The following is a 72089-nucleotide window of genomic DNA, read 5'->3' on the forward strand; positions in this document are numbered from 1 at the left end:
AGTTTTGGTGGGAAAAACTTGTCTTCATAGTGTCCACGTGCCTTGACAAATAACTAATCATTAAGTATCTGAATATGTATTTTTTTGAAGCACTGAATACATTGTATGTATCAAGAAATGTCCTCGTATTTATTTTTAAGATTTATTCATTTGAGAGAGAGAGAAGGGAGAACGAGCGGGGGAGGGGCAGAGGGAAAAGCAGGCTTCCCGCTGAGCGGGGAGCCTGATGTGGGGCTCAATCCCAGGACCCTGGGATCATGACCTGAATCAAAGGCAGATGCTTAACTGACTGAGTCACCCAGGTGCCCATAGGGTCCTTTTATTTTTTTTTTATTTTTTATTTTTATTTTTTTTTTAAGATTTTATTTATTTATTTGAGACAGAGAATGAGATAGAGCATGAGAGGGTCAGAGGGAGAAGCAGACTCCCTGCCGAGCAGGGAGCCCGATGCGGGACTCGATCCAGGGACTCCAGGATCATGACCTGAGCCGAAGGCAGTCGCTTAACCAACTGAGCCACCCAGGCGCCCCCCATAGGGTCCTTTTAAACAGTATATTTATCTAACCACTATATAGATGGAAATGCCTATTTTTACCTTTCTACAAAGATAAATGTGTGCATTTTTGCATGTTTTACCATTTCTCCACCTGGAATCAATTTTAGCACTATTCTTCATTTTTTTTTCCGATTTTTTTCTTCATTTTTTCAATATTTCTGTATCTTTGCTCTATCCAGGTGTCTCTCAAACTTCCCTGCATTTGCTTGTCTTGTAGCCACTCTATTTGTCTAACCATTCTACATATTTATATACAATTTTCACTAAACCAGTCTACAGTCCTCTGTAGGAATAGTTGTATAATACCTTTCTTGCGTGGTTGGCACATCAGATTCCCCGTGTTTTATAAAATGTTTTATATACTACGTGCTTCCTATCGCTGACATGTGTGCACCCTGCCAGTGCTCTTCCTGGGGACCTTTTCTAAGCAGACTGCTGCTTTCCGTCATTCTGAACAGCCAGCCTCTGGTGGGACGTGATGGCTACTCTGATCCAGAGTTTGTGGCCGGAGAGTCCAAGCCTGGGTTTTCTCATCAGTAAAATGGGCCTAAGAGTTAGGATTCTGATCATTATTCAACACCCAGGGGTTAGTAGATAGATGTGTCTGTCCCCACAAAATTCATCTGCTGAAATCTAATTCCCTTTTTTTTTTTTAAAGGTTTTATTTATTTATTTGAGAGAGAGAATGAGAGACAGAGAGCACGAGAGGGAAGAGGGCAGAGGGAGAAGCAGACCCCCTGCTGAGCAGGGAGCCCGATGTGGGACTTGATCCCGGGACTCCAGGATCATGACCTGAGCCGAAGGCAGTCGCTTACCCAACTGAGCCACCCAGGCGCCCTGAAATCTAATTCCCAATGTGATTGTATTTGGAGAGGTGGAGCCTTTTGGAGGTGATTAGGTCATGAGGGTAGGGCCCTCATGATTGGGATTAGTACCTTTTTAGAAGAGACTCCATAGTGCTGTGGAGGCGGCCAGGATGCACTGCAGCGAATGGTCGTGAAACTGTTTGAGTGACCTTTCATGCATGCCCAGTGGTCCTGGTGGTGGCACGAGGCAGAAGCCATGGTGGATGGGGCGGCTGCATCAGGCAGAAAAAAAAAAAAGAGAGAGACAGACTCTGGAGAGTTCCCTCGCCCTTTCCATTGTGTGAGGACACAGTGAAAAGAGCTGTGAACTAGGAAGTGCGCTCTCACTAGACACCAAATCTTCCAGTGCCTCGAACTTGGACTTCCCAGCCTACAAAACTGTGAGTAATACATTTCTGTTGTTTATAAGCTACCCAGTCTGTGATATTTTTGTTATAGTAGCCTGAACAGACTAAGTGTCCATTTTGGCAGACCCTAGACTAAGAGTCCTTCTGTTCATGACCTTGTGACTTTTAAAAATAATGACTTAAAAAAACTTGTTATTGAGGCGCCTGGCAGGCTCAGTCAGAAGAGCATGTGACTCTTGATCTTGGGGTTGTGAGGTCGAGCCCCACGTTGGGTGCAGAGATTACTTAAAAATAAATTTTTTTTTAACACTTGTTATTGAAATGTAATATACACATAGAAGTGTGCAACTAAGGGTGGAGCTTGATGAATCTTTACAAAGTGAGCTCGCCTGGGCATCCAGCCCAGCAGCTCGAGAACCAACATTACCAGGCCCCGGAAGTCCTCTCCCACTCGGTCCAAGTAACAACTCCTCAAACTTCTAACCCATAGATTGTTTTTCTGGCCTTTCAACTTCGTATAAATGGAATCAAACAGGCTGTGCTATTTTAGGCATTTATGAGCTTTTCCCATGCACTCAAGGCCTTTTTATTCTCATTACTTTATGGCATCGCCATGGTGTATATTCTTCAGTTTATCAGTTTTGCTGATAATGAACATGTAGGCAGCAAATTTGGGTTTGGGCTATTAAAAATAGTGCTGTTAGGTGAACCTCTATCCACCTTTTTCTTGGGTCTATTCCTGACAAACGCCAGTCATGGGGACCCCAGGATTTGCACAGATTCTGCCAAACAGGTTCCAAGTGGTTAGATGGGGCGGCTGCATCAGGCAGAAAAAAAAAGAGACTCTGGAGAGCTCCCTCGCCCTTTCCATTGTGTGAGGACACAGTGAAAAGAGCTGTCTGTGAACTAGGAAGTGAGCTCTCACTAGACACCAAATCTTCCAGGGCCTCGAACTTGGACTTCCCAGCCTACAAAACTGTAATACACTCACTCTCTTCATTTCACCCTCCCCCTGGAGAGCTCGGTCTGCTCCCTTGCACCCCCATTGGCTTGGCATTTTGCAGTGTTTTTGTGTTAATCATTTTGGTAGGTGTGCTTTTTTTTTTTTTTTTAAGATTTATTTATTTATTTTAGAGAGAAATTGAGAGAGAGCATGCTAGTGGGGGGAGGGCAGAGGGAGAGAATCTCAAGCAGACTCTCTGCTGAGCGACAACCTGTGAGATCATGACCTGAGTTGAAATCATGAGACAGTCACTTAACTGACTGAGCCACCCAGGCACCCCTTGGTAGGTGTGCTTTTATTTTTTATTTTTATTTTTTTAAAAGACTTTATTTACTTGAGAGAGAGAAAGAAAGCACAAGCAGGGGGAGGGGCAGAGGGAGAGGGAGAAGCAGATTCCTCGCTGAGCGGGTAGTCTGACAGGGGGCTTGATCCCAGGACTCCAGATCATGACCTGAGCTGAACGCAGACGTTTAACCCGCTTAACCGACTGAGCCACCCAGGTGCCCCAGTAGGTGTACTTTTCATCTGCATTTGCCTGATGACTAATGAAATGGAGCTGCTCCTCATATGCTTCTTGGTCATTTGCATCACCTCTTGGGCACTATGGGTGTTCTGTCTCTTCTGATAGATGATCTGTCTTTCCCTTTCATTTGTAGCAATTCTTTAGATACATTCTGGAAGTAGGTATGTTGCCTTCCCACTCTCTTAATGATATTTTCTGCTGAAGAGAAATTGTTAAGTTGGAAATTAAAAATGCCTATTTTAAGGTCATGAAGGTGTTTTCCTTTGTTTTTCTTTTAAAGCTTTTATTTTTTTTACCTTCACATTTAGATCAACACTCCATCTGGAAATGATTATATGGTGTCAGGTAGGAGTCAAGGTATATATATTTTTTTCCAATGTGGAAATCCAGTTGGCCCAGTACCATTTGTTGAAAGGTATATCTATACATATTTTTCTCTTTACCCAATTTAGGATGCTCCTTTCTATTTCTTTTTTTTTTTTTTAAGATTTTATTTATTCATTCAAGACACACAGAGAGAGAGAGAGAGAGAGAGAGCACGAGCAGGGGGAGAGGCAGAGGGAGAAGCAGGCTCCCCACTGAGCCAGGAGCCGGACGTGGGGCTCAATCCCAGGACTCTGGGATCATGACCCGAGCCAAAGGCAGATGCTTAACCATCTGAGCCACCCAGGCGCCCCCCCCTTTCTATTTCTGTTATGCAAGGTGTTTTATTGTTTTGTTTTTGTTTTTGTTTTTAAAGATTTTATTTATTTATTTGACAGAGAAAGACACAGCAAGAGAGGGAACACAAACAGGGAGTGGGAGAGGGAGAAGCAGACTCCCTGCCGAGCAGGGAGCCCGATGCGGGACTCGATCCAGGCACTCCAGGATCATGACCTGAGCTGAAGGCAGTCGCTTAACCAACTGAGCCACCCAGGCGCCCTGCAAGGTGTTTTATGTATCATAAATGGATGTTGTAATTTTGTAAAAATGCTTTTTTCTCCTGCATCTGTCTATTGCAGTGAGTTGCATATTGATTTCCTGGTCTTTGTCCAGCTTTGGAGTCAGCTCTGCCCATGCAGAAAACAGGTCAGAAGGGTCTGAGATTTACTGCTCCCCAGGTGCAGCCCTCAACCCAATGACTGGGATGACGTGGTGGAAGGACACCCCCTCCTGTGGGATAACTTGAAGTGGGTGCTTTCCACAGTCTCCCAGAGTTCTCCAACAGGACTGAGTTCCAGTTGTTTGCAGTGGTCACTTACTTTACAGTGCACCTTCTTCTGGTCCATCCTGCTCCTGCCTAGCTTCTCTACTGTCTTTTTGGGATCAAGTCCCAAATGGCTTATATGAATCCTTGTTTCAGGGTCAGCTTCTGGGGGACTGGAAATCAAGACACAGTCTAATACAAATGATCACCCTCTTCAATATTCTAATACTGCTAGAACCTTAGAATATTTAAACTCTGTTAACTCCTCATACCTTCTGCATTATTGCTGTCATGCATTTTAGTTTCATGTGTGTGTATATATGTGTTTTTTCTTTTTCATTTTTTTAAAGATTTTATTTATTTATTTGACAGAGAGAGACACAGCGAGAGAGGGAACACAAGCAGGGGGAGTGGGAGAGGGAGAAGCAGGCTCCCCGCAGAGCAGGGAGCCCGATGCGGGACTTGATCCCAGGACCCTGGGATCACGACCCGAGCCGAAGGCAGTCGCTCAACCAACTGAGCCACCCAGGCGCCCACCCCTCTTTTTCATTTTTAAAAACAGCTTTATTGAATATAATTCACATACCATACAATTCACCCATTTAAAGTGTACAACTGAAGGTTTTTAGTATATCCACAGATATGTGTAACCATCACCACAATTGCATTTTAGACTTTCTTTACCTCAAAAAGAAACCCCATACTATGTCTGCTATACATCAATTAAAAAAAAAAAAAGAGATAACATTAAAAAAACACAACCCAGTCCATAGCTTTTAGCTGTAACCTTCCTGATCCCTTGTCCTCTCAGCTCTAAACAACCACTGTGTCTTTTCTGTGTCTTTCTATTTCCCTCTTCTGGACTTTCTTTTTTTTTTTTTTTTTAAAGATTTTATTTATTTATTTGAGAGAGAGAAAGAGAGAGAGAGAGCAGGAGAGGGGGGAGGGTCAGAGGGAGAAGCAGACTCCCTGCTGAGCAGGGAGCCTGATGTGGGACTCGATCCCAGGACTCCAGGATCATGACCTGAGCCGAAGGCAGTCGCTTAACCAACTGAGCCACCCAGGCGCCCTCTCTTCTGGACTTTCATATGAATAGAATCATATACTTTGTGGCCTTTTGTGAGAGACTTCTTACATGTAACCATATTTTCTTTTTTTTTTTTTTTTTTTTTTTTAAGATTTTATTTATTTATTTGACAGAGAGAGAGATAGCTAGAGCAGGAACACAAGCAGGGGGAGTGGGAGAGGGAGAGGCAGGCTTCCTGCTGAGCAGGGAGCCCGATGCGGGACTCGATCCCAGGACCCCAGGATCATGACCTGAGCCGAAGGCAGACGCTTAACGACTGAGCCACCCAGGCGCCCCATGTAACCATATTTTCAAGATACATCTGTGTTGTAGCATATATCAACACTTCATTCCTTTTTTATGGCCAAATAATATTCCATTGTGTGGGTATATCTTATTTTGTTTTCCATTCATCCATTGATAGACATTTGGGTTTTTCCACCTTTCAAAAATTAGGAATAATGGTGCTATAAACATTTGTGTACAAGTTTTAGTGTAGAAATATGTTTTCAATTCTTTTGGGCATGTACCTGTAAGTATAATGTCTGGGTCATACGGTAACTCTGTCGTTTGAGGAACTCAGACTGTTTTACAAAGTGTCTGCAGTATTGTACATTCTGACAGGGTATAATGTTCCAATTTCTTCACATCTCCATCAACACTTATTGTGAGCTGACTTTTTTGATTCTAGACATCCCAGTGGGTGTGAAGTGTTATCATTGTGGTATTGATGTGCATTTCTCTGATGACTAACATGTCAAGCATCTTTTCATGTGTTTTTCGTTTGTATATCTTCCTTGGAAAAATGTCTATTCAGATTCTTTGCTCATTTATAAACTGGGTTATTTGTCCTTTTTGATGCTTTTGCTGCTATTATGCATTTTCTTAAGTTAATTTTTGGATTGTTCACTGCAAGTATGTAGAAATATGATAAACTTTTGTATATTCATTTTTTATCCTGTAGCCTTGCTGAACTCACTTATTAGTTCTAGTAGTTGCGTGTGTGTTGTTGTGTTTTGTTTTTTTTTTTAGTGGATTCTTTAGGATTTCCTGTAAACAAGATCTATGAATAGAGACAGTTTCTACTTCTTCCTTTACAATCTGGATGCCATTTATTTATTTATTTATTTATTCATTCTCTTATTATGTTCAATTAGCCAACATATTAGCCATCATTAGTTCTTGATGTGGATGCCTTTTGATTCTTTTTCTTGCTTAATTGCCCTGGCTATCACCTCCAGTACAATTTTGAGGAGAAGTGGCAAGAGCATACATTCTTGTCTTACTCCTGATCTTAGGAGAAAAGCAATTTGAAACAGATGGGTGATTCCCCACCACCTGTTCTGGCTTGCGTTTGTTACTGTTTGCTTGCTTGTTTTGCGACTTCACTTGTCTAAAATGTTTTAGTGACATCTATTTCCCCTACAATACAGAGCCTCTGATGACACTCCTCAGAGGGTTAAGTCTTAGGCAAGTGCACATTCACCTTGGGGTGATCATGTTTTTAGCAGGGCTCTTTTTTTTTTTTTTTTAAGATTTTTTATTTATTTATTTGAGAGAGAGGATGAGAGGAGAGAGAGAGCACATGAGAGGGGGGAGGGTCAGAGGGAGAAGCAGACTCCCTGCTGAGCAGGGAGCCTGATAGCAGGGCTCTTTTGACTATCTCTTTCCTTGATCTCTCTGTTAAGCTGTCTGCCTCATTTGGTATTACATCAATATGTTAGGCTCCACTAATTACTGGCTAATTGCTGTATTATTTTCTACAGTGCCCTGGGGCATAAATTGTTCATTGGTCTGATCCAATTAAATTCAGGCAAGGGTAGTTTCAGTTTTTGAGTAGGTGGGCTATTAGCTGTCTTTTTCCCTGGTTGTCTCTAGTGAATTAGCTGGCCTATGGTTTAGTTTGTTGCTCTTAATTAAGAGGAATGATTGTTTTGAAGAGTGTCCTTAGATTTGAACTTTTCTACATTCCATCTTAAATAAAGTCAATTCCTTTGGGGAGAGCTTCAGAGCTCTCTTTTCTAAAGGACTGCCTCTCCCCTAGGCGATATCTGTGATCCACTATTTAGGGAGCTGGGTGGATGTGGTAGACTCTGGTCTTCTCAGCTTGCTTTCCCTGGTGTGGAACCTCTGTCCTACCAATAAGCTGGGGCAGAAGCGATCAGGACTTCGATATTCTTGGCCTGCTGCACCTGGAGTGGAGCCTCTATCCTCTAGGTTGAGAACAGGAGCCCCTGACCTCTTGGCCTCACTCACCAGTAGTTTAGCCCCCTCAACTTAGAGTTGGAGATGAGCAGTGCTGGTGGCCTGCTTCTCCTGGTGAAAAACAGTAACCCTTTGTGTAAGAAAAACACTCCTGGGGCACCTGGCTGGCTCATTCAGTAGAGCTTGTGACTCTTGATCTCAGAGTTGTGAGTTCGAACCCCAGTGGAGATTACTCAAAAATAAAATCTTAAGAAAAAGAAAAACACTCCTATGTTTCTCTTTTATTCTCATACTGCTATAACACTCACAACACTTCTGACACCAGATGTGTGTGTTCTGCACCCATCATGCAATTCTGCAACACCAGCTGGGTGTCCTACAATTCAACTCAGTTCTGACACAACCCGGAGTGAGTGTCAGATGCTACAGTCTAAGGGTTCACTCCCACAAAACTGCTCCATTTCAGAGCCAACTGAAAGTTCCAGATTGTCATCTCTACTTATTATTGTCTGGCTATAAATTGGGGTTCCTATGACCCCCTCCTAGGGGCTGATAATTTGCTAGAGTGGCTCACAGAACTCAGGGGAATACTTATTTATGTTTGCCAGTTTATTATAGAGGGTATAATAAAAGATATGAATGAATAGTCAGATGAAGGGATACATAGGATGAGGTCTAGAAAAGTCCGGAGAGCAGGAGCTTCTGCCCTTGTGGAGTTGGAGTGTGTCACCCTCCTAACATATAGGTGTGTTCACCAACCCAGCAGCTCTCTGAATCCCATTTTTGGGGAATTTTATGGAGGCTTCATTACATACATGGAGGCATGATCTATCATTAACTCAGTCTTCAGTCCCTCCGGAGGATGGGGGATGGGGTTGAAAATTTCAAATTTCTAATCATGGCTTGGTCTTTCTGGTGACTAGCTCCCATCCTTAAGCTACCCAGGAGCCTACCAAGAGTTGCCTCATTAGAATTAAGACACTCCTATCACCCAGGAGGTTGCCCTATACCTAAGGGATTTAGGAGCTCAGTGTCAGGAGCTGGGGGCAAAGATCAATATGCATATGATTTTTTATTTTACACCCTTGGTTGGGGGCAGAGGGAAGAGGGATCCTGGTCTTCTTGGCTACATCTGCCCAGAGTAGCGATTTTGTCAAACTGAGCTGGGGAGAGGAGAGGAGGGAAGGAGCAGGATGTGGTTCAAATCCCAGACTCTCACTGTTCTTTTTTTTTTTTTTTTTTTTTATTTATTTATTTGAGACAGAGAGAATGAGAGACAGAGAGCATGAGAGGGAGGACGGTCAGAGGGAGAAGCAGACTCCCTGCCGAGCAGGGAGCCCGATGCGGGACTCGATCCCGGGACTCCAGGATCATGACCTGAGCCGAAGGCAGTCGCTTAACCAACTGAGCCACCCAGGCGCCCCGACTCTCACTGTTCTTACTGGGTTTTAGTAGATTTTCTTGAATAAATGTTTCTTCATTTATTGAATACCCTTAGGACACTTTCCAGAGACTTTAAATGGTGTAGTTTTTTTTTTTTCCCATATTTTATTTATTTGTCAGAGAGACAGAACACAAGCAGGGGGAGAGACAGGCAGAGGGAGAAGCAGGCTCCCTGCCGAGCAAGGAGCCCGATGTGGGACTCGATCCCAGGACCCTGGGATCATGACCTGAGCTGAAGGCAGCCGCTTAACTGACTGAGCCACCCAGGTGTCCCTAAATGGTGTAGTTTTTATTTTTTTTTTTTTTAATTTTTTTTTTAAAGATTTTATTTATTTATTTGAGACAGAGAGAATGAGAGACAGAGCATGAGAGGGAGGAGTGTCAGAGGGAGAAGCAGACTCCCTGCCGAGCAGGGAGCCCGATGTGGGACTCGATCCCGGGACTCCAGGATCATGACCTGAGCCGAAGGCAGTCGCTCAACCAACTGAGCCACCCAGGCGCCCTCCCTAAATGGTGTAGTTTTTAAAAAATAATTTTTACCGGCTTTGCTTGTTTCCCTAGGGAGTGGGTCTGTGGAGCTCCTCACGCAGCCATCCTGGAAGTGGAATTCTGTGAGTGGTGTTTCTTCACAGAGACCCTCAGGGAAAGGCCCTCGGCTTGGTTCTGCCCTTGGGCACCCCCCCCCAACATTGGTAAGGAGGAGCTGTTTTCCTATATCACATGTCTTTATTTAGCACTTATGGATGTGTGTCCCCATTTTGTTCCACAGTTTTTACCAAAAGTCCCAGTCTTTCCCGCTCTCCTCAAGCACGGATGGAATCTTGGATGTGCAGCCGACGAGGGCAGCAGCTTGGTAGGCCAGGAGGCTACACGTGGCTCACTGATGCTGCACGGATTCCCCACCGAGTCTGCTAACAACCCACCTTTCGAAGCTTACTGTACGTCGCACTTTTCACTGCCTTGTCCTTTTCTTTGGGAAGAGTCCTTCCTTCCTTCCTTCCTTCCTGGGGAAGGGGTCCCAGGGCAGGTTAGAAAGGCCACAGACCGTCTTGGAGCCCAAGGGCAGCCCCTGCGGAGGGAGGGCCACAGGGGTAAGCCCCAGGTAGCCTGGCCTCATAGCGGGCAAGTGGGGCCAGCCGCTGAAGGAAGCTTTGTGCTCTGCATGGTTGTCTGTGAACCAAGTGCCTGACGGTAAGCTTTTGAGAGCGTAGGCATCCATTTCAAAGGCATTCATCTAGATAAACAGACTGCCAGCTATAGGACACAGCTCCGAGCTACACAGGCCGGCACCACCCAGGAAGTTCCCCTCTTACAAATCCCTGGGTGACCTAGATAACCGACGGCTTGAGTGACCCCACTTTTCCCTTCCCGCCCCAGTTCCTGCTCTTATGTTTTCAATTTGCCAACGAAGAGTGAACCTCTGCAGCCCTGAGCACCCCAGGCCCCAAGGAGAGGCAAGTGGCCAAGCACGACTTCAGAGCAAGGCCTGCCTTGCTGTCCGACTGTGGGGCAGCACAAGGACCACGAGGAAGGACTTTGGCTATGCTCATTCCCTTCCCCGACCCTTTCCAGAAATTCTGTTTCTTCAATTTCCCCTTCCCAGGAAAGCCTTCTGACTTCTATTGTTTTTAAGCTTACCTCCTCCCGCTCCCCTGACTTTTGTCACACCCTTCTCCAAACTCTGCCACTCCACCTCCCGCTGCAGCTGGCTGGCTTCCTCTGTGCCCCTCACCCAAACCTGTGAACCCCTGGTGGAGGAGCCTGGCCGTCCTGCAGCCTGGGGCCCAGCAGCCGCATGTTCACAAATGTCCGCTCAGTGCCTGATCACTAGAGCAGCGGAAGACAAGGGGCCCATGTACAGTGGGCAGTGGGGTGGACTGCTCCATCAGCAAGCTGGGGGGAGGCTTCCAGAGAGAACACGGGCGGTGCTCACTGCGCAAAGGCCACGCCCATCTGGGACACCGGTTGTGAGCCTGTCACCAGAGAGAAGTTTGGCCAGGAATAAAGATTCAGAGGCTGATTTCCTGTTCCTGACTTGATGCTGAGTCCAGGGGCTTAGTGGGCAAACTTTACCTGCCATGAGCCAGAGCCTGAGGCTGGGAGGCTGCGGTGGCCAGGACTCCTGTTAGGGCTGCGGAGGCAAGGAAGCACCCATGGGCCGCCTGCTCTTTGCGGCTAGAAGAGTTGATGGATCAACCGCAGGGCCCCCAGCAAGATGTCCTGCTTCGGAGACCTGGGAACATCTAGGAAATCTGGGCTTATCACATTGGTTTCCGTGTATTTGAAAAACAAAATTATAATTTATTTATTTGTTTTTTTTAAGATTTTATTTATTTATTTGAGAGAGAGCACGAGAACACAAGCAGGGGGAGCAGGCAGAGGGAGAAGCAGGCTCCCTGATGCGGGGCTGGATCCCAGGTCCCTGGGCTCATGACCTTAGCCGAAGGCAGATGCTTAACCGACTGAGCCACCCAGGCGGCCCCAAAATTGTAATTTACGAAATGAATAGCAGAGACAGAGTGCCGCGAGCGAGCAGAAGTCTGGGAGCCTCTCGGAGCACAAGGGATCTTCCTGCGGTTTATGGCGCGGTATCCTAAGGTGAGACTGAAGGTCTGACATTCAGGAGGCAGAGGCTTGACATCAGGCCCCCAGCATCCAGGCCAGGACTTCAGGTGCTGCTCACCCTACCTGAAAAAATGAGAGAAGAACCAACCCGAGACCCCTACCGCCCGGGCCCACTCCCCAGTCCACATCCAGCCTGTTCAATATAAAGAAATAATTCAAGCTAAGGTGGGCTGACAGAACTGAGAAGAGGGTTAATGGGGAACCAGTAAATAATCATCTAGTCCAGGCTGGTACAACAGCTCTTGTTTCTCCAGGGCGCTGTTAGTGTGGGGTGTTGGGGCTGGGGAGCATCAAGGGGGAGGGCGTTACCCCAGCCCAGCCCAGCTCGGCCCTCCCAGCGCCCCCGTGGGAGGTTGTCTGCACTCCCTCCAGCCCCTGCTCTGCCTACTTCTGCTCTCAGTGCATCAGTCATTGATGGTACTTCAGAGGTGCGTGTGTCCACACTCAAGGTCAGAAATGTAGCCCCATCAGGCTGTGGGTGCTGAGCCTGCCCGCTGCCCCCTGCAAGGCTGAGCTGTGTTGGTGAGGAACTGGGAAGTTCCTTCTGACACCAGGTCTCAGACTGCTGGCAGCCCCACCCCTGCCAAAGAGCGCTTGGCCCCAAGGGGCGGCATCTCTTTCTGAAGCCCCCTCCCCCTGCCCTCTCCCCAGGCAAATACTGGTTGGCTTTCCGCCACTATAGATTAGTTTGCATTTTCTAGAATTTTATCTAGATAAAATCATACAGTATATACTCGTTCGTCTGGCTTCTTCCCATCAGCATAATGGGAAGATTATGGACGATTATGGAAGACTGAGATTCGTCCATGTTACTGTGTCAGTAGTTCACTCTTTATTGCCAGGTAGTGTTTCATTTTGTGGATGTGCCATACTTCATCTGTTCTCAAACTGATGGACATTTTAGGTTGTTTCTCATTTTTGGCTATTACAAGTAAAGCTCCTATGAACATTAATAAATCTTTGTGTGGGCATGTATTTTCATTAACCTTGAGTAAATAGCTAGGAGTAGAACAACAGAGTTGGATGAAATTTGTATGTTTAAATTTATAAAAACCCGCTAAACCTTTCTCCAAAGTAGTTGCACCCTTTTACATTCCACCAGCAGTGTGGAAAGTTCCAGTCTCTCCACATCCTTGCCAACACTGGTAGGGTCCATCATTGATCGTAGCCATCCTAGGGGGTGTGTAGTAGTATCGCTCTGTGGTTTTAATGTACTCTTCCTTAATGACCAATGATGTTGGACATCTTTTCATGTGCTTATTTGTCATTGGCGTATCTTCTTTGCTGAAGTGATTACTCATATTTTTTACCCTTTTTTTTTTTTTTTTTTTTAGGGAACAAAATATTGTGCAAGTAAGTGCTCACAACCTTCCCCTTCCCCTGCCTTCTGAGGAGGTGTTGGTGTATTTGTGGTTCATTAAGGGCAGAGATGAGAAGAAGGGGCATGGGTCTAGAATGATCTATTTGGAACAGACCTGGGAGGGTTGGGGCAGGGGGAATAGAAGAATCCTGTTGGAGGGGAGAGGGAGGAGAGGAGGAGAAGGCTGGGAGCTAAGAGGGAGAGGGGCAGCAATGGGGGAGAGGAGGAGTGGAGGTGGGGGATCTGCTGTGAGGATCCTCCCCTCACCGTCGCCTCCAGAAAAGCCTAAGCTCTTCGTGTCTGCTCAAAGCTTTTGGATTTGGGTCAGTGTTACTTTTGGCTGTGTCACTACGCTGAGATGGTGGGGGCAGGGGCGGGGAATGGTTTTGTTTGAGTGTTACATAAACATTGAGCAGTTGTAGTTTTATTCTTGGTGTTGGCCTTAGCGATAGAAGGACAGTGATGGAGAGGAGCAGGGTGGGGAAGCATTTTAAAAAATAACAAAAATTAAAACATTTTTATTTTGCAGTAATTATAGGTCCATGAGAAGTTGCAGAAAAATATTCAAGGAGGTGTCATGTACCCTTCACCCAGTTTTCCCTGAAGGTAACCTCTTCCCTAACTACAGTATGATATAAAATCAGGAAATTGGCAGTGCTTACTCAGATTTCACTAGTGTTACCTGCACTCATGTGTGTGTGTGTGTGTGTGTGTGAGTGTGAATATGAATAGTTCTGTGCAGTTTTATCACAGGTGGAGATTCATGTAACTAGCCCTACACTCAAGACACAGAACAACTATATCACCTCAAGACTCCCTCAGGCTGTCCTTTATTGACTTCCACCCCCCTCTCTCCCTCTCCTTTCCTCCTCACCCCCAGCAGCCACTAATCTGATTTCCATCTCTACCATTTTGTCATTTCAAAAATGTTACGTAAATGGAATCATACAGTATGTTGCCTTTTGAGATTGGATCAGTGTTACTTTTCTCACTCAACACAATTCACTTGAGATGCGCCCAAGCTGTTGAACGTATCAGGACGCTGTTCCATTTTATTGTTATTTCCTGGTGTGGATATACCACAGTTTTGTTTTTTTTTTAAAGATTTTATTTATTCATTTGAGACACAGAGATACAGAGAGAGAGAGAGCATGAACAGGGAGAGAGGCAGAGGGAGAGGGAGAAGCAGGCTCCCCGCTGAGCCAGGAGCCCGACGCGGGGCTCGATCCCAGGACCCTGGGATCATGACCTGAGCCGAAGGCAGACGCTTAACCATCTGAGCCACCCAGGCGCCCCAGATATACCACAGTTTGTTTAACCACTCAGCCACTGAAGGACATTTTTTTTTTCCAGTTTTTAGCAATTGGGAATAATGCTGCTATGAACATTTGTGATCAGATTTTGGTGTAAACATAAGCTTTCATTTCTCTGTGACAGATGTCCATGAATGTGATTGCTGGGTTGTATGGTGAATGTATATTTAGTTTTATAGGAAACTACCAAATTATTTCCCAGAATGGCTGTACCATTTTACATTCCCACCAGCAATGTATGCATGATCTAGTTTCTCTGTATCCTTGCCAGCATTTGGTGTTGTCACTATTTTTTATTTTCATCATTCTGATAGGTATGTAGTGATATCTGATTGTGGTTTTAATTGCATTTGGATAATGGTTAATGATGTTTACATCCCTTCATGAGCTTATTTGCCAACGTATATCTTCTTTGGTGAAATGTATGTTCATGTCTTTTGCTCATTCACTGATTTTTTTTTTTTTTAATATTGGTTGGTTGTCTTCTCATTGACTTATAAGAGTTCTTTATATACTCCAGATTCAAGTCCTTTGTCAGATATATATTTTGCAAATATTTTCTCCAAGTTTATAGCTTCCCTTTCCATTTTCATAGCAGTGTCTTGTGTCTTTTGAAGAACAAAAGTTTTAATTTTGATGAACTCTACTGGTTTTTGTTTTGTTATGAATGATACTGTTTGTGTTTTATTTAAGCAGTCTTTGCCAAACCACAGGTCACTAAGATTTTCTCTTTTGTTTTCTTCCAAAAGTTTGTGCTAATTACATGTAATTATCTTCAGTGTTCGATTGTTGAAATGAGCTACAGGACCCATAGTTTATACTCATATTTTATTACAGGTATTGCAGTCCCAGCAGAAGGAGGATATGCACTGCAGGTGTCTGAAGATCTCAGGTGGAGGCTTCTTTGAACTTCTACCACTCAGTTACCCAGGATACACTTTGATTTCCGGTCTCAAACCACTTGTGTACTGTGTATGTGAAGCCCCTCAGTATTGGAAGCCCAAGTCTGCTCAGGGTGGGGGTCTTATATTTATATTGAACGGGTCACAAATGCACATTATAGCTATGTGACCAGCCTTAACTTTTAACATCCCCCAGGCCTCATTAAGACTAGGTACAAATAACAAATTCAGTGCTTACTGCACAGTATTGGCAGGCTGGTGGTCCTGCTCTGAAACAACTCACTACCCATGGTTTATTATTTTTTATTTTTTAAAAAATATTTTATTTGTTTATTCATGAGAGACAGAGAGAGGCAGAGGCACAGGGAGAAGCAGGCTCCCCACGGAGCAGGGAGCCTGATGCAGGACTTGATCCCAGGACCCCGGGATCATGACCTGAGCTGAAGGCAGACGCTTAACCGACTGAGCCACCCAGGTGCCCTCAGCAGGTTCTTTACACAGTTTCAGGATTTCTCAACATGATCTCTTCAGAAGCATAGAATTCTTACATGGCAACTGAGAACCCCAAAGCTGAGTGTTCCAAGAGACATAAAATCCTGAGCCCAAAGCTGGCCCAGTACTATTTCCTCTGTATTCTATTGGTCAGAGTGGCTAAAGAGCCTGCCCAAATTTAAGGGCAGAGGACAAAGACCTCACCTTTCTATGGGAGAAGTTCCAGAGAATTCATGGCCATCCTTCATCTGCCACAATGGAACAGCCAGATCCTCCTCTGAGACCCAGCCAAGGACTGATGAGTTGGGAGGGAAGGAGACCACCAGGCAGAAGTTATAGGGCAGGTAGAGGTTCTGCCAAGGTGGGGCTTCCTTCAGGGTCAAGAGCTTTAGTGTCTAGCTGAGGCTATTCCATGGCAGGTCTCTGTGTTCCCCTAGCCTGTTTTCCTTCTATAAAATAAGAGTTGATGATTTCCAGACTGTCCAGAACTGTCCAGCATCCCACACATTTTACCTCGCCTGTGGCTGTGAGATTTCCTGCCTCATGAGACAACAGTCATGGAAACCAACATGTCCTGGGGTAGGAACTGCCACTCTTCTGAATATTTGCCATCTACCTTCCTAAAGTCAATCTGTGCCCAGCCACAGGGATGAGATATGGTGTCATACAAAGCAGCCTCATTAAGCAGTAATCCTCAAATATAGTAGGGTACTATTTATGTAAATTATTTTAAAAAGCACAGTATATCTGTATCAACCAGAGTTCATGTCATCACAGCTGGTATTTATAATGACCTTCTTCATTACCCATTCTGCATTCCCTTTGCCTTTAGAAAGCACCTTAGCTGGTTGTGATTGTTTACCTGGTAGGGTGACCCAAATCTTCATTCCTGAATGGTCTGGGCCATCAGCAGTCGTGCCTGACTTGGCTGTTAGAGTTTTCCATTGATTTTAATCACAGGGCATGGTAGTATAAGAGACTCCCTAAGGGATCTTCTGTATTCCAGACATTCCACTGGCCAGCAGCCCAGTTTGCCCTTGGTAATCAGGATCAATCACCTACATAACACAATGACTTCATTTGCTTGTTGGTTCAGAGGCATGAAGAGCCTGAAGTGGTCAGGTGGCAGTCTCAACTTCTAGTTCAATGGAATCATTATTGTGCCTCCATGGGCAAGCATTCCTCCCTTTGGAACTAGGACTTCTAGATCAGTGGAGCATAAGGCGGTGGGGGTGGGAAGAAAAATTTTTGCTAGTGGATCATGAGGGAGAATAGTGAGTGGAGCCACTTCCATTTCCACTTCTTGATTCCTGGACCTATGAATCCTGGCTATGGGGAAAATAGCACCATATATTGGATGCTGATTTCTGCATCCTGCAGGACACTGTGACAGTCCCTCAAGGTATTTCTACCTACCTGGCACCAAAACTGAGTCTTCGAAAGGCCCTTTCACCATTATGTCGAGCCACTGCCTTAGGATGATGGGAAACATGGTAAGATCAGTGGATTCCATGAGCACAGGCCCATTTCTTCACTCCACTTGCTGTGAAGTGAGTTCTTTCACCAGAAGTGGTGCTGTGTAGAACACAAGATGGTAGATAAGGCATTCTGTAAGTCCACAGATGGTAGTTTTGGCAGAAACATTGTGGGCAGGAAAAGGGAGTCCATATCCAGAGTAAGCTTTTATTTCGATAAGACCAAAGTGCTTGCTGTCATTTCCATGATGGAAGCTGTCCAACAGAATCAACTTGGGAATAGTGCCATACTGGGGACTTAGTTTCTGCTGCTGGCAAGTGAGGCAGTGGCTGTAGCCAGGTTGGCCTTGGTGAATGATCCCTGTTGCTGAGCCCATGCATAACCTCCATCCCTGTGATCAGGGCCACTTTGTTCTGATGATAAGCGCATCGGGTGATGAGTGGGGTGGCTGAGTAGTAACCATGGAGTGGATCATCCTAGGCACTTGATTATTACAATCCTCCTCTGCTGAGGTCACCCTTTGGTGAACATTCACACAGGACACAAATCATGTTTCTTAGCCCAGAGAGGTCTATCCATACACCTCTTCCCCAAAATTCACCATCACCAATTTTCCAATTATGTTCCTTCCAAATCCCTGGTCATCTAACCAAATACTGGCTACACCCCATGAATTGGCAGAGACTCATGCCTCTGGCCAGCTCTCCTCCTGGGAAAAATAAACAGCCAGGTTTATTGTTATTCTCCAAGATCAGTCTGTCCCCTCACCAAATAGGTGAGTTGAGTGGGGATGCGGTGGAAGTCACCACCCCTGAATCCTTCAAGTCCCTGATGGTGGCAATAATCTCTGCAAACCTTCCAAGAATTACTGTTTTCCTAGGCAGAGGCAGTTCTAGTGGCTTCCATTTGGCCTTTTCTGCCATAATAGCCCTCACTCCACAGGTCAGAGAACCAATATGAGAATTCTGTCAGTTGCTGAGCATGTCTTTTCCAATTCTGGAACCGGACAAGTAACCACAGGGTGGCATCAGGGACCCACTGTGCCCACTGAGAGATGAACTGGAGCTAAAACTCCATGGATCACCTGTGCTCCATAAGCCCCTGCTCTGAACGGTGGGTTTCCAGGAATCAGTTCAGAGTCAGTGTCCAAGAATCTCCGAAAGGTATAATTTCTTCTTTTTCTCCAACACACAGCAGTGACCCTGGCAAGTAGCTATTGGTCCCTTTGGGGAAGGCTAAGAGAAAGATTAACAAGATAAATTTTTGGCAGTTTAGTGGCGTCCTTCCTCAAGGGGACCTGGTCTCCCCTTTATTTAAGAAGTTCTGGGTCTGTGAAATGGCTTAAGCCTGGGAATTGAATGAAGGCTGTGACTCCCTGTTTTTATGATTCAAGTGAGACTTCTGTTCACCTGACCTAGAATTCTTCTACTAATACAGATCAAATAAGAGTTTAGTAGACTGCTCAACTCTTTCTCTTCATGGGACACCATGATCAGTTAGCCAACATCATAGGTCTCTGTAAGTCAGACTATTCTGATTACTGCATTGACTCTGTTGTCCATAACCACCTTGCCTGTTGGTGATTGAGGGCCATCGCTCAGCCCCTGCCACCTCATGATCCAATTATCCCCATTGCATTTGGGGATCCCAATTGAGTAGCAATTCCTACTGTCATTTTTGACCTATAGTAAAGAGAAGAGTGACCAGATTGTTCTTTCAAGGATGCTGAGGGCCCCTCACAAATTTATTTTATAGTCATGGTGAAAATTGGCTCTTCTGGACCCTTCTGGGGCGGGTGACCAGGTTTTGCCTCATAAATTGCACTCTAATATTACAATCTTCCTAAGCATTTGGATACTTTCCTCTACAGTATACCAAGGAAGCTCTGGCATTTCAACTTAATTTAGTGTAGGCCACTTTTGGTTTCAGCTTTCATTCGGCCAAAAAACCTGTTAGAATACTTCCTAGCCCCTGGAGCTACAATAACCTGTAATCTGTACTCTCTGCTTAATAGGCCTACCTCATTAAATTTCGCCCAATCTAACTTTCTATTCTTTCTGCCATCATCCCACATCCTTAATATCCATTCCACACATCACAGGGTGAGCAGAGAGGAGGCACCAGATCCATGCTGATGATTGAAAAACCTCTCACAAGACCCCACATCTGATTGTTGGCAACTGAAGACAGAGTATGTCAGTTCAGATGCTCTGGGTCAAAGTGAGGAGTGCAAGAAGTTTGTTGGGAGCAACGCCTATGGAAGATAAAGCAGGAGGATGCAGGCCTGGGCAGAGGGAAACTCAGTCCATGATACAGCCTTGAGCAAGGCTTGGTCAACCCAGTGGGAGTTGAGAGCAAGGACTTGCCTTTTGAATAGTGCAGTGCTGAGTGGAGATGGCCAAGCGAGCCTCCTGCCTTACTCAGTTTTGGGGGGCTGCTCTGGAAGAGTGGACTTTGGTTTCAACACCATGAATTAACAGAGAAACAGTAAATTATCATAACTTGTAAGGTCTTTCAATAACTCTGATTTCACTAGTTGAGAGATTTTGGAAATTTGTGGCCTGTCAAGGGAACCTGAGTGGTGCCTACCCACAGTAACCATACCTTGTCCTCTAGTGCAGAGCTGTGGAAATTTTTGTAAATAACAGAGGGCACCTGTTTTCATGCTGACTGACTCAGTGTGTGAATAAATCTCTGCTTCCTATCTGTGCACTTGCCTGTTTAGTCAAGAATAATTGTAGAACATGCTGACCCCTGGGAGATTCCCATCTCCCCAGGGGCACCTGAGGCTGGGGGACCACCCTCAGCTTCAGCCTACAGGAGCCCTGGCATCAGAGGGAAACGGAATCTGAAGCATTCCTTGCCATCGTGGTACAATTTATTTTCCTTTTCCTTCCCGTGGTTCTTAGCCTTGCCCTTCATCTCCCAGAGAGAGGCAATGGGACAAGAATAAATTTGTAAGCCAGGCTGAAAACTGGGTGAGCATAAAGAGCTAGAGTCTTGGAGCTCACAGGGATGCTCAGGATGGCAGTCACATATGGAAAAATTTGAGCCCTGGAGACTGCATCTAACTCCATACTTTGCTCTGCACAGGCCGTGGGATGTGGAAGTTCCTTTAACTTCTCTGTGCTTCCCAACTAATGTGATAATCACAGAACCTATCTTACCAGGCTGAGAATGCAATGAGTTACTCTATGTAGAGAGCTCAGATCGGTCAGTGACAGGCTTAGTGAGGGCTTAGTAAGTGTATCCTGTCATTATATCTACTAGCTGTTGAAATGCTGAAATAAAATAATTTCTCCATGCCTTGGTAAGCCCTGTCTACCCTACAGCACTGTCCTGATGGCCAAGTTACTTGATGTCCCCCCCCATCACAACCCAGTCCCCCCATAGAACTCCCCAGGGGAAAATGGCTCCCAAAACTATATGCTCAGAATTCCTCCTGACAACCGATCCAGGTTTCAGGTATTCAGGCAGGGGGCCACTAGCGCCTCTGTAAAGGCCCAGCTCTGAGCCCCTGAGGACACCTCATGGGCAGCCTTGCCATCCTGCCTGAGCCCCTTTGGGCTTCATTCCAGGCATCCTGGGGTGCATCACAGGCTACGGTTCCACTGTGGGGCCATGGTCTTCACGTTCTTCATTGTTGTCTGTTGTCCTAGGTTGTCTTTTGGGATCCGTTTCTTGGGTTTTACAGAGGAAGTTCCTTTGGGGAGTATGGGGGCTCAGGAGCGGCCAGGGGGAGGCTATTTTTTATGCAACGTGGGCATTAGCGGCATTCCCTGGGGACAGTGTTTTGAAGTCTCTGTCCCTACTCTCTAGCCTCTTCACCCCAGTGGTATGGGACATATGCCTTTTTTTTTTTAAATTTTATTTTTAAGTAATTTCTACACCCAATGTGGGGGCTTGAACTCACAACCCCAAAATCAAGAGTCACGTCTGGGGCGCCTGGGTGGCTCAGCTGTTAAGCGTCTGCCTTCGGCTCAGGTCATGATCTCAGGGTCCTGGGATCGAGCCCCGCTCGGTGGGAAGCCTGCTTCTCCCTCTCCCACTCCCCCTGCTTGTGTTCCCTCTCTTGCTATGTCTTTATCTGTCAGGTGAATAAATAAAATCTTAAAAAAAAAAAAAAAGAGTCACGTCCTCTGCCAACTGAGCCAGCTAGGTGCCCCTGCCTCCTTCTATCTTTGCCAGTCCCCCCCATGGGGTTTTTCTTTCTTTCTTTCTTTCTTTTTAAAGATTTTATTTATTTATTTGAGAGAGAGAATGAGAGAGAGCACATGAGAGAGGTTAGGGTCCGAGGGAGAAGCAGACTCCCCGCCGAGCAGGGAGCCCGATGCGGGACTCGATCCCGGGACTCCAGGATCATGACCCGAGCCGAAGGCAGTCGCTCAACCAACCGAGCCACCCAGGCGCCCCCATGGGGCTTTTCTTGAGCGTTTGACCAGCTCCCCCAGCCGCAGCTTCCCCGCCAGCTCCCAGGTGGCTCCTAGGCTCCGCCCCTCTGCAGGCCCCGCCCACACCCCACCTGCTGGCTAATCCTGGGCTCCGCTCTCCACGCATCACAACAGCGCCCTTGGGACCGCCTCCTGCAGTCCGGCCAGGGCCGCGCGTTGCCATGGGGACCACAAACAGCCTGGGCCAGTAGGAGAGAGGAGGACTTTCCCTAGAGGAAGCGGCCTCACCTGGGGAGACACTCCCACGTACCCAAGGAGCAGGTGAGCGGCTGAGGGGCTGCGACAGCACGAAAACAAGTCTTTCAGAGCCCCCCATAGCCCTCCTTGTTGGTTACTGAAGATTTGGGCTCTCCTTCCTGTCTCCTCACCCGTGTCCCCTTTCCAGATTCCTTCTGCTTCTCGTACCCAGGCCTCGCTGGTCCTTGACTCCTTGTCCCCGACACCAAAGTTGTTTCTTCCCCAATAGTCATTCCTTTCTTCCTCGTCAAAGTAATAGCATGTTTTGGGCGTCTTGAGCAAAGCGCCTCAGGGGTGAGGCTCTTTCCCGTTGTCAGACACTGGATTGGAGGGGAGAGTCTGGCCCAATTCTGACCTGTAGGACTGGAGACCTGGGACTGGGTGTGTGTGGTCTGGGAGTGTTGTCTCTGCGAAGTGACGTGTGGAGCTGTGGTGCCCTCCGTGACCACCTGGAAGGAAGAGCCTCTTGGGGAGGTGGACTTTCAGTGGCTGAGAAGTTGAACTAACTGACTCCCCACAGGTGATACCCATTTCTAACCCCCTGTCACACCTCCAAGCTTTCCACTTTATCTCACCTTCCCTCTTCCTTGAAGTTCTTTTTCCACTTTGCTTGAGCTGACATTCCTTGGTCTTTTCTCAGTGGGCCTCCTGAACCTCACCTTCTCCACCAAGGATGGTGGCAACACCACAGGATTAGCCCTTGGATCTTTCCTCTTTTCTTCATCCTGCTAAATGAAGTTATTGAGGCTGTGGGTTCAAATCCTGTGGGCTGACTCTCCAAACCTCTGTCTCCAGTCCATTTTTCTGGACACAGGGCCCAAATAGCCAACTACCTTATATACATCTACATGTGGCTGTCTAATAACTCTCTCAAATTGAGCATGTTCAAAATAAAATTACTGATTATGCTTCAAAAAACATGAACATACATCAGCATTCCCTATTTCCAGGGAAGGAGCCAGCTTTACCTGTAGGCCCAGGGCTGTTTTCTCTCCCATCTCTTATCTGGTCCATGTCTAAATCTCATTGCTCCCCACTGCTCTAAACTACTGCAAGAGCCTAAGAAGGGATACCCCTGTTGTTTCCCTGGATTCCAATCAACTCTCTCTACTTTTTTTTTTTTTTTAAAGATTTTATTTATTTATTTGACAGAGAGAGACACAGCGAGAGAGGGAACACAAGCAGGGGGAGTGGGAGAGGGAGAAGCAGGCTTCCCGCCGAGCAGGGAACCCGATGCGGGGCTCGATCCCAGGACTCTGGGATCATGACCTGAGCTGAAGGCAGACGCTTAACCGACTGAGCCACCCAGGCGCCCCAACTCTCTCTACTTTTTTAAAAAAAGATTTTATTTATTTATTTGACAGCGAGAGAGGGAACACAAGCAGGAGGAGTGCGAGAGGGAGAAGCAGGCTTCTGAGCAGGGAGCCTGATGTGGGGCTCAATCCCAGGACCCTGGGATCACGATGTGAGCCAAAGGCAGATGCTTGATGACTGAGCCACCCAGATGCCCCATCTCTCCCTACATTTTATTTTTTATATTTTATTTATTTATTTATTTTAATAAAATAGTCATATATTTTATATATTCTTTTATTTTTTTAAATTTTATTATGTTGTGTTAGTCACCATACAATACATCATTGGTTTTTGATGTGGTGATCCACAATCCATTGTTTTCGTGTAACACCCAGTGCCCCATGCAGTACTTGCCCTCCTTAATACCCATCACCGGGCTAACCAATCCCCCCTCCCCTCTAAATATGGACTCTGAGATATTTATTTATTTTTTAAATGTTTTATTTATTTATTCATGAGAGTCAGAGAGAGAGAGAGAGGCAGAGGCAGAGGGAGAAGCAGGCTCCCTGCCTAGCAGGGAGCCTGATGCGGGACTCAATCCCAGGACCCTGGGATCATGACCTGAGCCGAAGGCAGATGCTTAACCATCTGAGCCACCCAGGCGCCTTCTCCCTACATTTTAAATGAGAGCACATCACTGTGACCTGGATGGCTGGCACCCTCCTACCTCCCCTGCTTCCTTGCTTGGCTCACACTTGCCCCTATGCAGTCTCCTAATGTAACAAGCTCATTGTTGCCTCCAGTACTTTTGCCTTCTTTGACCATCCTATCTAAACCTGCCCACTGGTCTAAGGCACTCCCAAGAAGGCACTACTCCAAAGAAAGAAATACTGCTAATAAGCATGTGGAATTGTTTTCAGTTTAACAGTTGTGGTTGAATTACTGGCTCTGGACATTGAGCTAGGCAGGTGGCTTGCTTTGGCCAATGAAACTCTTTTTTTTTTTAATTTAAAAAAAATTTTTTTAAAGATTTTATTTATTTATTTGAGAGAGAGAGAACGAGAGAGAGAGAGCACATGAGAGGGTGGAGGGTCAGAGGGAGAAGCAGACTCCCTGCTGAGCAGGGAGCCTGATGCGGGACTCAATCCTGGGACTCCAGGATCATGACCTGAGCTGAAGGCAGTTGTTTAACCAACTGAGCCACCCAGGTGCCCCTGGCCAATGAAACTCTTGTGGCTGTAATGTGAGCAGAGGCTTTTTCTCGTGTGTTTCTGCCATTGTGAGCAGAAGAATGTGCCCAGGTTGTCCGTTGGTCCCAGGAGAATTAAAGACCCAGCGAACAGACCTGAGCCCATCCTGAGGCCAGACAAAGCAAAGCCTATTGGCTGACGCCCAGCCACCCCACAGATGCATGAATATGAAACAAAGTCTTATATGCCACAGAGACTTTGTGGCTGGCTGTCACAGAGCATGATTCTAGCAATAGTCAACTGATATACTCTCATGGGAACTTTTATAATTCACAAGACATGTAATTTTTCATCTAGGAAACTGGCAGTGATTTATAGAGATACAGAGATAGAGACTATGAAATATGCATTTGGCAAAGGTTTAGGAAACAGTAAGAGTGTAAATTGGTAGCAACCTGTTTGAAAGTCTTTTTTTTTTTTTTTTTTTTAAGTGGACTCCATGCTGGGCATGGGGCTTGAACTCATGACCCTGAGATCAAGATCTGAGCTGAGATCAAGAGTCAAGTCAGATGCTTAACTAACTGAGTCACCTTGGTGCCCTCCTTGTTTGGAAGTCTTATTTGGCTATCTGTGTCAAAAAAAAAAATTTTTTTTTTAAAGATTTTATTTATTTATTTGACAGAGAGAGACACAGCCAGAGAGGGAACACGAGCAGGAGGAGTGGGAGAGGGAGAAGCAGGCTTCCCGCTGAGCAGGGAGTCTGATGTGGGGCTCGATCCCAGGACCCTGGGATCATGACCTGAGCCAAAGGCAGATGCTTAATGACTGAGCCACCCAGACTCCCTCTGTGTCAAAATTCTTATGCTAACTCAATAATTCTATTACTAAAAATTTGTTCTAAGAAACAATTAAGGGCACGCACAAGATAATTATTGACAAGGGCATTCACTAAAATGTTATTTCTTTTTTTTTTTTAAGGTTTTATTTATTTATTTGACAAAGAGAGACACAGCGAGAGAGGGAACACAAGCAGGGGGAGTGGGAGAGGGAGAAACAGGCTTCCTGCAGAGCAGGGAGCCCAATGCGGGGCTCCATCCCAGGTCCCTGGGATCATGACCTGAGCCGAAGGCAGACACTTAACGACTGAGCCACCCAGGCGCCCCTAAAATGTTATTTCAAAGGGTGGTGAAATGTAAATGTTAGCAGGGGACATTGTTGCTTTATAACTTCCAAATGATACACACTAGAGTACTTCTGACAGAAGTATCTGTTATGTTGAATGTTTGGCAATGTTCCAGGCAAGTAGGTCTCTGAGGGAGGACTGGGTCCCATGTGTCCATGGCCCACCTTCTGTCCCATTGTCCAGAGTTCACCCTCAGGTCTGGCAACATGGAGAGAAGCTCAGTCATGGCTTTTGCTCACCTACCCTGTTCCTGGGGGAGCAGAAATTCTGCCCTGAAGAAGTGGAGGCAAAAGCGGAAACAGGAGGGGTTCTCCAGCAGGGAGGGGGTGCAGACAGGTACTGGGGCTCTGGCAGGAGCCTAGAGCTACGGTGGGAAGGGAACAACATTGTTCTAGGGAAGCTACAGAAACATACTGTACTGATTTCCCAGGCCTGCTCCCATGTGATCAATGAGTGCCCTTGATGAAGCACTTACCCATGATCTTAGTTGATCTCCAGGCTGGGGCTGAAACAGACAGCAGTCATCAAAGCTCAAAGGGACAATCTTCCTCCAGGTCTCCAAATGAAAACGAGATATAACATCATGATGCTGTGCTGTTCTAAGTTCTTTGTACACATTAATTCATTTAAGATTCATAAGCCAAAGTGGGGAGGCCCTCACCATTATTCTATGGAAAGGGAGAACAGAAATGCAGACAGGACATGGCTAGCTTGTGGCAGAGCTGGGACATGAACTCAGGAGTGTGTCATTCAGGTTTCATATGCTCAGCCACTATGGCTTGGATCCCAGCTGGTTGTCAGCCTGGCTCTCAAATACCTTCTCTGCCTCACTGCCTTGCTCTGGAGAAAGGAGCAGACTGAGGGCTGGAAACAGGTGGATTGTCCTGGCTGGCCACATCAGGGACTGCTGCAACATGTACGATTACTTCTTAATACCAAGATTCCTTTGGAGCAGGGCTGAAGCAGAGGATGATCCTGGAGAAGTGTGAGCTACAGATTTCTCCCCAGGCATGAGCCCAGTCACCTGTCGTCTCATTCTGGGGGCCGGGGGCGGGAGGAAGCAGGAAGCATGCTGGGTTATCACGGAGTCTTCATTTTCTTCTCCCCCAGAGCCCAGGCCTGCCTCTGTCTATTCACGGAGTTTGTAAGTCAGCGTGAAGGCCCACTGACTGAGGATGTGTGACTTTGTTCCCCCTGGATGCTGAGGGCAATGGAGTACCAATGCACAATGCAAGGACATACCAGTCTCCATGGATTCTTGAAACACAGGTCAGTGCCCCAGCCCCAGTCCTATGGCGATTTGCTTATTTCGCTTCCAAAGAGTCCTAGGAGTCCTTACCCAGTTCCCTAGGACAGTCTCACAGGTAATGTTAGCTGATGCTAAGAATCCTGTACCCATGAGTCTTTTTTTTGTAGCGTCCTTTGCTTAGCATCCAACCAGTCCCTTCCACTCTGGCTTTGAGACAGTCCTTTGTTGGACATGCAATTTCTGGCTTTTAGCTTATAATGGATCTTCTGGCAAGCATGGTAGGAAGGCAGAAACCATCTGCTAAAGATAAGAATGAGTGTTTAAATTATAACAGTAGCCAGCAATATCAGAATGAAGAGAAGTAACCTTTTGTGGGGTTTGATACAGAACATCACAAGGATGTTCCCAGGGGGCATGAACACATTGACATAGCCAGGCTTTTCAAGTCATCCTGTAAAGCGTCCAAACTCTAAAATGTTTTTATTAATATAATATTTTATTAATGCTTTGTACATGTGCCTATACAAAATTAACCTCTGAATGACTGAACTTCACTTTTAGATTTTATAGCTTTTCCTACCCTGTGGGCTGGATAAATAAGCAGGTCAACTCCTTAATGTTGCACTAATAAAAAATATAGAGCTAATGAAACATAAAGGATAGCACCGTGCCTGTTATTTTGAGGGTCTCTTGCATCTGATTACCATGTCAGGGTGGTAAGGTTGAGGGAGCAACCCTTGGGGGCTGGCGGCTGTCCAGGAAACACCAAAATGGATTGGGTGTAAAACACTGACAGTCTTGGTTTTTTTGAGTTTAGTGTCTGATTATAAGGAAAACAATATCTAAAAGGCTTGTCTGAAGAGACTGGCCTCTTGGTTGGGGCTGAACCCTAAGTACTTGAGAGGAAGACCCAGGCAAAAGGCCATGGATAGAGAATGTTCTAGGGCATATGAAGCTAGCCCTTTCAGGATATAACACAAATGTAGTAAGACTACAAAGAAAACCAATCGAGGAAATCATTACAACTGAAGATAAAAGTGGACTTGAGGATGGGTCAAGGGGTTATGTCCATATCCAAGGCCAATGGTTTGCACCCTTGAGATGTAGACTCAGGCACACAGAGGATGTCTGAGATAATATGTGTTCTATTTCATAGACTGAGTCTTTACTTATGAACACATTGGCCCATATTTATTAGTGCTCTTTATATCTTACCTTGATAACCTCTCATGTACAAAATATCACATGTATTCTTTTAAGATGAGAAACGTGATTACACACAAAAACTTGAATCGCAGTAAAATCTGTGCAAGCCTAGGATACAACTATTGAGTCTCCCTGGCATAAATGTCCTATGCAAATATGGTTCAGGAAAAACTCATCGTCAAGATGAGTTAAGGAAAAAGAACCAGCAAAGGATCACTTTGAAGATACTGCCCAAAAAGAGAAATAAAGGGAACACAAATGGACGAGGGAGAAGACTGTTGCTGCGAGGTACATGGAAAGCTTGACCAAACGTCTTGTATCACATGACACAAGCTGATAGAGGAGTCACCTCTGCAAACAAGGGACAGATGTTGTGATACAAGAGCTGAGGGGAAGGTGGCAGGACCTCAGAGGAAGTGAAACGTGATCTGGCAGAGCTCAGGGATGGAAAAGCCCAACTGGGAAATGATGTCCTCTGGGAGCAGGCAGTGGGGAAAGGAGAGGGAGTTGCTGTTTTCCATGATGCAGCCTTAGATATCTGGCTCTACAAACTATGTGATCTATAACTATGATTTGAAACATTTACAGAGAGCCTCTTTCTTCACTCCCACCCAGTGTTGGAGTCCTCCGAGCGGCCTTGTGCCTTCTCCACCCAGCTTGACTTCTTTGAGGTCTCTTGGGTGATTCCCTGGGTGAGGCGGAATCCCCTTCTCAGGCACATTCAGAATCCGGAGAACCAGTTTTGGACATTGCTGATAGGTTGCAAAGGACTTAGGATCCTAATTCCAGGAGGTGGGCCAAAAGAGCCCTCTTGACTCAGATGTTATTTTTCTGGAAAGATTTTATGAGTATATCTTCTGGGAGCTGGCTTTTGGATTCCAGCCTTGTGGGTTTTTCAAAAGGTAATTCTGCTGCTTTACCCTTCTAGAGTCGCAGGAATGCTATGAGTCTGCTCGCATGTCTGCAGCTGCTGGGAGGCCCAGTATAGGACTGCTCTGTGGTGGAGGAGGCTTTCATTAGGACAAGCTGTTCTCTCCCCTTGCCCCATGACTCCCTACTAGCTGGTCCTAGATCTCTGCTTTCTGGGGCTCCAGGAACCTTCTAGGCTCCCTCTCCTGGGCCTTTCCCTTGTTTCCTAATCTAAGCTTCTTAAACCCCAAATTCCTGGTCCCTCCCAGGTGGTACAGCCTTGGTCCCTAGCTTCATAGTCCCTGACCTCAAGGCCCTCTTTCTCCTGTCAAAAGTACCCTGGCCATCCTTTCCCCAGGACCCTGGCCCTCCAATCGAGTCTCCCATTTCTTTCTGTTCTGGCTCATTGCTTCTGGACATCTGAGCACTGAATTAAAAATGGGGATGTGGGGACCTGGAAGTGATGCAGAGACAACAGTTTAGGTTATATACCATTACCATAGAGACATCCGGTCATGTGCTCTGGGTGCACCTTCATGGGGTGGGACCAGATATAGACCAGGAGCAGTGCCAGACTCCCCCCCCCATATAGTGTTTCTGAGCAGCCGTTCTCCTCCTGGGTCTCTTCTCTCGCCTAATCTTCCCAGACCATTGGGTCCCTGCGAAGCATCAGGTTCCTGGGGCTCAGTGAAGAATTGGGAAGCTTCACGATCAAGGAGCTGCCCCACTTCTAGCTCTGTGTGTGAGGGAGGCAGAACAAGTATCCAATAAGGAGCCCATCATAGGACAGATAGAGCAGAATAAACATCAGCTAAAGGAGATCATTGGAAGACCCACAGAATCAAAGACCAGAGTGAGTGAAGTGAGGAGGTTCACTCCGCATCAGGGAAGACCAGAGAGTGGAAAAACAAGTCTTAGAAGGGAAGCGCATGAGGAGGATTGGATGTACTAGAGACCCATGTGGCCCCAAGAACTCAATACCTCTGACTCTGGCTTAGAAGAGGCCCAAGCTGTCAAGCTGTGGCGAGGTCAGGGCTTTTAATGAAATAGCATCTGTTAAGGAGGACTGAGTGACTTAAGGGCTACCCTACCCAAGGATCCGTGGCCTGGGCCAGTTTCTTGATGTGTTCTGGAAGCCAGTGCTTATTACCACTTTATTCTTGGAGACATGGAGTGAATCAACAATGAACTGAGCCAAAGTTTAAAAATATATGCATAGAAATGTAACAAGTGCTAAGAATATGGCCAGATTTTGAATAGAAGACTAAAGCAGCAGAATTACCTTTTGAAAAACCCACAAGGCTGGAATCCAAAAGCCAGCTCCCAGAAGATATACTCATAAAATCTTTCCAGAAAAATAACATCTGAGTCAAGAGGGCTCTTTTGGCCCACCTCCTGGAATTAGGAAAGTCCTTCATAACCTATCAGCAATGTCTAAAACTGGTTCTCTTGCTTCTGAATGTGCCTGAGAAGGGGACTCCACCTCACCCAGGGATCACCCAAGAGACCTCAAAGAAGTCAAGCTGGGTGCAGAAGGCACAAGGCTGCTCTTGCTGATGCTCCAGAGGGGCATGCCAGCCTGCAGAGGCTCACAGGACCAGAGTGAACAGCAGTGAGGGCCTTAGATACACAGAAAGGAAGAGAGAAAGGGAAGGTAAGAGAAAATGCAGAAATACAAAGCAAAAAGCAAAACCCATCAAAGCAAGTAAAAACTTACAAGGAGAAGAGTCAAAAACTGTAGGAAAAATGACAAAACTGTGGACCCATCTGGAACGTAGGCGAGGATCTTTGGTACCAGAGAGCCCCTGCCCTCCCCACCTCCGCTAGTGGCTATAGGGCAAACTCTGGTCAAGGGCAAGACAGAAGTGACAGCTCTGAAAGTGGTCAGAGGGGGTGGGCTCTCATGGCAACACTTCCTTTCTTTTTCATGGAGTAGAATTTGGGCTCAAAGCGGGGCCTCCCCCTGGCCTTCATTTCACTTAGGGATTGAGAAGTTTAGTGTAATTGTAATTCTTTAAGAATGTTTTTCCCTCCCAATTTCTAGAATTTATTGTGAAGTGGAAGTTTTATGAATCTGTGTCAATGATATCTTATGCTTAAAGATCTCCCTACTTGTGTATCTGTGGCTTATTGTGAAGAAAAAATTTCAAAATTAAGAATAATAAAAAAGAATGTTTTGTTTTATGTTATTTTAAAGAAGCTCCCCTAGAGAGTCTGCTGTGCCCTGTGGGATGGGCACCAATCATTCTGTCAAAAGGAACTGGGATGTGAAGAATTTGGAGTTCATGACCATGTTTCTGCTGGACCCTTGACAAAGCACTTTACTCATCATCCCATTTGTCCCTCAGGACTGTGCTGTGAGGGAGGTGGGGTTCCTGAGGGCCACTGAAGTGATCACACCTCCTCCTCCACAGCAAGGGCAGTTCAGGAGAGCCACACTGGAGAGCTCCTGGTGCTTCACCTCAGTCAGAACTGACAACCACCAAGGCCGAGAGGTCCTGTCTTCCAGCTCCCAGGATTCCCCTGAGCTCGTCCTTGGTGCGCTGCCTCAGCCTCGCTCTCCTCTGTCTCAGTCCCCCCAGCGATGGGCCCATCAGAATCACTTCTCCACAGCCACTTTCTCCACCAAATGTTTGATCACGGAGGGGATTGTGAGCTCAGACACTGCTCCGTGGGTGATGGAGTTTATCATCAGCGTTTGCCCCGCAGAGGGGCGTGCCCTGTGCTGTCACGCTACCCCAGATGCTGCAGCACCTGAAACTGTGCAGGTTCTTATTGTTTCCATGAATTCTCTTTTCAGTTTTCTTAGGCTCTTTCTGCTCTCCCTGTGTTCTTGTCAGAGCACTTGCCTTAAGGGCAGAGAGGTGGGGACAGTGACCTCAGGGCCAGTGGAGCTGCAAGGGAAGTCCAACACATTGCATCTAGAGGCCACCCCTGACTCGCTGAGCCCAGAGCCACCCGCCCCTTTCCCAGTCCCTCTTCAGCCTGCTCCTGGAGGCAAGCACTCTTGCTTTCATATTGTCAAGATGCCCTTGGGAGGCCCTGGCCAAGGCTGATTTTCCTGTCATCCTTCCAGGGCACTTTTTTGTTGACACAATGGTAGGACATCTTTGCCTGCCCTGTGCACTGTTGGTCTAACCCCTGACTGACCAAAAAGCTGCTTGGCATTCAGTTTGACTGCTGTCTAAAAGGACAGGCTCAGAATTTCTGAGATCAACCCTCAGAAGACAGTTGTCTTGGTTGCCTGGGACTGGGTTCTCTGGCTGACTCTGGCAGTGAATTAATTCCTCCTGCAAGCTCTTGACTCTCTCTCCAATGGATGACCTGGCTAGCAGCTCCCTGGTTAACTAAATAACTAATGTCTTCTCACAAGGTGCTGGGCCCACGTCTGCTGTGTCTGAGCTGGGAAGCCCGGAGAATGCTGACGGCCCCCTCCTTATGCTCTGCCTCTTTTGGGATCTCAGGGGTCCTCAGAAGCAGGTCTACCTTGAGAAACACTCTTAATTGGAGGCCCATGGAGCCTAAGGGTGCCTGACATCACATTCAGTGTTATGTGTGGAGATGATGTATTCAGAATTGTGCATGGATGACAATGTACATTTTCTGAGGAGACGGCCAATAACATTTGTTGAGTTCTCAAAGGGTCTAGGAGCCATGAGAAGTTATGAATCATTTATCTAAGGAGACCCATCCATCTCAGAAAGGCCCAAGATTGACTCTCTGGGTCCTTTTTCATTCCTGTTCCCAGACACCAAAGGGACAGGGACGGGACTTGCAGGGAACCTTGTGGCCTGGGCTGAACAAGAATGTGGGAGGCAGTTCAGGACCCTGTGGTCTTCTGGGTCCTATTCAGGGTCCTGCAAAAATGACTTAATGACCCCCCATCAAGGATCATCAAGCTTCAGGGGTCCATGAAGTACACTGCTATGGGTGGGTGTGGGGTTCCCACAGAGGATCCAAGTCTGCTTGTACTGTGGGTCTGGGATAGTCCAGAGTGGCCTGAGGCTGAGCCCTGAAGTGGCTAAAGCATATAACCACGTTGCTGTTAGGCTTGTGCACGTTTACTTTGGGATTCACCCAGTTTCCCTTGGCTCCAATCTCTTGTAGTGAGTCAGCTGGTTTCCTGGGCAACTGGATTTTACTATTAGGTGACTTTTTAGACACAGCAACAGCCAGGCAACCAAAATCAGAAACTCCCTGTCATGTACCTTACCAATACTGGGGACTTTGGTGAGGGTTAAAATCTTTGTATGTGGCCTATCACTGAGCTGGAACCTTGACGGTGGAGGGCCAGGGAGCAGGTGGTGCCTATTTGGAGGCTGTCTCATTTTCACAAGTCCTAGAAGACATTTTTCTTTGCTTTTGTATGTTACAAATATCCTTGGCTGACACCTAATTTGTCTTGCAAGTGACTCCAAAATGTTACAATGCTATTTGGCTATCCCGTAGGGGTATTTTGGTGAAAAACACCACTGAGTGGTACCCAATGACTGATAATGGGATTTGTGACGCAAAAGCCTACTTGTTCCTACCCACGAACTGGCTGGAAACTTGTTGCTTGCTTGCTTGCTTGCTTGCTTTTTTTTTTTAAGATTTATTAAAGAGAGAGAGAGAAAGAGGGAGGGAATCTCAAACAGACTCCCCACTGAGCATGGAGCCCAGTATGGGGCTCCACCTCATGACCCTGAGAATATGACCTGAGCCAAAACTAAGAGTCAGATAGTCAACCAAGTGAGCCACCCAGGCGCCCCAGAAACTTGTTGCTTTCTTTTAGGATTGCCCCTAATGTTGCCCAGTGTCCATTCTGACCCATCAGTTTCTCCTCCAGGGAAAAAGAGATCAGGTAACTTAATTCAAGTAGGAAAAAAACTGGGCCTTGACTTAAAACAGAAACCCTAACCACTTAAGGGGAATTCTAGATTGCTTTTTTCTTTCCTCATGCCTCTTCACTTCATGCTTTACAGGAGGCCCAGAAAATGGGAGATCCCATGTGCTACAGACTAGCAGGTGAGTTAGATCAAGCCATTGAGGCTATAGATCTCCTTGATTAAGAGGTTTGTGAAAAAGGACTGGGAGTAGGGTGAAGCAGGCATGGCACTCAGCTTAGGGACATTTAAGAGGCTGTCAAAAAACCCTGTAATCCAGCCAGTGTGTTGTTCTGGTTGTAGAACAGTGGATTACCCTGTGCCTGGCAAAATGGAGCTCGTGAATCCGGCTGTCTTCCCCCATCTAACTGTGGTGCTGGGCCCTTGGCATGCTCTCTACCACCTGGTTCTTCATTTATGAAGTTACCTCCACATTTATGAAGTACACTTGGGATATCTACAAAGAGCTTCTCATCTTCTTGCTGTCCTCACTCTTCATGGGCTTTGGAGTCCTCTTCCCACTGCTCTGGGTTGACATCTACATATGAGCTCCCAAGGGTTTGAACCAGGAAGCTTCACTGAATCCCTGCTTTTGTAAATTAATTTTTTTTTTACTGTTGATAGAAGTGTCCCACCTGCTGCTCACAATTAAGGCAGATGTGTGACTGAAAAAAAAAAAACCCAAAACAACCTAACCCTGTAATCAAGATAATATTTTAATGTAATCTTTTTTTTTTAAGATTTATTTGAGAGAGAGTGAGAGCGAGAGAGATCACAGAGGGAGAGGGAGAAGAAGACTCACTGCTGAGAGGAGAGTCCGATGCAGGGCTGGATCCCAGGACCCTGAGATCATGACCTGAGTTGAAGGCAGACGCTTAACTGACTGAGCCACCCAGGTGCTCCTTAATGTAGTCTTTTTTTTTTTTTAAGATTTTATTTATTTATTTGAGAGAGAGAGAATGAGAGACAGAGAGCATGAGAGAGAGGAGGGTCAGAGAGAGAAGCAGACCCCCTGCTGAGCAGGGAGCCCGATGCGGGACTCGATCCCGGGACTCCAGGATCATGACCTGAGCCGAAGGCAGTCGCTTAACCAACTGAGCCACCCAGGCGCCCCCTTAATGTAGTCTTTTTAAAAAATCAAAACTAATTCCAAAAAGTCCACAATAAACAAAATGTCATTTTAGATAAAGAAGGATCAGTAACAGTGCTATGTTCAGCTGTACTGGAATTTGAGGCTGAAGGAAAAATCAGTGATGCTGATCCTGTTTTTATTTAAAACTGTGTAGATGCTGAAAGGGCCACCCCCAGGTGACACTCGAAACAGATGGCGATGTGCAGGGATGGTCCCAGGTACGATGGACCATCCAGGGGTACTGCTCCCACAGCTCAATGTCTACACTAATGGGACATCACTACTGGGCTGCCTTCTTTAACATAGCCTTACTCTCCTAAGAAACTCTCATAAACAACTTTATTGTTCATTCTAACAACATCTGGAAAGACCCATCAACTCCTCAATAGGAAGCAGGAAACAACAGTTTAGACACTAAAACACTTTGAGCCTTTGTCTTGCTATGTCCACCAATCCTAAACTATCATATCATGACCTCATGCAGTTCTTAGCCCTCGAGTTGAAAGAACAACAGAAAACCAGACTTCAAAGTCTCAAAACATCTTGGCCTTGCTTTTTCCAACCAACATGCCCCACAACACTCTATTGAGGTAGTGTTCTCCCTTCTCAGTTTCATCTTATGGAAAGAAAAGGAGGGAAAGAAGGAGGTGGGGGAGGAGAGAGGGAAGGAAAAAAAAGGAGGAAGACAGGAAAGGAATGAAGAAGAAAAGAAAAAAGAAACAATGGGTATGTCAGATGAGTTTCTTTCTATTCTTGGTCTTCTATTTATTATGCAAACAGTAAAGAGAAGTCAAGAGAAAAATAATTACCTAAGATGCAATCTTGTGGAGGAATTAAATTTGTTTTTTCTTCTCTTTTCCAGTATCTGTTAAAACCATTAATAGTTTAAAATAATCTGAAGAGGGCGCCTGGGTGGCTCAGTTGGTTAAGCGACTGCCTTCGGCTCAGGTCATGATCCCAGGGTCCTGGGATCGAGCCCCGCATCGGGCTCCCTGCTCGGTGGGGGGTCTGCTTCTCCCTCTCCCCCTCCCCCTGCTTGTGTTCCTGCTCTCGCTGTCTCTGTCTCTGTCAAATAAATAAATAAAATCTTAAAAAAAAAAAAAGAATCATTAAAATAATCTGAAGAGATCATAAGTAAATTTTTGTATTCCCCATAGTTTTAAGTGAAATAAAAATGGAAAAACCTTGAAGCCACATCCAGCACAGGCGGAGGGAGCAGAGACGGAGGGAGTAGCTATGCCTGCACTGGTGTGGGAGGGATCGTGTCATCCCTGAGCTCAATCCGAGAATAAAATCAAGATTTCAGTGAAACCTGTCCCTCCACTCTGAATGTCTCCTTCCCAGTGTTACAGCACGGGGGTTTATTGAAAGAACATTTCCTGGGACGCCTGGGTGGCTCAGTCGTTAAGCACCTGCCTTCGGCTCGGGTCATGATCCCAGGGTCCTGGGATCGAGCCCCGCATCGGGCTCCCTGCTCAGCTGGGGGTCTGCTTCTCCCTCTGCCTCTGTGCTCTCGCTCTCTCTCTCTCAAATAAATAAATAAATAAATAAATAAATAAATAAATAAATAAATAAATAAATAAAATCTTAAAAAAAAAAAAAGACCATTTCCTGACATTAATATCTGAAAGAAGTTTGTTTGAGTGGTCACCTCAGTCTCAAGAATAAGACAAATAGAAATAACTCTCATAATTTATAATTGAAGAAACAGAAGTCTAGACACAAAAATATTAGTAGCTGTCCCCAAAAGGTTAGTATATCCCCCAATATACAGCATCATTTACACTTCAGTGAACTTCTGGTAAGTGACATCTTTTTAGGGTTCATTTTTATCCTCTGAAGAACTGAGATGAAATCTCTGCAGCATTTTATTTATTTATTTATTTATTTATTTATTATTTTTTATTAACATATCATGTATTATTTGTTTCAGGGGTACAAGTCTGTTATTCATCAGTCTTACACAATTCACAGTGCTCACCATAGCATACATCCTCCCCAGTGTCCATCACCCAGCCACCCCATCCCTGCCACCCCCCTCCCGTCCAGCAACCCTCAGTTTGTTTCCTGAGATCAAGAGTCTCTTATGGTTTGTCTCCCTCTCTCATTTTGTCTTGTTTCATTTTTCCCTCCCTTTTCCTCTGATCCTCTGTCTTGTTTCTCAAACCCATGAAAGATGTGAAAGGCATAGAATAGTGGGTCATCTCTGAGGGTTGGAGTATCCACATGGTGGCCACTTGGGAAACCAGCTTGCTGCCATCTAGCAGGGCTGACTTTAGGCACGTCCTAAGTCCCAGCCATACATGTCCAAAGGAGCAGACCCCAGCAGGACTCTGGGATAGGGGCCCGGGGGGACTAGGCAGCTTTGTTGTTCTAGATAGTCTAGATAGGTAACATCATAGAGCCTGGGGAAGACACAAAGGTCCTTCTACAGAAGAATAGAGAAATTGTGCACAGTCGTTGAAGTAGAATGCTGCCCAGCAGGGACAATGACTAACAAATGTCACCACTTCCTCCAACTTGGAGCAAGCTCTCAAATAAAATGTTTGTTAGGAAAAGCAAATGGCAAAAGAAGATATACAGCATAAAACCACTTCTTTGAAAGTCCAAGTATATGTGAAACAATTTAAGTGTAGGGATTAAAAAAAACCCACTATCTGTGCAGACTAATAGGTGATTAGTAAGCACATATTTAGGGTCATGGTTGCCCTGCAGTGGAGGCATTAAAGGGCCCCAAAGATGGTGATAACACCCAATTCTGCAACCTGAGTGCCAGCTACATTGGTCTTTGTTCTATTTTCTTCTTTATCTTAAATATGTATTTTATATTTCATATATTCTCTCATGTGTCAGAGATTTCATTTTTTTTAAGATGGAAAAAGATAATCACATATTAAAAGCTTGACTAGCCCTGGGCCCTACTTCACATGAACCTTCTGCAAAGAGCTGGCTCAGAAAACACCTCCAAGGAGATGAGTTATCAAAAAGGGATCAGGGCGCCTGGGTGGCTTAGTCGTTAAGCGTCTGCCTTCAGCTCAGGTCATGATCCCAGGGTCCTGGGATCGAGCCCCGCATCGGGCTCCCTGCTCTGTGGGAAGCCTGCTTCTCCCTCTCCCGCTCCCCCTGCTTGTGTTCCTGCTCTCGCTATCTTTCTCTCTGTCAAATAAATAAATAAAATCTTAAAAAAAAAAAAAGGGATCAGAAAAGGATCCATACAAAGACATTATGAGGAAAAGGGAAGGAAGAGGAAAACAAGATAAACATTCTACAAGGTCAACAAAAATGGAGACCAACACTTTGTACTGACAGAGACTGGATGGGGGGAAGGGTGTTTTCAAATACCCTGACAAAATGGAGTGTGGAACCGCTAGGGACCTCTGGCTAGAGGTCAGGGAGGAGCCAGAATGTTCCCCGGAACTAAAGCTCTGACATGGGAGATTTTCTTAAGGATCTCCCCAGTCTCTCATCTATCATTGTAAATGAACCATTTAAGCCATTTCAAGTGGTGTCTATTTTTAACTCATTCAGCCCCTGTTTAGAGATCTTCCTGTGTGCTAGGTGCTGTACCTGCTCCGGAGGCTTTGGTGTCTGGAGGTAGAGGTGACAATTACATGGTGCCATGAGAGGGGGATGCAGGGTTCCTCCCACAGAGGGTCTAAGCGGTCCAGGGCTCTGGGAAACTCGTCAGAGCAAATAGCATTCCAGGGTGGAGCCTGAAGGATGAATGAGAATCAGTCATGGTAGATGAAGGGTGGAGGGTGGGAAGAATGTTCCAGATGGGAACAAATATGCAAAGGCCTAAAGGAGGCAGAGGGTGTGGAATCCTAAAGGAGAGGCTTGAGCTGCAGGCCAAGCCCAAACAGGGATGCCTTGCAGGCCAAGTTAGAGAATGTGATGCTATCTTACACGAATTGGACAACACTGTTTTAAGCAAGGGAGTTATATGATCAGATTGGTTTATTTTAGAAAATTCCCTCTTTCCCATTACATCAGTTTTTACCCCATTGAGACCTTTAATCTACCTACTCTCCTACCTTTAATTATCTATCGCCCTCCTCACTTCCTTCCCTACAGAGCTCAGATTCCAAGAGTCATCATCATAAACACTCCCTCAGTTCAACTTTCCCTTCTCTTGCTCTGGACTCACCTGGCTGCACCCCACAATTCAGCCTATAACGCTCTGGGGTAAGAACAAGGTGTTAGCTGGATTATATTCCTTTTGGAGGTTCTAAAGGAGAATCTGTTTCCTTACCTTTTCCAGCTTCTTGGCTCTGCCCACATTCCTTGACTTGTAGCCCTGCATCCCTGCAGCCCCTGCTTCTGTCCTCAGATCTCCTCTGATTCTCCTGTCTCCCTCTTTCCCTTGTGATTACATGGGGGCCACCTAGATAACTCAAGATAATTTCTCCATCTTAAGATCCTTAATCACACCCACGAAGTCCCTTTTTCTGTGTAAGGTCCCATTCCTACTTTCCAATGATTAGGATGTGGATGAACCATTATTCTGTCCACACACCATCTTCTAGGACAATATATCATACCCTCTTCACTCCCCTCTCTTTCCCAGCTCTGTCTCCCCACCCCCCCCATCACATTTCTTTGGAAAAATGGACTCCATTAGACCAGAACTGCTTGTCATCCTACCATCAAAATCACCCCCAACCTGCATCTGGACTCACACTCATCTGGGCCTCCTGTCATCCTGGATGCTGTGTCCCTGCTCCCATCTACAGTGAAGACATTCACCCTTGCTCTGGCTCTTCTCATCAGACAGTTCCCCGTGGTCTCATGTTTCTGCACATTTAGCTAGGCACTGGCCTTTGTTCTGGATGATCTTCACTAGCAATCAGCCTTGGAAGATAGAGATGCTATCTACCCCTGAAGCAAAGGGCAGCCATGTATCTTTTACCAGCATTCATGAAACTTGGCAGGCTAACTCATTAGCTTGCAAATGGGGTAAAATCTCAGTCCCTTCAGTTCTCAGCAGAATCCATTTGCTCTAGCTTCTCAAGGTCTTCACACCTCACTTGCTTTTCTCTACCATCCATTGTTCCCTTTCTAATGGCTCCTTCTCATCAGCATATAGTCATGCTCCAGCATATCTCTTCTCAAGACCAAAAAGAAACTAAAAACCACTCTTGTTTGACATCTGCTTGCCTTCCCACTACAAATCCATTTCTCTGTTCTCTTATCAGCAAAAATTCATAAAATTATTGTCTCTAGCAGTGCTGCCCAATAGAACTTTCTGGGAGGCGCCTGGGTGGCTCAGTCGTTAAACATCTGCCTTTGGCTCAGGTCATGATTCCAGAGTCCTGTGATCGAGCCCCACATCGGGCTCCCTGCTCTGCGGGGAGTCTGCTTCTCCCTCTGCCTGCCGCTTCCCCTTGCTTGTGTTCCCTCTCTCGCTGTCTCTCTCTCTCTCTCAAATAAATAAATAAAATCTTAAAAAAACCCACAAAACTTTCTGGGATGGTGGAAATGCTCTGTCTCTGCATTGTCTAACTTGGCAGCTACTAGCCTCATGTGGCTGTTGAGCAATTGAATGTGGCTCATGTAACTGAGGAGTGGATTTTTAATTTAAGTTCAATTAAATTTAAATAGCCACATGTGGTTAGTGGCCACCACATTGGAGAGACAGATCTATAGTGACACTCTATTTCACATGCTCTGTCCTTTTCCTATCTGACTTCTCAGCTGTACTTGACCCAATTGACCGATCCGTTATTCTGAGGCATTTGTCTCTGGCTTCCGTGACTCAGCTCTTTCAGTCCTGCTGTTCCACTCTCCAACTCAGTCTCCTTGGTTGGCCTCCTCTGCTTGACCTGTAAGTGTCTGAATGCCACAAAGATCCATCCTGTGCCCTGCACTCCTCTGTCTACACTTCTCTCCAAGTGACCTCATCCAGTTACCTAGTGTTAGATATTATCTACAGGCTGATGAGTCCCAAGTGTGTGTCTCTAGCCCTGTCCTCTTCCCTGGGTACTGAACACTCAGATCCAATTGCCTACTTTACATATCTGTGTGGGTGTTCAACAAACATCTCAAACTTAATACATCCAAAATAGACATTTGATTTCCCTACAACCTGTTCTTTCAGCTTTTCTATCCCAAGAAATGCATCCACTCCACCCAGTTGCTTAAGACAAAAACGTGGGAGTTTTTGCCGGGCCTTACTGTCAATGCTGTGGGCTCTACCTCCAAAGTATTCATATCCATGTCTTCAGTGTCTACTGCTAATTCCTGACTTTAAGCCCCCATCCTTGCTCCTGATTTATGGCAATAGCCTCACCACTGCTTTCTTTTGCCTCGTTCTATGTATGATGACTGCACAGCAGCCAGAAGGAGCTTCAAAAGTACAAATAATTTTGGGGTACCTGGGTGGCTCAGTTGGTTAAGCATCTGACTCTTGATTTTGGCTCAGGTCATGATCTCAGGGTTGTGAGATCGAGCCCCTCGTCGGGCTCCACACTCAGAGCAAAGTCTGCTTGTCCCTCTCCCTCTGCCCCACCCCCTACTCACACACTCTCTCTCTCAAATAAGTAAATTAAATAATTTTTTAAAAGGCACAAATAGTTTTGAAGGTGCTTTTTAAAAATTCTCTAGTGGTGTTCTCTTGCATGTTAAATATGAGATCAGTGAGCTTGTCAGCCCACCTGGAAGCCTTCCACCTCTGGGTCTCATGTTACATGAGATTCTGCACTATCCTTATTGTTTAAACCACTTTCACTTAGATTTACTGTTACTTGAAGCCAAAAACATCCTAACTGACCCCAATGCTCATTAGAGAATGACATATTAGAAATTGAAAGTTAGAAATGAATGAAATAACCCAAACTAGAGGACTGATTATGAAACCATTATTGTGCAATGGAATAATATACAGGAGAGAAAATATGATGTCATAGGTGTCTGTTTATTGACATTAAATTATGCTTATTGTGTAATATCAAGTTTAAAAAGCATATTTCAGTGGCATTTATATATGAATACACATACACACAGACACATACATATACACACCCATTATAGTGAACAATTTGTTTCAAGTGGACATAAACACATCCTATAAATGTATATACACATTTTACAGTGGTTATAACTGGGTAGTAGGATTACGGGTTTTTGTTCTTTATGACATTTTTTGATATTTTTTCAAATTTTAACAAAATAATTCTATAGTGAAAGCAATAAAGACATTTGACATGAAAAATAGTATTTTTAGGGTGCAACTGGTTAAGCGGATTGCCTTGTTTATTTATCCCAGCTTTATTGAGATATAGTCGACATCCTCACAGTTGTTTAGCTTCTTCCTTTACTCACTTCCTTGACTTACTTGCTTTGTCAAGGTGCTGTCAGGTCAACTTGAGGTGTCCTGTAGTAGAATTGCCTTTAGAAATGTTGTCGGAGCCTGTGGCAGGAAAGGTGTCTGCAGGGGACCACCAGGCTGAATGAAGCATGGAGGGGGTGGGTCCTGATTGCCCTTCCCAGGCGGTGGACAGATAGTGACTTCCCTAGTCCCTCCCTCCCACTCACAGCAGGAGGCCTGTGGCAGTGGCCCATACCCAGCCACCAAGCAGGGGCCCCTCATGGGGCGCCCAGACAGGCCCCATTTATACCTAGCCACCAAGCAGGGGCCCCTCATGGGGCGCCCAGACAGGCCCCATCTGCCACAGTGGGGCCAAATGTAGCCACGAGAGGGCGAGCAGAATTCAGCTGATGTTTGGAGTTGCTCTCTTGACAACGGAACAAACAACCTGGCTTCTGTTTCATAATGCCGATCCATTCAGCTGAGCTCCTATACGATTGTGGTATGCGTAAATCCCCATCTACTAGAGTAAAGTATTAAAAAAAATTCCCTCTGTTCTTCAGGGACATAATAAGGGGTATTTCATCCTGATATGACTTTGCAGTGTGTGTTTGTGGGGAGGCCCAGAGCCTGAGCCTGCCTGATGCTCTTGCTGTGAGGACAGGAGGGCCCAGGACACGGGTCTACTGCTGAGGGAAACCTGTGTGCACCTCAACAGACAGAGGGCGTCTGTGTTCACGGATTGGATGGTGCAACGTCATTAAGAGGGCAATTCTCTCCAAAGTGTCCACGGATTCCATGCAATCTTTTTCCCAGCAGGAATTTTCTGCAGAAATTGGCAAGCTTATCTCTGAGGGCAAAGACAGCCAAAAGAATTCTGAAAAAGAACAGAATTGGAGGGCTTACATTTCCTGACTTCAAAATACTGTAAAGCTTCAGTAAAAAAACAAACAAAAAATAGTGTGATACTGGCATGTGGACAGACCTATATATCAATGGAACAGACTTGAGAGGCCAGAAATAAACCCTTACGTGTATGGTTAATTGGTTTTTGACAAAAATGTCAAGGCAATTCAATGGAGGGAAAGGATAGTTATCTTAACAAGTGGTGCTGGGACAAAGTAGATTAGTGGTTGCCTGGGGAGGGGGTAGGAGTGGGGAAGGACTGCATATGGGGTGATAGAAATGTTCTAAACGTGGATTGTGGTGATGGTTGCTTAACTCTATACATTAACTAAAAATCGTTGAATTCACACTTAAAATGGGTGAATTTCATAGGCGAGGCAGAGGAAGACACCTCAGCCCAGAAGCAGGTGGGGTGAGACGTACCAGCACTGAGCGGAGTGTGAGGTGGGAGGGTCTGAGCTGGCTTCACCACCCCCTTGCTGAGCCTTTCAAAGCCTCAGCCTCTTCAAACTGGAATAACCACACTTGCAGTTGGTGCCGGTGTGAGGTCCCAGGCATAGGAAAGGCAGGCCCCTCCCCTGTGGGGTCTCACTCAGCCCTCAGGGCCAGGAAGGGAGCCCTGCCCCGGCCCCTCCCTGTCTGGCTTCAGAGTGCCCAGAGGCCAGGAGAATCTGGGGGCAGGGCTGTCCTGTAGGAGTGCAGTGTGGCCCCCGAGGACACTTAACTGTTCCAATGGCTGCATTTAAAAAGTAAAGCAGGTACTTCTCAGGTACAATTCATTTTAATAACTATATTTATTTTTATTTAATTAAAAAAAGATTTTATTTTTAAATAATCTCTACACCCATGTGGGGCTTGAATTTACAACCCCAAGATCAAGAGTTGCATGATCTACCAACTGAGCCAGTCAGGCACCCCAGTACTATATTTTATGAACCTCCTATACCCCAAATATTATCTGACATGTAATCAATATAATAATTGTTAGCAAGATAGCTTATATCCTCTTTTTCTTACAAAGTCTTCCACAGGTGACATGTATTTTACACTCAGCACGTTGCTGTTGAACCAGCCATATTGCAAATGCCCATCAGCTGCCTGTACCTCCTGATCACTGTAGCGGAGAGTGTAGGCTTGAGGCACCTGACAGACACAGGGCAAGATTCCACGTTACACTGTAAAAAACACACGTGCGGCCATCTTTGGAAAGTACTGCTGTGGGGCTCCCTGGGTGGCTCAGGTGGTTAAGCCTCTGATCCTTGATCTTAGCTCAGGTCTTGATCTCAGGGTCGTGAGTTCAAGTACCGCTCTTGGGTTCCACGCTGGGCATGGAGCCTACTTTATTTTTTTATTTTTATTTTTTAAGATTTTATTTATTTATTTGACAGAGAGAGAGACACAGCGAGAGAGGGAACACAAGCAGGGGGAGTGGGAGAGGGAGAAGCAGGCTTCCTGCGGAGCAGGGAGCCCGATATGGGGCTCGATCCCAGGACCCTGGGATCATGACCTGAGCCAAAGGCAGACACTTAACGACTGAGCCACCCAGGCGCCCCTGAGCCTACTTTAAATAAACAAAAAACCCAAATGCATTAGGGGCGCCTGGGTGGCTCAGTCTGTTAAAGCATCTGACTCTTAATTTCAGCTCAGGTCTTGATCTCAGGATTGTAAGTCCACATTAAAAAAAAAAAATACTGCTGCAAGAGTTCCTAAATTAACGTGCAACCTAAATCACAATCCGTTACAAAAATATGTAGCCCATCCTGTACAGTTCTTCCTATATCTTTCCAAAGTGCCTTCACACCACTCCCCTACCTTGACCGTTGAGGAGAGGCTGCATTATCCCCACCCCCACAGGCAGATTGCAACCTTTTGGGTCCTGGAGATCTGAGTTCCCACTCTGGTTCTGCCACCTCTAAGCTGTGTGGCCTTGGGCAAGTCTTCTAATCTTCTTAGGCTCAGTTTTGTTGTTTTAAAAATGTGGATGATTATTATATCCCTTTTGTGAAACAAATATTTATTTACTTTTAAAAAAGTATGTTTATTTATTTCTGAGAGAGAGAGAGAGAAAGAACAAGCAAGCCTGGGGGCGGGGGGTGGAGTGGCAGAGAGAGAAGCAGGCTCCCCAATGATCAGGGAGCCAGATGCAGGACTTCATCTCAGGACCCTGAGATCATGACCTGAGCTGAAGACAACGGTTCATCAACTGAGCCACCCAGTCACCCATGATACAAGTATTTATTGAGCTCTACTATATGCTGGGCCTTGTTCTAGATGATTGGATGCAGTGGTTAAAAAGCCCTGCCCTCATGGCGCTCACATTCCAGGCAGCTGCATCTGCCTCCTGAGCTGTTGAGAGATTTCAACAAAACAACACATGCACACAGGCACTCGGCTCAGCTTGGTCAGAAGGACTACTGGGGAATACAGGTAGTCATTGCCTTCATCATCATCATCATCATCATCATCATCATCATCATTGCTATTCTCTCTTCAATGCTCTCCCTCCTAGGACAGGCAAAATATGTTCCCACAGACTACAACACACAGGAAGCCCTAAGACAGGGAACTTATGCTTCAAATTAAGAGTCTGAATCTTTTGGGACAAATAAAGAGAAGAACTGGCTGGGAAAAAAAAAAAGAGCATTTCAAGCACATCATCACCAGCACTATAATCACTTAAAAACAGTTAAGTCAACCATGAAATTAACAAGGAGCAGAAATCTGTGTTCCTTCCATTCAGCTCTCCATGGCTGGGCTTCACATTTACTGAGATAAATGTCTCCCATGATCACCCTGTCCCGCCAAGAAAAGTGTCCCTTCTTGGAGATAATATTCTCATTATTGCTAGACAAACAGCATGCAGGCTTCAGCAGCAGTCCCAGCCCCAACAATATCTGACCATGTGATAGTCTCCCTCCTCCGGAGAAGCCTGGGCTGGAGGTAAGGACAGAGATCTTCTCCATGTGGCTCTGCCCTACATCCACCCACCTCAGCGACCCTGACCAGTGCACTTGTGCTCTGCCTCCTTCCTTTGACTTCCCAGCCCAGCCCATCATACCTCTACCAGAGTGGAGCCAGAGTGACCTGGGGAGTTCCACAGGAAATCCCAGCAGTAACCAAGGTGGGCAGAGGGACATGTGATACTCAGGGAGATGGCACACAGAGGCAGGTGGAGTTCTAGAATCTGGTCAGACTGGTCAGGAAGGGGTACAGTTGTCTTTAGGAGGCGGGCAGAATGGCCCACAGGTAGGAATGGGGTGGCTGACAGGAGGGGAATAGGATAACTCACAGGACAGGAATGGGGTGGCCTACACGTGGATTAGCCTTGCTCCGTCGGGAGCAAACCACTTAGCTCTGCAGAAGCCCATCTACATTTCCCCTTTGAGCCTTTCTTTAGGATTAAGGGAGGACTTACCTGTCCTGGCTAACAAGGACCATGTTTCGCCATCCCTAGTTTCTCCCTCCATGATCTTGGGCTCTCAGAAAGTGGGCTCAGTGATCCAAGGCAAGAAAAGGCTTTTGCTCACAGGTATTCTCTGGATCCAGAGGACTGTGGGGGCCACTTCCCCTGATAGGATTCAATTCAATGAAGTTTAGCAACATAGTCTTTCACCACCCACCAAGTCCAGAGTTTGCAGGCAGGAAGAGGCATGGAGTCCTTGGTCCAGGCACTACCACGAGGCTCCTTGGGCACACTGGCAGAGAAATGAGGCTTCACAGTCTCACACGGTTTTCTTTCTGGAAATTACCCAGTTGCAGAGTTCCAGAGTTGGGAGGGCTTTTAGAGACCCTAGAGTCCAGTAGGTACACTTTTACACCTCAACATTTCAGAAATCAGGACCTGTCTCTCCATTGGCAGTCCTAACTTTCTGTTGCCTAGGTGGCAGCCCTGAAGTTAATATTGCTTCCTGCACCTGTCACTCCTCGTAGCTTGACTGGAGGACGTCAGCCCCTCGTTGTTTCCATTAACAAACCACTGAAGGACCACTGGAGGAAGAGATGAGTCCTGGCTGGTGTCTGAAACATTTTGCTGACACCTTCTGGTAGATCGAGAAAGTACTAGCATCAAACCTTGCAGAATGGGGATCAGAGGCATGGGAGAGTATCCAGAAAGAGATAGTGGGGTTCTATGTTCAGAAATGCCACATTATCCATTCTCCTGATGGCACAGAGGATGGTATCATGTGGAAAAACATGGGCATTGATGTCTCAGGGTCGGAAAGTGAACCGCAACACATTTCTCTATGTCTCAAACACACACACACACACACACACACCCCTTTTCTGTCCTGGGGATAAAATACCGCCCATGACTGGGCAGAGACTTGAGTCCTCTCTTCTTTCTTCTCCTGGGGGCCCTCAGGCCTGGGAAGGCAGCCCAGGGATACACGTTAAGCATCACTAAGACCCAGCAGGTGCTTTCACATGTGTACCTGTTCTTTACCTCAAACCAAATCAAATCCTTTATATTTGCACTTGATTATCTTCTAATTAGACCAATAATACATGAACATGTTCTGTTACTTAAAACAATGAAATCTACAGATGCCACAGAATTCCTCCTGCATGGCCACTCTCTCCCTGCCACCAAGCCCAAGGCCTTCCCCAAAGATGACGTTGTAACTGGTGTGTGTATCCCCGCTGACAGGTTTTTTTTTTGTTTTTTTTGCTTAATTTGCTTTTGCATAATTTGGATTTCATCTGTAAGTTAACATAAATGGTTAGCGTAAATGGTATCTTATGTATTCATGCTTTTGCAATATACTTTCTCCACTTAATAACATAATCTTGGGAGAACGTCTCATATTAATGCATATAAGACAACCTCACTTCTAAACTGCTGCATAGTGAATTTATTTACATATTTCCATGTTGAGAGACATTTGGGTTATTTTATATATTTACATTGCTATTATAAACGATGCTCAATAAACATTCTTGTATAGCTTGTTTATGCATAGGTGAAGGAATAGTTTTTTGGTCTAAGGGATTGTACATTTCCATTTTAGAAGATATGGCCAAATTGGCCTCTAAAATTGCTGTACCTTTTTGCACCCCCATCAGTCTTTTTTTTTTTTTTTAAGATTTTATTTATTTATTTGACAGAGACACAGCGAGAGAGGGAACACAAGCAGGGGGAGCGGGAGAGGGAGAAGCAGGCCTCCCACAGAGCAGGGAGCCTGACGCGGGGCTCTCTCCCGGGACCCTGGGATCATGACCTGAGCTGAAGGCAGACGCCTAACGACTGAGCCACCCAGGCGCCCCGCACCCCCATCAGTCTTAAGTAGCATAAGTATTGACAGTTTTTTCCAAGTTGATGAGTGAAAAATGTATCTTGATTCTTGAGGTTGCACATTTTTTTCATGTCTCTTGGCTATTTCTAGTTCCTTTTCTTTGACCTACTTGTTCAATCCTCACACCCCTGCCTCGCTGAATTTTCCTTACTGATGTCACAGGGACTTTCTTGCCTATTTAATACTCTTGCCTGTGATACATGTGGTGTGTGTTGTCTTCATGCTGTAACTTGTCTTTTACATTTGCATCTAGTGTCTTTTATTGTAGAGAAAGTTTTTGTTTTAAGTTTGATATAGCCAAAATTTATTAATCATTTATATTACAGATTTTGTAGTCTGTGTCTTAAGAATGACTTTCCAACCTCAATATATATATTCTTCACTTATATATTTCTTCACTTATAAATGTATTTTAAGGGGCGCCTGGGTGGCTCAGTCATTAAGCATCTGCCTTCGGCTCAGGTCATGATCTCAGGGTCCTGAGATAGAGCCCCATGTCGGGCTCCCTGCTCTGTGCGGGGCCTGCTTCTCCCTCTCCCACTTCCCCTGCTTGTATTCCCTCTCTCGCTGTGTCTCTCTCTGTCAAATAAATAAATAAAATCTTTTAAAAAATGTATTTTAAAATATTTTCTTCAGGGGCAGCTGGGTGACTCAGTCAGTTGGGCGTCTGACTCTCGATTTCGGCTCCAGCCATGGGCTCGGGATCATGGGCTTGAGTTTGCCTCCGGCTTGTGCTGTGTGTAGGGCCTGCTTGGGATTCTCTGTACTGCCCCCCTCACCGCCCCCCCTGTTTAAAAATATATATATTTCCTTCAAATGATTTTTATAATTTTGTTGGCATAAATCATCTGGGTTTGTTTGAGTATTGGGAGGAAGCTACCTACCATTATTATTTTATGAATGGATAGTTAGTCGTTCCAGTAACATTTTTTGAATCTATATTTTTACACTCTTAGTTTATGTAGTAAATTCCTAAATGCGTGAGCCAGTTTCAGGACACTGTCCTCTTTCAAAGTGAATATCTTTTCTATATGTTTATTCTTACGTAGTGTTTCAATTATAAGTTTATTATATATTTTTATATATCATGGAGAATTTTTACCTCATTGCTTTCCTTTTTCATAACCATCTTTACTATTCTTGTACATTTTCTCCTTAAATATAAGAATCTGCTCATCAATTTCATTGGGAAAATCTTGTGTGGTTGTAATTAATGCCAAATTTAAATTCTATACCAATCTGGGAAAAACTGACATTTGTATCATATTTAATCTTCCATCAAGAACACAGTGTATCTATTTATTCATGCAAATTTTATTTTTTTTTTTTTTAAAGATTTTATTTATTTATTTGAGAGAGAGAGAATGAGAGACAGAGAGCACGAGAGGGAAGAGGGCAGAGGGAGAAGCAGACCCCCTGTCGAACAGGGAGCCCGATGCGGGACTCGATCCTGGGACTCCAGGATCATGACCTGAGCCGAAGGCAGTCGCTTAACCAACTGAGCCACCCAGGCGCCCTATTCATGCAAATTTTAATTAAAAATACATTTACAGACACTACATTTGATCATTTGCTCCATATAGGTTTTGCACAGTTTTGTTTCATTTACTCCTCGCTGTGTTGCAACAGTGTTGCTATTATGAATGACATTTTCCCTTATATGTTATAATTTATCATTGCTGATAGATTGGAGGGCTTGGCATAGACAAGCAGGTTTCTCCACCTGATGGAATTTGTCCTACTTATTCTTAAAGTTTGTTAGTTCAATTTTCTAGGTAAAAAATCACATTGTCTGAAAAAAATGACACTGCATTTTAGGGTAAACCTTGTACTCTTGTCCATTTCCTCCTTTGCAGTTATTAGTTTATTGGGATTTTTGCACTTATTTTTTTTTTTTAAAGATTTTATTTATTTATTTGAGAGAGAGAGAGAGAATGAGAGAGAGCACATGAGAGAGGGGAGGGTCAGAGGGAGAAGCAGACTCCTTGCCGAGCAGGAAGCCCGATGCGGGACTCGATCCAGGGACTCCAGGATCATGACCTGAGCCGAAGGCAGTCAGTCGCTTAACCAACTGAGCCACCCAGGCGCCCCTTTGCACTTATTTTGATAATTCATGTTTTCCCATAGATTTCTCCGTGATGTCTATGCTTTCAAACCTTTTATTGTACATACTGCCTACTATGACTTATGTAATTTCTTGTATCTTCTTTCATCTTCCTGGTATGGTCTGCCTTTGTTTTTTCTCATTTTCTCCTGGTGAGTCTGAGCAGGCTTCAGGGCCCAGGTTTCAACCATCCGTGTGGCAGAACCACTCAGCAACTGCCCAAACTCAGCATTGCTACATTCGGGGGACTGCTTTGGGTTTTATCCATTACCCGTGTGTGTTTTTTCCCATTATATGTTTCATTTCTATTTCATTACTTTCTTTCTCCTTTCTCAATCACTTTAACTTTTTTGGGGTTTATTTTGATGTTGGCATTCCTGCTTTTGACTAAGATAATGGTTCATTTATTTCTAATCTTTTTTTTTTTCTCTAATAAATGCATTTAAGGCTTTAAATTTTCTTTGGATACTGTTTTGAAAATATTTTGCAAGTTTAAAAAGTGGAGCACTTTGTCATCCATTTCTTAGCGGTTGGTAATTTCTGTTGTGATGTGCTTTTTTTTTTTTTTTTTTAAAGAGTTCATTTATTTATTCATGAGAGACAGAGAGAGAGAGAGAGAGAGAGAGAGAAGCAGAGGGAGAAGCAGGCTCCCAAGGAGCAGGGAGCCCGATGCAGGACTTGATCCCAGGACCCTAGGATCATGACCTGAGCCGAAGGCAGACGCTCAACCGTCTGAGCCACCCAGGCACCCCTGTTGTGATGTTCTTTAAAATCCAAGAGTTATTTGAAAGTGTTTTGTAATTTGGGGGATTACTCATTTGAAGCCAGTGAATACGGGCTGCCCAAATTATACTTTTGGATTTAAGAAATACTTAGAAGTTTATATCTCAGGAAATTTTTGTGTTTTTTAAAGATTAATTCTATTGTTGGTAGAAAGATTTTAATGAAATAATTTAAATTATCTGTGTATCTATCTATTATCCATCATTTTTCCATTTTCTCTGTTGATTTCTCAGTGAAGTGTGTAAAAAATTCCCACTATAAGGGGAGCTATTTTAATCTTTCCTGATGTTTCCATCAGTTTTTTTTTTAAGATTTTATTTATTTATTTGACAGAGAGAGAGACAGCAAGAGAGGGAATACAAGCAGGGGGAGTGGGAGAGGGAGAAGCAGGCTTCCTGCTGGACAGAGCAGGGAGCCCGATGTGGGGCTCGATCCCAGGACCCTGGGAACGAGCTGAAGCTGAAGGCAGACGCTTAACGACTGAGCCACCCGGGCTCCCCTCCATCAGTTTTTAAAGATAGCTTCCCCCCAGTTTTACTGAGATATAATTAACACACTACACTGTATAAGTTTAAGGTGTACAACATGACTTGACATACATATATATTGCAAAATGATTACTACCATAAGTTTAGTTAGCATCCATCACCTTCTGTAGTTACAAGAATATTTTTCCCCTTGTGATGAGACCTTTTAGGATTTACTCTTAGCAACTTTCATGTATACCACACAGCATTGTTAACTATTGTTGTCATGTTGTACATTACATCCCCAGTGCTTATTTATCTTATAAGTGGACGTTTGTACCTTTTGACCACCTTCACCTAGTTCCCTACCCATACCCCACCCCTGCCTCTAGCAACCATTAATGTGATCTCTTTTTCAATAAGTTTGTTTTTTTAAGATTCTACAGATAAGAGAGATCATATAGTATTTATCTCTCTCTGTTGTCTCAAATGGCAGGATTTCCTTCTTTTTGATGACTCCATTTTATCTATTTATCTGTCTATCTATAGATATATTTATTTTTTTTAGATTTTTTTTTTTTTGAGAGAGAGAGTGAGAGAGAGCATGAGAGGGGAGAGAGTCAGAGGGAGAAGCAGACTCCCCACTGAGCAAGGAGCCTGATGTAGGACTTGATCCTGGGACTCCAGGATCATGACCTGAGCTGAAGGCAGTTGCTTAACCAACTGAGCCACCCAGGCGCCCTTGTCTATCTATATTTTTTAAGATTTTATTTTTAAGTAACCCTTACACCCAACATGAGGCTTGAACTTATAGCCCTGAAATCAAGAGTCGCATGCTCCACTGACTGAGCCAGTCTATCTATATTATATATATCTCCATATCTCATATTTTCTTTTTTCATTCATCCATCGATGGACACCTAGGTTGTTTCCATGTCTTGGCTATTGTAAATAATGTTGCAATGAACATGGTGGGTGCAGATATATCTTCAACATAGTGACTTTGTTTCCTTCAGATATATAACTAGAAGTGAAATTGCTAGATCATATGGTAGTTCTATTTTTTAATAGAACCTCCATACTGTTTTTCATAGTGGTTGTACCACTTTATGTTTTCATGAATAGTGCATAAGAGTTCCCTTTTCTCTACATAGTTAACAACATTTATCTCTTCTCTTTTTTTGTTATAGCCATTCTAACAGGTGTGAGGTAATAATTTATGTGGTTTTGATTTGCATTTCCCTGATGATGAGTGATGTTGAGCATCTTTTCATGTACCTGAAGGCCATTTGAATATCTTCTTTGGAAAAATGTCTATTCAGGTCATTTGCCCATTTTAAAATTGGAACTTTTTTTTTTTTTTGCCAATGATTTTTACAAGTTCCTTATATATTTTGGGGGTACCGGGTGGCTCAGTCGTTGAGCGTTTGCCTTCAGCTCAGGTCATGATCCCAGGGTCCTGGGATTGAGTGCACATCGGGCTCTCTGCTCGGCAGGAAGCCTGCCTCCCCCTCTTCCTCTCCCTGTAGCTCCCCCTGCTTGTGCTCGCTCTCTCTGTAAAATAAATAAATAAATAAAACTTAAAACAAAACAAAACAAAACCAAGTTCCTTATATATTTTGGACTAACCCCTTAGCAGATACATGATTTGTGAATATTTTCTCCTGTTCAGTAGGTTGCCTTTTCAGTTTGTTCATAGTTTCCTTTGCTGTGCAGAAGTTTCTTGGTTTGATGTAGCCCCACTTGTTCATTTTTTATTTTGTTGCTTGTGCTATAAGTGTCATAATCCCAAAATCGCTGCCAAGATCCATGTCAAGAAGATTTTTCTCTATGTTTTCTTCTAGGAGTTTTGTGGTTTTAGGTCTTACAACTAAGTCTTTAATCCATTTTGAATTAATTTTTGTGAGTGGTGTAAGGTAGGGATCTAGTTTCATTCTTTTACATGTGAGAAAAAACTTTATTGAGATACGATTCACGTGCCATAGAATTCATACATGTTAAGTGTACAATTCAATGGGTTGGGTATATTAAATTACTAATTTAAAAAAATGGTGGTAAAGACATATAGCATAAAATTTGCCATTTTATTTATTTATTTTTATTTTTAGAGAGAAAGGGAGAGTGTGCATGTGAGCCGGAGGTGGGGTAGGGAGAAGCATAGGGAGAGAGAGAATCTCTTTTTTTTTTCAAGAGAGAATCTTTTTTCTTTTTTTAATTTGACAGAGAGAAAGAGAGTACAAGCAGGGGGAGCAGCAGGCAGAGGGAGAGGGAGAAGCAGGCTCCCCCTATGTGGGACTGAATCCCAGGAGCCTGGGATCATGACCTGAGCCGAAGGCAGACGCTTAACCGTCTGAGCCACCCAGGCGCCCCTCAAGAGAGAATCTTCAGTAGGCTCCATGTCCAATGTGGAGCCCGACATAGGACTCAATCTCACAACCCTGAGATCATGACCTGAGCCGAAATCAAGAGCCACCCAGGCGCCCCTAAAATTTGCCATTTTAAAGTGTACCATTCAGTGGCATTAATTACATTCACAGTGTTATATAAATATCAACACTATTCCCAAAACTTTTTCATTATCCTGAAGAGGAACTGTATCCATTAAACAAAAACTCTCCATCCTCCCCCCAGCCCCTGGTAACCTTTAATCTGTTTTTAGTCTCTGGATTTGACTATTCTGGGTGCCTCATATAGGGGAATCATACAATATTTGTACTTTTGTATCTGGCTTATTTCACTTAGTATATTGTTTTCAAAATTCACCCATGCCGTCGTATGTATCAGGGCCTCACTCCTTTGTATGGCTGAATAGTATTTCATTGTATGTATATTACACATTTTGTTTATCCATTTATTTGTTGACGGCACTTAAGTTGTCTTCACCTTTTGGTTGCTCTGAATAATGATGCTGTGAACACTGGGATACAAGTATTTATTTCAGTTCCTGTTTCTGTTCCATGGTTTCCATTTCTAGGTATCAATACCTAGGAGTAGAAGTGCTAAATCATACAGTCAATCCATGTTCAGCTTTTTGAGGAACTGCCAAACTGTTTCCCATAGCAGTGGCACCATTTTAACATTCCCATCAGCAATCTATGAGGGTTCCAAAGCTGTGCTTTTGGTGTCTAATCCAAGAAATCTTTGCTACATCCAATATCATGAAAATTTCATCTATGTTTCTTCTAAGGGTTTTATAGTTTTAGCTCAGATTTTTAGGTCTTTGATCCATTTTGAGTTAATGTTTGTATATGATGTTAGGTAAGGGTACAACTTCATTCTTTTGCATGTGGATATCCAGTTTTCCAGCACCATTTGTTGAAAAGACTGTACTTTCCCATTGAATGGTCTTGGCACCTATGTCAAAAATCATTTGATCATATATACAAGGATTTATTTCTGGGCTCTCTATTCTATTCCCTTGGACTACATGTCTATCTTTATGCCAGTACCATACTGTTTTGATTACTGTCGATTTGTAGTAAATTTTGAAATCAGAAACTGAGACCTCAAGCATTGTTCTTCTTTTTTCAAGATGTTTTGTCTATTTGGGGTCCCTTGATAATCCATATAAATTTTAGGATGGATTTTAAAAATTTCTGTAAAAAACATCATTGGGATTTTGATAGGGATTGCACTGATTCTGTAGATCATTTTGAATAGTATTGTCATCTTAATAATATTAAGTCTTCCAGTCAATGAACATGGGATGTCTTCTCCTTTATTTATGTCTTCTTTAATTTCTTTCAGCAACATTTGGTGGTTTTCAGTATATAAATCTTTAAGTTTCTTAGTTAAAATTATTCTAATCATTTTACTCTTTTCAATGCTATTGTAAATGGAATTTTAAAAATTCCTTTGGATTGCTTATTACAAGTATATAGAAATACAACTGATTTTTGTGTACCAATTTTATATCCTATAACTTGGCTGAATCGTTTATTTGGTATGACAATTTTTTTATGTGACTTCCTTTGGGTTATCTACATATAAAGTCTGGTGCTTGTTTTGACAGCACATATCATTCATGTAAGTCTGCAACTAGAAAAAATTTTACTTTTTCCTTTCCAATTTGGATGCTTATTATGCTCTTTTCATGATTAATTGCTCTAGCTAGAACTCTCAGTACGATGACGAGTAGAAAAGTTGTTAAGAATGGACATACTTGCTTCTTCCTGATCCTACAGGAAAAGCTTTTAGTCTTTCACCATTGAGTATGATGTTAGCTGTGGGTTTTTCATATATGACCTTTATGATATTGAAGTAGTTTCCTCTCATTCCTAGTTTTCTGTGTGCTTTTATCAAGAAAGGGTGTGGAATTTTGTCAAATGTGCACTTGTATGCATGTTATTTTCTTTTAATTGTATCCATTTCAATAGGATATTATTATTGGATCTTTTTTTACTGTACCCAGTCTGAGATGTTTATTGTTTTAATAGGAGAATGTACCCCAGGCTCATGTATTGTGATTAAGGATGTGCTTGGTTTAATTCCTGCCAGTTTATTTTGTGCTTTCAATTCCCATGCTATTTTGTTGGTTTTACATTTCCTTTTCTGTTCCTCTTGTTATATTAAGTTTACTCCATTTATTTTATTCTCTGAGGAATATTTTAAGCCATGAGAGAATAGCATAACTCTTAAAGTTTAATCTCATGGTATAATCCTTAAATTTTTAACATATTGCTAAAGTTTTTTCTATTGATGCCTAGCATTGATCTCTATTTCTACTCTCTTCCTAAACAAAATTCTCAGCACATTTTTTTTTTACCTCTGTTCCTTCCATCATTTCTCATGAAGTTATGAAGTAGTATTCTTTTCCAGATTATTATTCTATATTTAGTGTCATCTGCACTTTTTTCAAATTAACATTATTAGTTTTCTTTAAGATTTTATTTATTTAGTTTTTAAAAAAGATTTTATTTATTTATTTGACAGAGAGAGAGAGAGAGTGAGCACAATCAGGGGGAGTGGCAGGCAAAGGGAGAGGGAGAAGCAGGTCCCCCACAGAGCAGGGAGCTCAATGCGGGGCTCTATCCCAGGACCCTGGGATCATGACCTGAGCTGAAGGCAGACTTAACCAACTGAGCCACCCAGGTGCCCCTATTGGTTTTCTTTTCATCATAACTTCTTGTATTCTTTTCCTTCCTCTATATTTACTTTGCATTCTGCTAGAATAAATCTTTTCATAATTCTTTCTCAAGTTTATGGGTATTAAAGGTTACATGTAAGTGCTGTATGTCTGAAGACTTTAAAAAGTTATTCTTTAAATGAGTATTTCTCTGTAAACAAAACCTATATTTAAAATTATTCTATTAGGATTTTGGAGGTACTATTCCATATAAGTTGCATATTTGTGGAAAAGGAGAAGCTTTATGCACATTTCTTTTCATTTCCTTCAGATAAAATCTCTTTTATTTTAAATCTCTGGAAGTTTTAGGTATCTCTATTTTTGGAAGTCTGGAATTTCAGTGAGATATTATTAGGGGTGTGTGTGCACGCACGCAATTGAACGATTTTTAGTAAAATTTATTTATTTATTTATTTATTTATTTATTTATTTATTTATTTATTTATTTATACATACACAGAGAGAGTGAGGTGGAGGGGCAGGGAGAGAGAGAGAATCTAAAGCAGGCTCCACATCCAGCATGGAGACCAATACAGGGCTGGATCCCATGACCCTGAGATCATGACCTGAGCTGAAATCAAGAGTTGGACACCTAACTGAGCAACCCAGGAGCCCTTATTTTTAGTAAATTAAAAAAAAAAAAAGTATTTATTTATTTGAATGGTGGGAGGGGGCAGAGGGAGAGGGAGAAGAGAGAGAATCTCAAGCAGACTCCCTGCTGAGCATGGAGCCGGATTCGGGGCTCAATCCTAAGACCATGCAATCATGACCTGAGCCAAAATCAAGTCAGTCGCTTAACCAACCCAAGCGCCCCTGATTTTTAGTAAATTTAAAGAGTCGTGGGGGGCCTGGGTGGCTCAGTCATTAAGCAACTGCCTTTGGCTCAGGTCATGATCCCAGGGTCCTGGGATCCAGCCCCGCATCCGGCTCCCTGCTCGGCGGGAAGCATGCTTCTCCCTCCCCCACTCCCCCTGCTTGTGTTCCCTCTCTCGCTGTGTCTTTCTCTGTCAAATAAATAAAATCTTTAAAAAAAAAATTTAAAGAGTTGTACAACCATCGCCAGAATTCAGTTCTGAACATTTACATCACCCCCAAAAGATCCTTTATACCCATCTTCCGTAAGTACTTATTCCTATTCACAGTCCTAGGAAATAACTAATTTACTTTCTGTCCATAGATTCCTCTGTTTTGGATATTTCATAAAAATCAAGTCATATGATGTGTAGTCTTTTGCTTCTGGTTTCTTTCATTTTATATAATGTTTTTAAGGTTCATCTCTGTTGTACTTCATTATCTTTTATTGCCAAACAGTGTTCCTTTGTATGGATACATCACATTTTGCTTATCAGTTGATGGACATTTGGGTTATTTACACTTTGTGACTATTGTGAATAATGCTGCTATAAACATTTGCATACACATCTTTGTGAGGAGATAGGCTTTCACTTCTCTTGGGTAGATACCTAGGTGTGGAGTTGCTTGGGTTATATGGTAAATTTATGTTTACCTTTTAAAGAAACCGCCAAAATGTTTTTCTAAAGTAGTTGCATCATTTAAATTTCATCAGCAATGTGAGCGTTCTAGTTTCCCCAAATTCTCACCAACAGTTTGTATGGTCAGTCTTTTTTACTCTGGCCACCCTAGTGGTTGGGAAATGATATCTCACTGTGGTTTTAATTTGCATATTCCTAAATAACTAAAGATGTTGAACATCTTTTCATTTGTGTATCAGCCCTTCCTATATATTCTTTGATGAAGTATCTCTTCAAATCTTTTGCCCATTTTAAAATTAAGTTGTTTGGCTTTTTTTTTTTTTTAAGATTTTATTTAATTATTTGAGAGAGAGAGAATGAGAGAGAGAGCACATGAGAGGGGGGAGGGTCAGAGGGAGAAGCAGACTCCCTGCCGAGCAGGGAGCCCGATGCGGGACTCGATCCTGGGACTCCAGGATCATGACCTGAGCCGAAGGCAGTCGCTTAACCAACTGAGCCACCCAGGCGCCCTAAAATTAGGTTGTTTGGCTTTTAAAAATATTATTTACTGGGGTGCCTGGGTGGCTCAGTAGGTTAAGCATCATGCCTCAGGTCATGATTGGCTCAGGTCAGGATGCCAGGGTCCTGGGATTGAACCCCACATTGGGCTCCCTGCTCTGAGGGGAACCTGCTTCTCCCTCTGTCTGCCACTCTCCCTGCTTGTGCTTGCTTGCTCTCTCTCTCTGTCAAGTAAATAAAAAAATCTTAAAAAAAATAAAAATACTATTTACTGAGTTGTAAGAGATCTTTATTCTAAATACACTTTTAAAAAATCAGGTATAAGATTTAAAAATATTTTCTTCTAGACTGTGGCTTGCCTTTTAATTTTCTTCATCATGTCTTTTGAAGTATAGTTTTAAATTTTGATGAAGTCTAACTTATCTATTTTATCTTTGGTTGCTTGTGCTTCTGTTGCTTCTCATATCTAAGAAACCATTGTTTAATCCAAAGTCACCTGTTTTCTTCTGAAAGCTGTATAGTTTTAGCTCTTATATTTACGTTTTAGATATGTTTTCAGTTAATTTTTATATATGGTTTGAGGTAGGGGTCCAAATCCATTCTCTTGCATGTAAATGTCCAGTTGTTTTAGCACCATTTGTTGAAAGAATATTCTTTTCTCCATTGAATTTCTTGGCAACCTTTCCAAAATCAATTGCTCATAAATATGAGGGTTTATATTTTGGACATCCAATTTTATTCCATTGATCTATATCTCTATCTTTGTACTAATATGACATAATCTTGATTACTGTAGCTTTATAGTAAGTTTTGAAATCAGGAAGTATAAGTCCTCCAATTTTGTTCTCCCCCCCACCCCAAGATTGCTTTAGTTATTTTGGGCTCCTTGAATTTTCATATGAATTTTAGGATCAACTTGTCAGTTTTTCAAAGAATTCATCTGGGATTTTGATAGAGATTGCTTTAATCTGTAGATCAGTTTGGGGAGTATTGCCATCTTAATGATATTCAGTCTTCCAATCATAAACACAGAATGTATTTCCATTTATTTAAGTTTTCTTTAATTTCTTCCAATTATGTTTATAGTTTTCAATGTACAAGTGTTAGACTTCTGTTAAATTTATTTATAAATATTTTATTATTTTTGATACTATTATAAGTGAAATTTGTTATGGGTTGAATTGTATCTCCCCAAAATCCATATGTTGAAGTCCTGTCCTTCAGTATACTAGAACGTGACCTGATTTGGGGTTAGTCTCTACGGAGGTAATCAAGTTAAAATGAGAATATTTGAGTGGGCCCTAATTCAATATGACTGGTGTCTTTATAAGAAGTGAAAATTAGTATGCAGATATGCATACAGTGAGAACCCTGTGAAGATCAAAGTTATGCTGCCACAAGCCAAGGAACTACCAGAAGCTAGAAAAGGCCTGGAACAGATTCTTCCCTCATAGTACTCAGAAGAAATCAATCCTGCCAACACCTTTAATTTTGGACCTCTAGCTTCCAGAACTGTGAGACAAGAAATTTCTGTTTAAGCCACCCAGTTTGTGGAAGGTTGTTATGGCAGCTCTAGCAAACTAATACAGACTTATTTTCAGACTGTTCTTATGTGGTATATAAAAATACAACTGATTTTTGTATATTGATCTTGTATCCTGCAACCTTGCTGAATGCATTTATTAGCTCTAATAATTTGTGTGTGTGTATTCTTTAGGATTTTCTACATTCTAGATTATGTTATCTGCAAACAGGGATAGTTTTACTTCTTCCTTTCCAATCTGGATGCCTTAAAAATTTGTAATTGAATATTTTTCTGGCTTTTTATTCACTCACATCTCTACGTATTCTAAAGTGTATTCTGTTTTCTCAATTAACTCTAGGTCCTTAAATGTTGGTTTCCATTGGATGCATTGACTTCCTCTTTTGTGTTTATTTTCCTTGGTTGTGTGTTAAATTACAGGGACACTTGATTGTGTTCGCTCTTGCCTTTGCCATTTCCTGTTTACCCACATAGGAAAATTCCTGCAGCCCTGCCCAAGGAACATGTGTAAGCCCAGCAGTCAGTTGTGAGCCCAGTGGTGGAGGTTCCTGGAAAGGGGCTACTTGTCTTCTTGGGAGTTGCCCCAGGCTCTGTCAGGCCTCTGAGGCCCAAGTGCCTACACCTACTGTCTCTGTCTTGGAGCAAGTGAAGGAGGAGGACAGAGGGCCTAACCCCCCAGTTATTGTCCCCAGAATCCTCACCCCTCACCCCTTAGTAGCCCAGGCCCCTCTGCTTTTGTGACTCCTTCCTCTCAGAGCCTCCAACACAACCCACCTTTCACAGTAGTCTTCTCCTGATATGGTTTTCTTAAGAAAATATTTTGTTATTGTATAAATTTATGGCCACAACTGACTGAAAAACTGACCTCGTTGGTTTCATCCTCTCATCTGTACTATAGACGTACTATTTCTCTCTTAAAAGGTCAACATGGAAATGAACACAGAACACATTTTGGACAGCACCCAGGCACTGAGGTGCGTTCAGTGTCCAAGACTGCCCTCATCACCTCACTGCAAGCAAGTTAGGAAAGTGCCTATACCATGCTGGCCTGCCTGTGGCTCTGACACCCTGACCAATGGGTGGCCAGACTATGGGAACTTAGAGGAGCAGAAAAGGCCAAGCACCTTCCCAACCTGGCTCCAACCCCTGGAGAATTTCAGAAATTCCAAGCTTTACTGCCTTTGCTGGCAGTGCCCACCATGATGGATGCCCAAGCCCATGGTAGTGGACATGTGATTGATGCTCACACTCATGGGTACATGCTCACACATGCAGTGCTCACATATATGCCTCCTACCCCTGCTTCACATATGTGCACCCACATAGACATGCATATGCACTACACATGCCCAAGCATGGATGTGCACACATAAGTGCACTTACACAGTTTTATTCTTCAGTTTTTCTCTTTCTTTTTAATTTTTTTTTTTAAAGATTTTATTTATTTGTCAGAGAGAGAGAAAGCAAGCACAAGCAGAGGGAGCGGCAGGCAGGGGGAGGAGTGGACTCCCTGCTGAGCAAGGAGCCCGACCTGGGACTCAAACCCAGGACCCTGGGATCATGACCTGAGCCGAAGGCAGACGCTGACTGAGCCATCCAGGTGTCCCTCTCTTTCTTTTTCCATAGTTATTATCTCTGCTTCTTTATATTTTCCTGCTCCTTTTCCATTCTTTCTCAAGGAATCTTCTCTTACTTCATCTGTCTCCCTCTCTGTTCTCTCAGCCTCATTTTTGGTTTTCTGTGTTATTTTACCAGCCCTTGGCTATGCTGCAGGCAGAGCAGCAGAGGTTGATTCAACACCACTCTCTCCACCATGCCGGCCCCTTGTCGGGGTTTGGCCCCAGAGCATGGGAGATAAGGAAGATGTTGCTCCACTGCTCCTGACTAAGGAGGGCTAGGTCATGGTAGGGGGCATACAGTAGTGTGAAAATCAGGACCAGAGACCCACTGCAGTGAGCTCACACAGCACAGTCACTGCTGTCCTAGGATGAGGCCCAGGGTGCCTGCCCAGAACACCTACTCTCCCTTCCCTCATTCCCTGGGCAGGGGTTTATGGACCACCCCCTCTGGGGAAGCTGTGGTCCCAATCCTGGGGTCATCAGAGAAAGCACCTCTGGTCCAACCTGGAAGAATGATTGGGGGTCTAGCTATAAACACCTCAAGACCAGGTAAGAGGCTTCACAATGAATGGGATGGGCTGGTAGCTGGGTAATCTGGAGTCTGCCTAATCCTTGCCATTGGCTTGGAACAAGTTTCCCAACTTCTCAGGGCTTAGCCTCCTCCTTTGTAAAATGGCTGCCTATTTCCCCCATAGTATGTGAGTGTAGTAAGACCTGAGTGCCATCTTGCCCAGCTAAGTGAACATGAATCCTTCCTTGCATTTTCCACTTCTGTGCCTGTTTTTTTTCTATGCATTCATTTACTCATTCATTTATTTAATGAGCATATGCTGAGGGCATGGCACCATGCATCAAGAGTGCAACAACATTATCTAGCCCTGACCCTTTGAAAACACTCCTGTTTCCTCTTTCACACATTCCTTCTCCCCTTTTCTCTAGGAAGACTTTAGCTTATGGGCCCTCCTGACCCAGAGCCCATTGTCTGCTTTCTTGAAGCTGACATTTAAAAGCAGATAAATCAGAAGGATGGAGAAAACTTTCTAGCTGGTTATAATCTGTTTAGATTAAAAACAAATACTGTTAACAGTAGCATCCACATAGGAACTTTTTTATCTACATTAGGGTTTTTTATCCAAACGAGAAGAGTCATTTAATTTGTGGAGGAGAGACAGAGTTGAATTTTGACAAACACAACAACCTCCAGAAAGACAGGGGTGTTCAGTTGGTGGGAACATAACTCCATCTGTGTTTAGCTCTCCCCTTTCTAAGGGAGAAAGGAATGGGGAAGGGGAGATAGGAAGGGGGCATCCACACACCATGGATGGCCTGACCTATGCTGGGTCAGGAGCCTGGGAGATGAGAGAAGCAGGCAACATGGCCCAAGGGGACTTCATGTCCTTCCTCTTCAAGACCAACCATACCATGCTTCCAAGGAGGCCCAATGTGCTGTGTGGGAGACAGGGCACTAACTATACTTCCTGAGAAATGCTATCAGCCTCTAGGCATTATCACTCTCAAATAAATGTTTCCATTATTCAAAACCAGTCTCCAGTCTTGGAGAGCTTGCCCTGCTAGTCTAGTTAAGCACGTTTTGGGAGGTGTGTGTATGTATTGTCAACTTCTGTTCACTGCCATGTACTGGGCACTTTCCTGGTGTCTTCCATGTGTTACCTTCTGCTTTATCTGAAAAAGGAGCCTCAGTTTATGCCACTTTACTGATATGGAAACTGCTGCTTGCAGGGTACAAGAAACTTGCCCAAGTTCAAATAGCTAGTAAGTGGCCGATCTGGCATAAGAATTAGCTATGGCCACGTCCAAGCCCTCTGGGGCCAAAGCCCTCTCTGCCTCTAGTGCGGGCATCCCTAGCATCCTTTGCCTCTCCGTTTGGGACAACAGCCCTTCCCTTCAAACTCCCATGCTTTGTGGGCTCCTAGCAATTCCTAATGGAGAGGCATCTTGCGCTTCCAAAGAAGAGAATTATGTGGCCAGGAAGCCTCACAAACTGACCTTGAGCAGCACAGGAGTGAAGGAAAGGCAGTGGCCAGAGAGTGGCTGTTGGAAGATCCCAACCACTCCACACCAGGACAGCAGATCCACTATGATGCCACCATGCAGGGGCTGCTCCACCTTCACGACCCCCAGTTGGAGACCTGCTGCTAGTGACTCAGTGTCCAGAAGGAATGGGTTCAATTCACAGGTTCTCAGTATGCAGCCAGGAAGGTGGTCATGTTTATTGAGCATGTATGTTGGGCCAGACAACTTTTAGTGGAATTCCTCCCTTAGGCATTCCTGTGAGAAAGACATGATTGTCTCATTGAACAGGGGCATAACAGAGTCTGGGAGGTTGATAGTGCATGATTATTTGTGCATTAATGTTGGCCTTCCTGCCGGACTCTTGGCTTCAGGAGCAGAGACGTTATAGGCCTAGCACCAAGTAATGCCATTTTTTTGTCTGACCCCCAAATCTAAGTGGCTTTGACTACCCAGAGAAGGAAGGCTATGGAACGCAGATGTGGTGTAACCTTTACTCCAGAATCATTGCCCCAGGAATTCTCTGCCCTTGGAGCCATGTAGTACAGAACAGCGACATTGGTGCGAGGCAGATCTGGGTGACAGTCCTGGATTCACCACTCACTGGCTGTGACGTAGTATCTCTGAGTCTGTTAAATGGGAACAGCAGCAGCAGTACCCATCCCACAGGATTTCTATGACAATCAGAAGAGAGGAGAGATTAGTGTATGTGGGATATAGAAAGTGGTCAGTAGAAGATAATCCCTCAGGGGCAGAGAAGGAACAGTTTTGCACCACTCAGTAGTTCTGGGAACAGGGAGTTTCAATTCAAATGGAGCTAGTGCCCAACTCAGCAGCTATGTTGTAACCTGTAGTGTCATCCCAGTGAGACTGTCTCCCTCTTGCAGTGGCTCCTACTACTCTCAGAATTTCTCCATATAAAGTTGGACCCATAAAAACACTTTCTTTCCCAATTCAAGGGCTAGTGGAAAGCAAAACATCTCAGAGTCAGCAGTGTAAGCACTCAAACCAGAAAGAGAAAGCATGTTTTGGCCAGGAGGCAGAGCCATGAGATCAGTCTGTGTTGGTCAGGCAGAACTTGACATTTTGGGGAACACATCATATATTTCTCTCCAGGGAGGTTGCCCAGCATCCAGTGCTCTCATGGCATCCATTTATATCTAATATTTGGCCTCCCAGCCCCTAAGTGACTTGGTGCTTCATACTTCAGGAGGTGCAACTAGATTACTCAAGAAGGGGCATGGGGCACCTGGGTGGCTCAGTTGGTTAAGCGACTGCCTTCGGCTCAGGTCATGATCCTGGAGTCCCAGGATCGAGTCCCGCATCAGGCTCCTTGCTCAGTGGGGAGTCTGCTTCTCCCTCTGACCCTCCCCCTTTTCATGCTCTCTCTCTCTATCTCATTCTCTCTCTCAAATAAATAAATAAAATCTTAAAAAAAAAGAAGGGGCATGTCAGCGGTCTGTGGCATTTGCAAGGCACTTGGGCACATCCCTACCCCAACTCCTCCTAGTGCCTGAAAGGAGGTCCTTCAGTCAGATGGCCAGGAATGCCCTTAAACGGCCAGGAATGCCCTTAGACGCTGGCCTGGGCTCTGTCCTTGGTGCTGACCAACATCGCACCTCCAGGTGGCCAGCTGCCAGGGACCCCTCAGGCAGAGTGGGCTTTCCAACCTTTGTATGAAGCTGGATTTGGCTGCAGAGTTGTAAGTCCCTGAGCCTTCATGGTACCTGAAGACTCTAAACCCTTAGAATTTCCCAAGTGATAGGAGTATCTTTGTTATTCATGGTGGGTCCTCAGACCACACCAGAGTTTAAGCTAACAAGGTGACTCAAGATAGGGGCTTGTCATACCAATCCTGTGATTAGAGGGTTGGGTCCTTGAGTCACATGACATCAGTCCAACTTCTGGGGAGGGGAGGAGGATGGAGATTGAACCACATGGGCAATGAATAATTCAATCATGCTTATGTAATAAAACACTGGACACAGAAATAAAACTCTGAACACAGAAGCTCAGGTGAACTTCTCTGATTAACAGTACTCTGGGCTGGTAGGGTGACACATTCTGACTCTGTTGGGGGAGGACATGGAAACTTTGTGTTTGGGACTCTCCCAGATCTTGCCCTATGAGACTCTTTTTTTGGCTGGTCCTGATTTGAAACCGTTTTGTTATGGTAGGACTGTAATCATGAGTACAGTGCTTAGCTGAATTCTGTGAGTTCTTCTAGTGAACTACCAAACTTGAGAGGTAATGGAAACCTCTAAATTTGTAGCCAGTTGGTCAGAAGCTTAGGTGGCCTTGGGACCCCTAAGCTTGCAGCTTGTGTCTGAAGTTAATGTAGTCTTGTGGGGACTGTGTCCTTAACCTGTGAAGTTTGGTCTAACTTGGGGTAGTTAGTACCACAGCTACATTGCACAGATCCTTTTGTATTAGTCCTGCTTCAAGACTGCTACACTGGTTCCTCCTTCTGTTGGAACACCTTGCCCCAGATGGCCACATGGCACCATTTTCAACCCCTTCAATTCCTAGCTTAGATGTCAACTCAGTGGGAAATACCATAGAATTGCAGTCTCTAATCCTGGTACCTTTCATCTTTTTCCCTGCTTTTTGTTCTTAGCACTTCTCATCTTTTAACATAAAATATAATTTCTTTTTAAAAAATGTTTATTGTAGTCATCTGCCCTTAGAATACCCATGTGGTAAGGGAATTTTACTTGTTTTGATCACTGTTCTGATCTAATGGCTAAAGTAGTGCCTGGCACATAGTAGGTGCTCAAGAAATATTTGTTTAGTGAATGAATGAATAATAGCAAAAATACGTTAGCTCCCCAAACATCAACAAATAGTAGACCAAATAAATATAACAATACCAAACAATAGTCAACATGAATAAGCTACACTCATCAGTGTGGTGAATCTCACAAACATAATATTGATGATATAAGTAAGTGACTGTAAAAATAGAGTATGATTCTATTCACAAAAGTTCAAGAATATCCATACATATTTAGGGATAAAAGTTTAAGCAGAGACAGGGAAATAAATATCAGGATAATGATTACCTCTGGGAGGGAGGTGGTAGGGAAAGGGTATGAGGGCAAGCAATTGGGAAAGGATGCAAACGAGCCTTCTTGTGTACTGGCAGTGCCCTATTTCTCAATCTAAGTCCTGGTTCCATTGGTATTCTCATTATGATTATTCCTGAAACCGTATGTACACATTTCATCCATTCTTCTGTATGTATCATGTATTTTCACAATTTAAGAAAAGGAAAGAGGGGCACCTGGGTGGTTCAGTTGGTTGAGCATCTGACTCTCGATTTCAGCCCAGGTTATGATCTCAGGGTCCTGGGATTGGAGCCCCTTATCAGGCTCCACACTCAGTGGGGAGTCTGCTTGAAGATTCTCTTTCTTCCTCTCCCTCTGCCCCTCTCCTCACTCATGCTCTCTCTCTCTAATAAATAAATAAATCTTTTTAAAGAAAAGAAAAGGAAAGAAAGAACTATAGGAGGATGACTGAGTAGTGTTGAGTTCTCAGTTTCATTGACAAATTTATTGTGAATTTAGAGTGGGAGCAGGGCTGTGTGACTGCCTCAAGCAGCACTTAGATACCTGAGGGGACACCTGGAGAAGGCAGAGTTGGATTTATCTGTCACTGGAGTTTTGCCAGGTGGGAGATATGAAGGTAAAAGAAGCAAGAAAATCCAGGGTATTGCCAAGGGAACAACTGAAAACCCATTCTATGGAAACAAGGCTAAAAAGGAAGGCAAGTGAAGTCAGGAGGGAGAAAACTGAAATCCTGGGAAGAACTGGTTTGGATAGAGAATCAGAGATCTAGAGGACCTAGTCAGTGAACTGAACTCCACGGAAGTAAAAAAGCTGTAAACCAGTGCAATTGTTGTGATGAGAAGTCTTGAAGGGGGACAAATTTGAGCAAGACAATGTCTAGGTGCAACAGGATGAGTGGGTGGCTGAATCGTCATGGATATATGTATTTTAGTTCTCATAACCTTCAGAAATCCCTCTACCCCAAAGCCAGCCCAAATAAAACAACACTCAAAGTACTACCAGTGTCCAGCTAGGCAGATGCATCTTGGGATGTGCTCCAGAGCATGGACAGCAAGACTGCTTGGGGCAAAAGGACTGTTGGCTTTTCTCTTTTTCTGTGACCCAAGTGACTTTTGGCTTTATCTGCAGCACATGTCGAGTTGCAAACACTTCTTATCTTCATGAGCATGACTATCCTGTTCTAAGCAACCATCATTCATCATCTGACTATCTGAATAGCCTTTAACTGCTCCCTCCAACTCCCCTGTGCACCCTACTTCTTCTTCATTTTGTGACAACAGTGGTAATGCTATATTCATTGGCAGTAATTAGTCATCCTGATTCCCTCCATAATAGATATAGCAAAAAGGAGGGGAAAGCGGAAAACTTGTGGACAACATCTGAACAAAAAAGAGATGACAAGGTAGCCACAAGAAGCCTCTAATTATACTGGAGATTAAAATTACTTTTTAATTTACAGACAGTAAAATTCACTCTTTCTGGTGTACGGTTACTTTAGGTCTTGGCAAATGCATAGTCATGTGACCACCACCACAAATCAAGACACGGATACACTTTCATGGTCCCTAAAAATTTCCCTACCCTGTAGTCGATCCTTCCATCCCACCAACCCCCAGGGACCACCGATCTGTTCTCCACCTGTGCAATTTTGCCTTTTCTAGAAGTCATATAAATGGAATCATACAGTTTGAATCCTTTTGAGTCTGGCTTCTTTCACTTAGCATAATGCTCTTGAGAATCACTCATGTTGTCGTTGAGTGGTATTCCATTGTATGGCTGTGCTACAATTTATTTATCCCTTCATTCATTGAAGGACTTTGGGTTGTTTCCAGTTTGTATCAAGAACTAACAGAATACGAGGGCGCCTGGGTGGCTCAGTCAGTTAAGTGTCTGCCTTCGGCTCAGGTCACGATCTCAGGGTCCTGGGATCGAGCCACATGTCAGACTGTCTGCTCAGCGGAGAGCCTGCTTCTCCCTCTCCCTCTGCCTGCCACTTCCCCTGCTTGTGCTCTCTCTCTCTCTGTCAAGTAAATAAATAAAAAAACCAAGAACTAACAGAACACGAATTACATTCAGTAGCAATATAGCTTTGGACCTGATTAACCAACCTGACCTAACTGATTTATGCAGAATATTCATTCTTTTCAAGGGCATATAGGACATTTACCAAAATAGAACATATTCTGGGCCATAAATGTATGAGTAGATTTCAGAGAATTGAAATCATTCAGAGTTCATCCTCTGCCTGTTGTATAACTAAACTGGAACTCAGTAATACAAAGATAACTAGAAAACCTCCTAGTATTTGGAAACTAACCAACACCCTTCCAAATAATTTATGGGCCAAAAGAGAGTCAAAATGGAAACTAAAGGGTGCCTGGGTGGCTCAGTTGGTTAAGCATCTGCCTTCGGCTCAGGTCATGATCTCAGGGTCCTGGGATCAAGCCCCGTATCGGGCTCCCTGCTGAATGAGGAGTCTGCTTCTCCCTCTGCCCCTCCCCTTGCTTGTGCTCTCTCACTCTCTCTCTCTCAAATAAATTTAAAAAGATGGAAATTAAAAAATATCTTGAGCTAAATGATAATAAAAACCTGAAAACTTGTGAGAGACGGTAAAACAGTGCTTGGAATGCATAGGTTTAAATGCATATAGTAGAAAAGAAGGCTGGAAACCAATGATCCTAGCTTCCAACTTAAGAAACTGAAAAACAAAACAAAACAGTAAATATCTCCACCAAAGCAGAAATACAGACATAATCGAACAAAGGGTAGACATCAATGAAATAGAAGGCACAATAGAGAAAACTCAACAAAGGCAAAAGTTTTCTTTGAAAAATATGGTAAAATTGACAAAACTCTAGCAAGACTGATCAAGAAAAGAAAGAGAAAATGAAGATTCCCAATATCAGAATGAAACATGGGACATCACTACATATTCTGCAGACATCTGTGGGCTAATATGAAGATGTTATGAACAACTTGTCAGTAAATCTGAAAATTTAGCCAAATTAAAAATATTTAAAAAACACAATTTATCAAAAGTGACATCGGAAGAATTAGATAATCTGCAAGGCCCTCGATCTATTAAAGAAAATGAATCTAATTTAAAACCTTCCCATAGTGAAAATCAAGGTACAGATGGTTATTAATATTCTCATTGAAAATCAATTGAGCACAAATTTACGATTTGTATACCATCATTTATGTATACTATACTTTAAAAAGTTATAAATGTTCACTTAATAACAAGCAAATGCTCGCTTGAACAAATATAGTGGTTGGTGAGGGTACTGATGAAACAAAATTGGCCACGTATTGGTAATTGTTGATGTTGGGCCATTGGGCTTATTACCTTCTTAGCTCCCACTTTTGTAAATGTTTGGAATTTTTCAAAATAAAATGTTTTTGTCAAGAAAAGTCAGACCATAACATTACTCTGCAAAACCCTCCACCAGCTTGGCATTGAGTCAAAACCACAATGGGCCAATGGCCAACCACTCTCCCTGATCTGGTCACCTGGGCACTTCCTGGAATCTCACTCTCTACCACACTCTTCACTCATTTGCACACCGGTCTGTCTCCTCATTATCGCTTGCAAACACCCAACGCATATTCTCACACCAGGGCCTTCGCATCCTATGCCTCAAATGTTCATTCTTTGGATTTATCATGGCTTGCTTCAGTCAGGTCTTGGCTCAGATGTCACCCCTTCAGCAAAGACTTCCCTGACCTGCCAAAATAAAATAACTCCACAAACTGGACTCCCTCCCTATACCCTCTCTCTGCCATGCTTTTCTCCAAAGCATCTGCATCATCTGACATATGAAATATTTTCTTGTGCTTTTTATTTACTGCCTGCTTCCCACAAGAATGCAAACTTCAACCAGACAGGGGGATTCACACCTGTATCCCAGTGCCCAGAATGGCACCCAGCATCCAGTAAGCACTCAATAAATATGTACTGAATGAATGACTAAGAAAGGTCCTCAGCCTCTCCAAGGCAGGGGTGGGGGATGTCTATGGAGTACTTCGCCTTTCTTCCACCCAAACCTCTTCATCCTGTGAGCTCCCTGGCCCTAGACCTGTTCCATATTCACTTGAGTCTGTGCCTGTAAGGGTCACTCCTGACCCCTGAGGTTGCGACCAGAGAACAAAGATGCCTGTTCAGAGAACGGGAAGCTTCACTGGGAGCCAGAAGAGCTGGATCCCGCATCCTCCTCATAGTGGTTTTGGAGAAATGGGGACTATGGAATCTCTCAGCGTGGTTTTTGAGCTTTGCTTTGCCTGCCTGATCCTGCAGGGTCTTTTCACTTCCCTCTCATCAGTTTACTCATCTGTGCAATGGGAACAAAACCAACACCAACCTTATAGGGTGGTTGTGATGGTTAAAGGGAATAATCAAAGCGACCACGAATTGCCCACGGAAGTGGTTTCAGAAGCCAACATTTGGGCAGCTCTAGGGAGTCCCCAAAGGTTCTTTCACATGAGGTGGCCACATCACCTTTGGGGTGGTTTGTTGAATTATCCTTTTTTAAACGAAGGCTGGCTCGCTTTCTCCCTGCACTCTCTCTATGTCTCCTACCCCAGAGTCCTGCGCCCTGCGCCCCGCGCCCTGGCTACGCGCTTTACCTCTCCTTCCACCTTCGTCCTGCACTTTCCCTCTCCACGCGCCCGCCCCGCGCCCTCCCTCTGCCTGTGCCCGCCCCGCACCCGCGCCCCGCGCCCGCCCGCTCCCCGCGCTCTCGCGCCCGCCCGCTCCGTGCCCGTTCCGTGC

The 72089-nt window shown here is 44.3% G+C and overlaps 1 long non-coding RNA gene across 2 annotated transcripts; it reads left to right on the plus strand.

The window, feature by feature from the left end:
* Nucleotides 1-256: 256 nt before the first annotated feature.
* On the plus strand, nt 257-34945 carry LOC123845517 (uncharacterized). 2 transcript variants are annotated; one of them, XR_006791055.3, is made up of 10 exons: nt 257-2747; nt 9757-10133; nt 11519-11793; nt 13155-13173; nt 13710-13786; nt 15331-15465; nt 26831-26989; nt 31433-31852; nt 34049-34091; nt 34253-34945. It is a non-coding gene; the product is annotated as an uncharacterized LOC123845517 (long non-coding RNA). The 2 variants fall into 2 exon arrangements; XR_010412508.1 differs by lacking the exons at nt 26831-26989; nt 31433-31852; nt 34049-34091; nt 34253-34945 and having other exon boundaries at nt 15331-20067.
* Nucleotides 34946-72089: the final 37144 nt, after the last annotated feature.

Source organism: Mirounga angustirostris, unplaced genomic scaffold, assembly GCF_029215605.1.
Source record: "Mirounga angustirostris isolate CCGP_5_RB_7025 unplaced genomic scaffold, mMirAng1.0.hap1 SCAF_6, whole genome shotgun sequence".
In the NCBI taxonomy this organism is placed as follows: domain Eukaryota; kingdom Metazoa; phylum Chordata; class Mammalia; order Carnivora; family Phocidae; genus Mirounga; species Mirounga angustirostris.